The sequence below is a fragment of the Musca domestica genome, unplaced genomic scaffold (genome assembly GCF_030504385.1).
Source record: "Musca domestica strain aabys unplaced genomic scaffold, Musca_domestica.polishedcontigs.V.1.1 2, whole genome shotgun sequence".
In the NCBI taxonomy this organism is placed as follows: domain Eukaryota; kingdom Metazoa; phylum Arthropoda; class Insecta; order Diptera; family Muscidae; genus Musca; species Musca domestica.
Genome location: NW_026712249.1, coordinates 1,024,677 through 1,096,765, shown reverse-complemented (window position 1 = coordinate 1,096,765; position 72,089 = coordinate 1,024,677). Strand labels below are relative to the sequence as shown.

The 72,089-nt window shown below is 36.7% G+C and overlaps 4 protein-coding genes and 1 pseudogene across 6 annotated transcripts; all 5 read left to right on the top strand.

Moving 5' to 3' along the window:
- The first annotated feature begins 30,295 nt into the window (after positions 1-30,295).
- Positions 30,296-32,484, top strand: LOC131802103 (uncharacterized). The gene is made up of 3 exons (XM_059121478.1): positions 30,296-30,529; positions 30,592-30,667; positions 30,724-32,484. The coding sequence occupies exons 1-3, from the start codon at positions 30,336-30,338 to the stop codon at positions 32,329-32,331; spliced, it is 1,878 nt and encodes a 625-aa protein (XP_058977461.1). The 5' UTR covers positions 30,296-30,335; the 3' UTR covers positions 32,332-32,484.
- Positions 32,485-36,363: 3,879 nt separating this feature from the next.
- Positions 36,364-51,673, top strand: LOC101900447 (nuclear pore complex protein DDB_G0274915). The gene is made up of 5 exons (XM_059121567.1): positions 36,364-37,894; positions 48,577-50,054; positions 50,114-50,257; positions 50,317-50,907; positions 50,983-51,673. The coding sequence occupies exons 1-5, from the start codon at positions 37,881-37,883 to the stop codon at positions 51,174-51,176; spliced, it is 2,421 nt and encodes an 806-aa protein (XP_058977550.1). The 5' UTR covers positions 36,364-37,880; the 3' UTR covers positions 51,177-51,673.
- A 2,513-nt stretch (positions 51,674-54,186) lies between these two features.
- LOC131802134 (odorant receptor 94a-like) lies at positions 54,187-62,365 on the top strand. 3 transcript variants are annotated; one of them, XM_059121569.1, is made up of 6 exons: positions 54,187-55,122; positions 55,198-55,564; positions 55,622-57,192; positions 57,260-57,328; positions 57,390-58,294; positions 62,227-62,365. In XM_059121569.1, the coding sequence occupies exons 1-3, from the start codon at positions 54,410-54,412 to the stop codon at positions 55,673-55,675; spliced, it is 1,134 nt and encodes a 377-aa protein (XP_058977552.1). In that variant the 5' UTR covers positions 54,187-54,409; the 3' UTR covers positions 55,676-57,192; positions 57,260-57,328; positions 57,390-58,294; positions 62,227-62,365. The 3 variants fall into 3 exon arrangements, with proteins under 3 accessions (XP_058977552.1, XP_058977553.1, XP_058977551.1); XM_059121570.1 differs by having other exon boundaries at positions 55,622-57,328; positions 57,407-58,294; XM_059121568.1 differs by having other exon boundaries at positions 55,622-57,328.
- On the top strand, positions 60,362-64,092 carry LOC131802121 (uncharacterized). The gene is made up of 4 exons (XM_059121509.1): positions 60,362-60,387; positions 62,227-62,512; positions 62,564-63,381; positions 63,457-64,092. The coding sequence occupies exons 1-3, from the start codon at positions 60,362-60,364 to the stop codon at positions 63,218-63,220; spliced, it is 969 nt and encodes a 322-aa protein (XP_058977492.1). The 3' UTR covers positions 63,221-63,381; positions 63,457-64,092.
- A 594-nt stretch (positions 64,093-64,686) lies between these two features.
- LOC131802133 (odorant receptor 94a-like) lies at positions 64,687-66,467 on the top strand (annotated as a pseudogene).
- The last annotated feature ends 5,622 nt before the right edge of the window (positions 66,468-72,089 follow it).

Genomic DNA, 72,089 nt, shown 5'->3' with positions numbered 1-72,089 from the left:
ATAATAAGTTTAGACCTTACAAAGTATATATATTCTTGGTCAGCGTAAAATTTAGTCATTTAGTCATGTCCGTCTGTTGAAATCATGCTAGAGTAAAAGTCTGAGTCTGAGTTCATCCTGGAGTTCAAGGAGTTCCCCTGAAAGGGAATTGCCGATATTGTATATCCTCCATATAACTGTACCTTCCGATGTTCGGTATTTTCATGATTTTAGCTACATCTTTCAATGGATTTGTCTAATTTGTCTTCGTATAGCCCCCATTTAACGGCTTTCATTTAAGTGGTATTTTTCGACGGATTTTTTGGAACTTGGTTGATTTTTTGCTTGTTCTTCTCCCTTTTTTATATCATCATTTTGCGTTTCAAAGTTGCCGATTTTTTTCCGTAACTCAAAAAAGAAAATGAGCCGATATCTGTCATTTTCATATCAGATCATGCTATAGGAAAAATTTTAAAATATGTTAAATTTGAAGAAAATTAAATGTTTTTTTTTTTCGGATTTTATGGGGATTGCAGAATTTGAAAAAAATTCTGATTATATCTTGTTCATTTCTGTGAAAATGTAAACTATTTGTGGGGGAGTTACCGGAAGGTACCCATCTCCGAATTCGATCTATGTTCGATGATAATATTACAATGTACCAAGTTTGGACCAAATCAGATACTCTCTTCGAGATTTATCGTGCGCACTAGCCAGACAGATGGACGGACGGACACCCCTAGATCGTTTCTAAATATCCTGAAACAGATTTAGTCCAAAGAGACCTATGGTCTAAAACCGGTATTTCGATGAGGCACGTTTTTATCAAAGGATATATATCCTCTGTAGCAATTTAGCTAAGCGTATAAAAAGCTAAAACTCCTTGAGTTCTACAGGTATCAATATGCAAATTTAAAAGAATGTCGTAGAGAGATTCGTAGAAATAAAATGATTTTTATAATTATGCCAATCAATTTAACCGTCTGAAAAAATGCGTTCAGAAAATTTAATTTTTTGGAACAAAAATGTGAATTTGAAGTATATTTTCTGCAGTTTTTTTAGCATCCCACTCATTGAAAATGTTCTGAAGACAAAGGGTACGTACAACCTTATAAAATAATTAATTGCATTTTAAGTGATTGCAATTGTACTCTTGACTTATTATTTTCATATTTCGTACTATCTTTGCCTTGATGTGAATTTCAGGTGAAAACCTCAGTTTTTCTGCAAGTTTCTTCTTGGTATTTAAATTAAGTTCCCAAAATGTTTCCAATGATTATATGTAAATTGAGTTTTCCAAAAAGTTGTTATTTTATTATTGTTATTAAATTTACATTGTTTATGCCCTATTTTTAATGATACATGATATTTATTACAATTGTTAACACGAATTTCAAAACTTAAATTCAACACGCGACATTTCACCAACTGCAATCATTTAATAAAGGGTTTAATTTCTAAAATTTCGCCATTTTTGTTTTGATAGTCAATTAAACCAGCTCAGCGCTCAGCAATGACAAGACAAACTTTTTCTTCTTTTTTTATTTTGCTACCATCCGGCGATGTCGCATTTTTAAAATATTAGTTGTCGTAAAAAAAGTATCTTCAATCCAACATCTGCCCTCGGGGACAAATAGTTACAAATGGATTTGCTTTGTGGGAGTTTTTAGTTAAGGTAGTGATTTTCTTTTTTTTTTTTTTTTGCTGTTGCACCACTTTTTTTGGCACTTGTGAGTCAAAAAGAAATATGTATTTACTCACCGAGAGCACTCAACGCTCGACAACTTTGTTGGTGTTTATTTTGTTATATTACAGAACACTTTATCATACGATGAACGGGATAATAGAGCTCATCATCTGGCAAATCCAAATTTCGCTTTATAAGTGATAAAATTGTGTAAAAAATGCAATTCTTTAGCGCAAATGCGGAAGAAAAACGTCAATAATATGCGAGACTTTAGATTGTTATTGCAATCAAAAGCAAGTTGGGAAGTTTCAATAGGTGTTCCTACAGAAATATAGCCTCGGCACATGCGATAGCATACCACATATATGTTAAATATCACGATCGTAAAAAAATTATGGGAATAATTTAAATTTAATGCTTTGTGGGGGAGGTAATTTATGGAGTGTACTGATATTGGCCATTTTCGCACCTAACTTAGCACTGATACAATTACTAGAATCCAATAAAATTGGATTCTCCTTTCCCTTTTTGTGCAGTAAAATATTTTTTATTTATTATTTATTTTCTTTTTTTTTTTTCTTTTTTGAAAATTTCGACCTTTAGTGGGAGAGGTACCAGAAGGAGTAGACCGATATTGCTCATCTCCGAACTCGATCTAAGTTGGATATTGATATCCCGATGTACCAAGTTTGAATTAAATCGGATACTCGCTTCGAGAGTTATCGTGTGCACCAGCCAGACAGACGGACGGAGATCGCTAGATCAACTCTAAATATCCTGAAAAGTATTTTGTCCAAAAAGAACTAGGTTCAAAAACTGTTATTTCGATGAGGCACGTTTTGGCCGTATCAAATGATATATACCTCCTCTAGCCATATGGCCGAGCTTATAAAAAGTGGCTATAATATATTAGACAACTTTCTGTCACAGGGGCTAGAACACATTATAAACTCCTAATACCGAATTTTTAATTATTCCGTTGGAAAACGAGTCTATATACGTCAAAATAGTGAGTATCAGGGGGTAGAATTATATGAGGATCTTTGACCAATGTAGACAACAGTAGGTAGAACCCATTGTAAACTTCAAATACCAAATTTCAAGCTATTTTTTTCTAGAAAACTCAACTTATCAAAATGCCGAATTTGGGAAGGTGCAATTATATGGGGGCTATATGAAAACGTTGACCGGTATAGCTCATTATCAAACTTGACTTGCCTGCAGACATAAGGTACCCCATGCGAAATCTTAGCTTTCTACCACATGCCGTTTGGACTCTAGCGTGTTTACGAAGGACGGAAAGACGGTCATGACTAAATCGACTAAAAATTTTATTCTGATCAAGAAAATATCATTTATATACTTTATTGGGTCTAAAATGATTATTTCGATGAGTTACAAACGGAATGACAAACTTAATATGGACATTAAAAATTACGATTTTTGGATTTTATGAAATTTTTTTCATCAGACAATTATGTAAGTATAAAGCAAAGTATATTGTTTCTACATTGTTACATTAGGTGGTAATCAAAACTTCTCCGAAACATTGCTTTACTCCGGTCCCAATATGTTGCATGACTCATAACAGCGACATTTTTAAAATCACAAGAAACAAATATGAGTAATGCTAGTCAAATAATAACCATGGGAATTTTTTATTACTTATTTCAAGTATATCTTTGAATAAAACGTGGAGGGCATTAAAGGTTTGGCCGGTAAAAATTAGCACTAAATATGATTGCTTTTTTCAGTATTGTGGTTTTTCCAATTCGAAGCTCAGCAGCTTCTTAGTGAAGAACAAGTTTTGAAACAATTTCAATCGAAAGGCTTAACGTTGACGTGCCTGACGTTAAACCCTCAAGATTGTCAACACATCAATTTTGCTTCTCTATGCAAATGGTGCTAAGTCTTATTTATGCGTTCGGTGGCAAAGCTACGGCCACTGCGGAGGCGGAGGAGGAGGCCAACCAATAAAATAATATTGTTGTTACGAATTGCTATGCCAAGCACACTAGGAAGTCGTTATGATTTAATTTCGTTTTTAATGTGGCCAATAAAAAGCATGTCCAAATGTAGCTAAATGTCAATTGTTCCCAATTGATAGCTCGATGGATATTTGATTACTAATTAATTGTTAATGCCGGTTATTGCTTTGGGTGCCACTAGGTGCTGATGAGGATGGTGGATAGACGGATGATTCATCATCCACATTTTGACCAAATGGCGAGCAAGTCTTTCTGCAAAAGTTGTCTGTTTAAAATTGTCGAAATGATATTCCAATCACGATATCCAAATGTTAAATAACAACCAAGGCTGTTTGTTATCTGCAAACAGCGATTAGAACTGGTCCGGCAATTTATGCAAGAAAAAAGTTTAGATTTGAATACTTGGAAATTGGTTTGAGTAATACAAGCGAACTTTTCACTCGAATTAAAATCAAGATCACAGAAGGGAAAAAATTCGAATAGACAGGCCTAGCTCCAACCTTCCAAAGTAGACTTTGTTAGGTTTCATGAAAAGATTAACTTATTTGCCAAACTAATAACTAAATCAACTATCAAAATCCCTGAAACTTGGATAGTTATTGCTGTTTATTGTTTATAAAATATTCACTACGGATATAGTATTGTAAAGATTCTATGAACAAATTAGTTTGAAAATTTCATTTATATATAATTGTATTCAAGCAAATAAGAAAACCACTTCGGAAATGAAGTAGAACATCGTTAAAATAATATTTTCTAATTCACCAGTCCTCAACTGCTACATTGTAAAAAGTTCGATTGTAATTTTCTCAAATCGTAGTAAAAATTATCAAAATTTGATAAACACATGTACATATTTGGGGGCGAAATCAGTTGTCAACAAATGGAAAAAACCCGCCCGAGAACCCAAGAATATTTTAAATTACACACCACATGTCCGAACACATATACATCATCTATACATGCATACGCGTGTTCTAACCAACTTCATAAAATTCAAATAAAAAAAAATGTTGTCACCACATTATTTAAATGATGTTGTCCCAAAATATGTTAAAATCTTTAATTAATTAATATTCAGTTTCTTATTTAATTCGTTTGTTTGTTTGACCTTGGAAACTGACACGCTATTATCCGAACAAATTATGCGTTCGTAAATAAAACTGCTCCACATACATGTGTGGCTGTTGTGGTAGGCGTTAGACCATAAAACCAAATCGATAATAACAAGTCCAATCAAAGTTGGACAAAGATGTCTGAACCGACAACAGGCCTAATTTGTTGTCTCTTGAAAAGTGAAACCGGTTCGAGCGATAATGAAACGCTAAGTGGTCAGCCCAAAACCGAAATATTTCTTTTCTAATCTAAATAAACGAAATTCAGTTTCAAACACACAGAGCTACTAACAGATATTCTGAAGTTTGCATAAAATATACACATTTCGAACGAAACGGCAGTGAGCCTCACCATGTCCCTCACCACCGATCGCAATCATTTTCCTTCCCCACTGAATAAAATTATCGATGCAATAAACTGCCAATGCCAAGTGACGCAGATAAGTTTATCGCCAATCTGATGAATACGTATTTATGTATTTCGGTATTTATTAATGCATGCATGATCATCGTAGAAGCATAAAACATAAAATAATTGGCCTATGGCAAACGTAATATAGAAACGAACTTTGTTCCATTCACAATATTGGACAATGGATATGACTTTCCAATTGGAAATATTCTCAGCGCCAAAAAAAAGCCGTTACCCTGAGATTGGAAAATTCCCAGCGTTAAGTTGTTGTTCGTACATTCTTTCGTACATCGATAACTCATTACATGCATAATTTATATGCTGGCTAACTGTTTCGCAGTTAGTGGCGGGGCGCATGCCCAACGGACGGAGAATGCGCTGCCGTTACAGGTGCATTACAACATTCAGCGCAAGTCATTTGTATTCAATGCACCGGTATAACCAGAATAACAGTTTTCAATTCAATTCTTAGCCGAATGGCGTTTGTGTGTCGATGTACTTGCCGTGACTGCCGTAATTCTTTGAATTACAAAGACAAACCTCTGAACAACATTTTCCAACTGCGAAGGCATTTGGTCATGTTCGTATATTGTATTGAAATATTGATATTTGAATGAAGAAAGAAAAACATTATATAGATATTGAATAAATTCTCAACACAGAAAATAATTCTCTAAAAGACAAATACAATCGGAGCGAAATTAACATATGTAGAGTGTAATTATTAATTACCAACTTAACTCTACTGGCTGGCCTTTTAAGCTTGACGCTAATCGCTAATTTTCATTACAAAGGAAATAATGATTTAAATCGTAAAACGTTGCCTAATTTGAAGAAAGTAAAACAAGTATGGCATGCTAATGGAACACTTGACTGCATTCTAACGGAGCTTCGTTGATGTGTACCTCGCAAAGGCTGGCATTACTAATGAATCGGAGACTAAGAGTTGGAAAACGAAATTTTATTTTTCAAACGCCTGTAGTAAATATATATTCTGATTTCAAAAATTTTCGAGCCACATGTAGACAAGCTATTTCATGCATTACCAGTAGGTTGAAAATAATGGGTTATTGCTTAAACATTGAAAAGCAAAACAAATTACTTTCCTCATGACCAAGTAACGAGTTACGTCGTCACAGAATGTGCCCATCTGACTACAAAATCGGAGGTAAAAGGTTTGAGATAAGTTCAACTACAAATCATAAGGTTTCGAGTTTATTACCAGCAGCAGACATTCAAAACACGACTGCAATTGGTCGAAAGTGAAAATTAAAGTAAACCAGTAAGGAATAGTCAAAATTCGGGTGGGGCCGACTATAATATACCCTACACCACTATGCGTATTTAGTAGGGCTTCCGTAAAGAAAAAAGTTTATTTTGGGAACTTATGTAATGGAGATTATACCAACTATGAACTTTATTTGAATGCGTATCATGGCTTTAGAGCTGTCACAATTTGGGAACTATATCCGAGTGTGAATCGACATCCAATAAATTTGACTGAGCCTTGTAGTACCAAACTACATTGCTGTATAGTGCATGATATGACTTCGATAACCGGACCGAGTGTCACCCAATGGAAAAATTCGGTTGAATATGAAAAAATCTATCCAATTTGGGTTGATATTATAAATACGAGTATGGTGGCAATAACCGTAAAATCGGATGAAGATGTATATCGAAGGTAAATAAAAATCTGAACCGACCTCGATAAAATTTGGCAGACGTATTTTTGAGCGGTATCTGATATCCGGTATTAAATATGATTGTTGTGGAGTGCATATTTCAAATCGGATGAAACATACATATGGGAGCAGAAGTGCCAAAATTCAGTCCATTTAGGCTGATTTAAGTCACTTGGTGCACAATAAACATGATATGTATCTGATATCTGGTACCAAAGATTATTGCTGTGGAGTGCATATTACGCATGTGAGGGACTATAGTTATATCTGAACCAACTTTTCCAAATTTGAAGTGCTTGTTTCTAGGATTAATTCAGTCGGAATTGCCTAGATTCAGTTGATTTTGACTGATATTAGCCATTCGGGGCACAATAAACCATATATCGGATAAAAATATATATGGGAGCTACATCCAAATTTGACCCGATCTCTATAATATTTGACGGAGGTATTTCTGGGCTGTATCTGATATCTGGTACGAAATATCGTTCTTATGGAGTACATATTACGAATGTGAGAGACTTAAACTGTTGCTATATCTGAACCGATTTTATACACTTGCTTCTAGACTGAGTTCGGTCGGATGTGCCAAAATACATGTCATTTCCACTGATATTTATCATTTTGTGCACAGTAAAAGCAAATAGGATGTACACTGGTGGCCAAAACTAAAGCAACTGAAATTACAAGGAGAATGAATGCCCTGTAACTTTTTCAAAAATTAAGAAAATAAGAAAGTTTTTCTTGTTTTAAATTAGGTACTTTATTCACCTTTTAAAAACCTAAAACATAAAACCAAAATTCATTTTTATATAAAAAATAATGGTTGGTAAAGTCAATTAACCCGATTTTGGCTTGGACAAAACAAAAGCAACTCTGTTGTACATTCATATAACCGCTGCAATTTCAGTTGTTTTTACTGTGATATTTATCGCTTTTTGCTTCCTTCGACAACTTCGCTTGTCATAAATCCTTTTTGAGAAGTTTTTTACAACAGTATGTGTTTTTCTTTTCGTTTTTTAAGTACTGCCCAAAAAGATTTTAAAAATGGCTAGAAGCAAATACAGTACCTGAATAAAACAGCAAATTATCAGTGATAATCAAAACAACATATCACAGAAAATGATTTCCGAGAAATATTTCATAAATATTTATGTGATTTCATAATTATTTCTGTATACTAAGTCGGTTTTTTGAAACTGGATCAGTAGTAACAGTCTATAACGGATGAAGGCCGTGAAAAACTTCAGCCCGTACTGATCCACAAATTGTGAGAGAAATAAAAAAAAACAACTATTTAAGAGTTCAACTGGATTGGTGAGAGAGCAATAATTGGAAATAAGCTCGAGATTAGTGCGCAGACTAGTAGTGGCAGCTGGTCTGCATGCCCGTAAGACATCAAAAATTATTTATATCTGAAAAAATTAAAAAAGGCTTTCGGAAACGATAATATTAAGTGGAATCAAGCTCAATGGAAAAAAACATCATTTCTGGGATGATTCTACGTTTAATATTAAAGGCTCAGACGTCAAAAATTTTACGGTGAGAAGACCAAAAAATGAAGAACTCAAGCCGCAGTGTTGCAAAGGTACAGTGAAGCATGAGGGAGGGTCAAAAATGGCGTGGCGCTGTTTTTCTTTCTATGGACTTGGGCCTATCCATAAAATAAAGGAAGTTGTGGATCGGTTTGTTTACAAAGATGTGTTGGACATCACGTTATTCCCTTACGCTGAGTAAAATATTCGGCTGATTTGGGTGTTTCAGCATGACAATGATTCCAAACTTGTATCAAAACTTGTCAAACATTGGTTGCGGGAGTCAAAAATGCATGCTTTGTTATGGCCGGCACAATCACCTGACCTAAACTCCTTAGAAAACCTTTGGAGTATCGTAGATAGGAAGATCAAGATAGATTCGGAAATAAATAAGCACAACATTTTCTAAAGAATTCGGGGTGCCTGGGAAAGCACACCCAATGATCAAATTGAGCGTGTTATAGATTCAATGCCTCGTAGGTGTGCAGCTGCTATCAAAAATAATGGTTATGCTATCGACTACTAGCCAAAATTTAATTATTTTAAAATAAAAAATCAAAAGTTGCTTTAGTTTTGACCAAGCAAAAATTGGGTCGTTTTAGTTTTCCACATATTATTTTTCGTTCAAACTTATTTTTGTATTTTTATTTTTAGTTTCTTAAAAGTGAATTAAACCCCTCATTTAAAACTGGAAAAATAATTACGATTTGTTTATTTTTGTAAAAGTTACAGGACATTTATTGTCTTTGCGGTTTAAGTTGCTTTAGTTTTGGCCACCAGTGTAGATATATATGGGAGCTATTTCTAAATTTTGACCGATTATTTCAAATTTCAAATGGATTCGTCTTCGGACCAAACAAATGTTTTGTGAAAATGTAGTCTTAAAAGTCCACATCATGGATTGAATCTTATCCATCGAAGGATCCATCCACCAGGTTGAATTTAGGTAAGACCAACTTAGCAAAAGTTGACAGGGCCTCAGTTATTTGAAAGGAAATTTTGATTCGGCAATCAACAAGATTGCCAAACCATCAAACGGCTGTCTCATGAAGGCGCTCTCCTAGAAAAATGGATACAGACGCAAAGGAAAATCAGCTATAGATTTTCTAAGGGCATGTGGCCTACACTATGTGCACAAGAAATGAAGATAATCAAATACTAGGAACTTCTCGATAAATTCAACAAGAGATGACGCCTCCCCAGTTGATGGGACATACAAAGTGTAAAACATTTGTCGAAAAATTAACATAATTGGAATTTGTGTAACGCATGTCCTTGAAAATATGTTTAATATGTGTTTACATTATATCAAAGTCCTTTATAATTAGTTTTGTGAATCTGTGTCTCATACTACCTGATAGTTTGACTACATTTCTGAACAAAATATCAGCTTCACTCAGTTTGGCAGACAAATTAAGTTTGGACACACAAAGAAGTTCTAGTTAAAAATGAGTGCGGTAATGACTGCAAATCTTAATCATATCTCTCGATCGCACAGAACGAAATCCGAAAACATTATATCTAAAAGTGTAAAACTTTCCGGAGCAATCATTCCGTTTTGAAATTTTTTGAAATGTTCAATAAACAATTTACAAGTATGCGCTATTAACGGAAAACTCTCCTCCAACTGCATTCCGCATTTGCTAGACAATAAAACTACACACTTGGAAAAACTTTGAATGCATTTAAAAAAAGGTGAGTTATGGAACGTGATCTAACACATTGTTAAGGTTTCCAATTCAATCAATCCAATATCCTTCGAAGTCGAATTAGCTCCAACGAATCGAATATAATGTTCGTATTTGAACGAATATATGTTTGTATTTCTTCAAGTGTAGACACTGCAATTAAAATGTCCACCGTGGAAACTACAACAACAACGACACACCGGTAAACAAAACACGGCATGCAGTATTGACAAACAAACGTATGGCCGGCCAACTAATTATTGGCAATGTCAGTGGCAGGCAACAAAACTCCAACAACAACAACAACAACAAACATGCCAGATAACATTCAAACCCGATTGAGCGATTGGCCATTGTCAGTGCCGGGTGTCGCTGATATCTGGTCTCGGTATTTTCTTCCATTTTGGACATGGCGCTTTAATAGAGAAACAGAAACTGCAAACGATTCCATTCGATTGAAACTAATCCAAACCACCAACAACAAATGGCTCGCCGGGCACAACAATAAACTAAACAAACTGAACCGAACCGAACAAACCAACAAACAACAACTGCAGCCAAACAATGGTCGATGGGGTTTTTGTCTGCGTGTCTTTCCAATGAAAGTTGCTTCGAACGAGAGCCGAGACAATCTTTCGATTTAGATTTATGTCCAGTGGTGTCCAAATATGAATATGTGTGTCTATGTGTTAACGCCATGCCAACGCACAAACGCACAAACGGATTGCATGTTTGATTTTCTTTTCCCCCATGCCACCTTAAATGGTTCGCACTAGGCAAGATCATGCAAATGGTGGTTTGGCACACTTTGCTAATAATCACGAAGTCATTAAAACCAACCCATCCCGACACTTGGCTCATCGCACTGGTTGACCTTTAAATTATCATTACCGGACTTTACATTAATGGTGGTAAATCCATTCAAATTGGACATGTGGTCATGCGAAGGAGGTGGGGTCAAACGAGTTGACAGCGCCATCACATGGCTGGGCGAACATTGGCATTCCTCACTAATTGAATGTCAATAATTAGAAAAACATTAACCCAAAAGAGATACAATTAACTAATTTTGCATAACGCCTGCAGTTATCTGGCTTAACGCATAAAAAGGTCATATTCGAATGATTAATGATTTCGGAAGAGACAAACATATTTCTGTAAAATAGTTTTGTTCGAATTATGTCTGTCGAAACCAATATCGCACCACCGATAGCGTTTCAGCGAATTGTAAAGCATCTCCTTATGGTGGCGAATGAGTCATGTAGTTCAAATATCAATTATACGCTCGGATATATTCGTGGGGTATGCAACGACTTACGATGGTGTTGCAATCATTCAGGATGTGATTATGTCAGAAACTCTGGCATATAAATATCCTTAGAATTACATTTTTATTTTTCCATTTCAAAATGGTAATAAAACATTATTCAGAAATTTATATTCTTTTCGCCATTGCACTATGGGTTTTTTTACGTTTATTTTGGCATAAACTCTAATTTCAAAGCTATTGAATTGAAATTTGGTTTGTATGCATTTTTTATGCTTCCAAGATGACCTACCAATTTTCATATGATTTGGGGCACTATTTCATATAGCTGCTATATAGCCGATCTGGCCGATTTGACCCAACTTTTTTGTTTATGAAGCTATTGAAGTGAAATTTGGTTTGTATTCATTTTTTATGCTTCCAAGATGACCTACGAATTCTCATATGATTTGGGGAACTATTTCATATAGCTGCTATATAGCCGATTTGACCCAACTTTTTTGTTTATGAAGCTATTGAAGTAAAATTTGGTTTGTATTCATTTTTTAAGCCCCCCCAAGATGACTTACGAATTTTCATATGATTTGGGGCACTACTTCTTATGTAGCTGCTATATAGCCGGTCTGGCCTATTTGACCCAACTTTTTTATTTATGAAGCTGTTGAAGTGAAATTTGTTTGGTATACATTTTTTATTCTCCCAAGATGACCTACCAATTTTCATATGATTTGGGACACTATTTCATATAGCTGCTATATAGCCGATCTGGCCGATTTGACCCAACTTTTTTTATGAAGCTATTGAATTGAAATTTGATTTCTATTCATTTTTATGACCTACGAATTTTCATATGATTTGGGGCACTATTTCATGTAGCTGCTATATAGCCGATCTGGCCGATCGGCTATGATGATTTGGAAAAACATACTGCTCATTCATTACAATAATTATACTTTTGCTAAGCCATTTTGAATGTTTAGTTTTAAATCGCTCTAGTTTACGGATGCACTTTGGCAAATGCTTTTTTATATAATTAACAAAATCTTTCACTTGTTTTGATATCAAACGCATTTGGTCTTCATTTAAACTGATATTATTGATATTCTGTAACACATATTTCACAAGTGCATCTTCTGAGCGATTGTCGCTTCTCCAAATTTCAGTAAGCGCTGCATGGACAAACACATGTTTATCTGCAAAACACGTGTTGGCACAAAATAGAACAAAAAAGGCTAGTTACTCATTAATTAACACACTTTTGTTAATAACTTGGCGTTTATACCTTTTTGCAATGCTTTGCCATTCACAAGTTACACTCCACGGAACACAACTACAATTTATAGATTTTATATAAAGCTATACATAAACGAAACAATTCACAGTATTACAACAACAGACAATTATGACAAAAAGGGCACCTCGTCTTAATTGTACATACCTGCACTAACGTTTTCCATAATTACACATTTTATTTTTTTCAATTTTGTCAAATCAGAAGCACTTGAACTTAGCTGATCTTTACCGCCAGTTGTACCAAAACAAAGTGACTTTCAAACAGCTGACTTTAAAAGCTCGCCAGCAAAAAAGGGTTGCCACCCGTATTGATATTAAACATTTTTTTTTCTAATATGGGTATCTACATTTAGGAAATCATTTAAATTTCTAAATATGAAACCAAAAAAAAATGACTTTATGCCAAAAAATCATGCTTTTTACCCATAGTGCATTGTTAAAAATGAAACCATCTTTCGAAATTGAGGACTAAAATTTGACTATAACTTAACTCGACTTTAACATTAATAAATAGATGAGTCCAACGAATACATTCGCCGTATATTTCCTGCTTCAATAAGAAGTCTTTACCAAGGTATTATTTTTTTAAATTTATATGTGTTACACTTTTAAATATATCCTCAGTTTTATGGTTCCAGATGGTATGCATCATTGTCATGGTCAAAATGTTGTCACATCGAAACAACGGTATCTTTCTACGAAATTGGTTTCAACTTATTCAGAGTCGATCAAAACTTCAAAACATAGCTAAATAAATTTCGATATAACCCCATATATCTGGACCCACCTATGTGAGGATCTCGTCACAATTGTGTTTCGGTTCAACTATAATTAGGCATTTAGAGTGTGTTTAGTACTATACATGTCCTAGCGAAAAATGTCCTACATTTAGACCAAACATTGCAAAATTTTACACTGGTTACAAATAATTTTTATTAGTAAACTGCATCGGCCCACAAAAGATCGGCTTTTTAAACAATCCAAAAATTTCAGGAAGTTTGAAATGATATTCGAAGTACCTTAAATCTTCGCTTATTCATTATTTACACCATAATGGAATCCACAATGATCCTCATATGTATAATGTCTCCCCTCTCTCTCTCTCTTCAAACAATTCATAGCGGGTTGAACGTTTGTAGATCGAAATATTTTTATTTAACATAAATTAGATAAACTGCACTGGTGATATTGGCAAAGACATAAAACTATAAAAACTGGACAAACCTATTAATGTTTCGATCAGGCAATAGATGGCCGACAACATGGCACAAATGCGTTAGAAGAGGTTAAAAGTATCAGTCGGTTTTGCCGACAGATATATATCCTCAGCTAATGTTGGATTATTTAAATATATTTTGACTTCTGTTATGATTATTCAAATTTTTTAACCCTCTATGAAGTAGGCCAATGCGAAATCATAAAATCTTATACATCTCAGGTTTCTGATTGAGAGAAATATTTAATTTTAATTTAATTTATTAAAATTCGCAAGTGGTGAAAATTGTTACCCTTTGTGGGTGAGGTACCAGAAGGAGTTCGCACAACATCTTCACAACAGATCTTGTATTAGCAAAAATGTTTGTATGTGTAAAATCTGAAGAGAGTTGGATGCTTATTCCGCTTTCTTTAAGCGTTTTGTTCTTTTTAATTCTTCAAACCCCATGAGGGGGAGGTATCAGACGAAATGGTCCGATATCTACCAACTTTATAACAAATCTTGTATTGATGGGAATATTGGGATTTACCAATTCTGAAAGAAATGGCATGTTGATTTCGCGTTATATGAGCTCCATGGATATTCAAAAATTTGATCATTTGTGGGGGAGGTACTAGAAGGAGGAGACCAATATATTCCATCTTCACACCAGACCTTGGGATAATATAAATATTAGGATGTGTGAAATTTGAAGACAATCGGACCCTTACATCACATTTTGTCGGGGAGGTGTTTAATGGAGTGCAACGATATTGTCCATTTTGTCACATGACCAATCACTAATACTAACAGCAGGATTTTTGGAGTTGGAACCAAATCGGATTATAATTTTTCTTTTTGTGCAGTAAAATTTTTTTTTTTTTTATTTTTGAAAATTGGACCTTTTTAGAAAGATGTATCAGAAGGAGTGGACCGATATTTCGTACCTCCAAACTCGATCTACGTTTGATAATAATGTTACGATTTTCCAAGTTTTTATCAAATCCAATACTCCCTTCAAGAGTTATCGTGCGTACCAGCCAGCCAGACAGACGAAGGGACGGACATCGCTAGATCGACTCCATATGTCCTGAAACGGATTAGGTCCAAAGAGACCTAGGGTCTAAAACTTTTATTTCGATGAGGCACGTTTTAGCCGTGTCAAATGATATATACCCTCTATAGCCATATGGATGAGGGTATAATAATTTCAAAAATATGTTGTTCCGAAATCTATTGAATCAAACCTACAACGAAATGTCCCATCTTTTGGTCTTATGTCTCCCTTAATGGACATTTTGGTCGTTCCTGCCATGTGCTACCCTTCATATGTCTACGGGGCTAGAAGTCTAGGTACGTCTTTCGGTTTAGATTTTAGATCGCATTATTTGCATGAAATCATTTTATCACTTTCTCTACGATCTAACTCACAAAGGCCACAATTCGAAAACCTTCTGCCTTTGAATATGGTCCATTAAATAGTTCTATGAAATTATGGCCAATTTCTTTACTGGTTCACTTTTTTTTGTTTACTTCCCCAAAAATCGTAAAAAAATCATGCATTCCTTACCAAAACTTCTTCTGATTCTGCTGTTCTTTTTCCTGAATCGCAAAAGAACTCTTAATGTCATAGACAAATTCCCAACTCAATTAAAAAATTAAGGATAAAAATAACATGCAGTATAAAATTCATAGTTCATTTAACTATTTCCTCGAATCACAGGCCTCGTCACTTGCCAAGTGAACACAAACTCTAAATTGCGCAAATGGCTATATAATGGGACAAAAAGCTTGAAGTTCCTCTGGTCTACAGAATGAATGACCTTGATTCGTAACTTAATAAAAATAATCTCCTTTGTCGCTTTCAGTTTTTCAGTTGAATTGTGGCTCTCCCATATCCCGCCTGGTATTAAAAAATACCTAATGAATCTTTTTTATAAAAGAGTATTTCCCTTCAGATTACATCTTCTCGGCAAAACTTCGAAGTGGTAAAACAAGACAGTTCATAAAAGAATTTCGGGTGTAACATCACACACACACACATCTCACTTTTTCATAAATAACTAAATTTAAATATCCAATCGAAAGCAGCTCGTTGACACCAATAACATGATTATTATGTCCAAAGTGTGTTTGTTTTCTTAATGTCTTGCTGCACCAATCGGAAAAATGTTTTTTTTTTTTTTGCTTTTATAAATTTCCAATTACCAAAATCTATTAATTACACATCGCAACAATTAATCAATCTTTTTTGGCAGCCAAAACGAATCATTATTTATTCGGTTGGTGTTTGGTGTTGGGGCTACGATCTGTCACCTAGATTATTTTAACTGCTACCGGTTTGAATACATTTTGCCAATGGCCACAATCGATTGAAGTTGTCTCCCAGCGCGTGACACCGGAGGTCACTGCAAACAGAAACACTCAGCATGTGTCCGGAGTCTGCTCTTTATCAAAATGAAACCTTCCAGCGTCCATGGACATGTTTGATGTCCAATCAAAATAATGCTGGCCAAGCTTTAAATTGCAATTTTGGAATAAATGGCAAACGTTTTTGGCTTGCTTCAAACACAATCGATATTGTTCAAAATAGTTGTTATATAACTCGCATGAAAAGAATAGTACAAATATATATATATATATATATATATATATATATATATATATATATTTGTACTATTCTTTTCATGCGAGTTATATAACAACTATTTTGAACAATATCGATTGTGTTTGAAGCAAGCCAAAAACGTTTGCCATTTATATATATATATATATATATATATATATATATATATATATATATATATATATATATATATATATATATATATATATGTATAAACACTTCAAATGTACCAAGACCAGTCTAAAAGTCCAATAAATTGTGAAAACATATAGAAAATTTAATATTTTTATATTCGACAGTATTCATATGGCAATCTGGTTAAAGAATGTTTAAACCCTCATTAATGTCGTTGGTAGAAAATAAGCTTTGGGCCCCTATTAAAGGCTTCCCAAATGCATATTTTGCCTAAAAATCGAAATCATATTTGACTTTGTCTTATAAAAATATCATGACCATAAAAATTAATATTTTCTCCAAACAAAAGGAGGCTATAAATGACTGTAGGATAATCACTCTTGTTTTCTTGTCACGCAAAGCATGTCATTGGTTGGTCATAACAGTATCTAGAAAAAAGCATTTGGCGTAGAACCCATATATCTATGTGGGCATTGATTTGGTTCTGCATACTTGGCCTATTACCGCCGTCCAATTTACAAATCATGTTTCCAAAATTTCATTACTCTCATACATACACACACACACACACCTTGTCCATACAAACTCTGACAACAAGTTTCACTCTTTATTTTTGTGTTTTGACATTTAATTATATACATACGTACATATTATGCAATATATTTTTTAATAGCGAACCAGTTTGAGTACCAAAAATAAAAAAAATAAATAAATAAAATACCAAAAATGTACGAGGGGGGAATATCTTATTTCGTACAAACAAAAAACCAACCAACCAACAAACGGGCAAACAGATCTTGCTATGCGAAAACAATTTGGGCCGGCTACACTGGCCGAAATAGGTTGGGCTGGCCTGTTTCTAAGCCGAACAGTGGGGCAATCATTTGGCTGCACAACATTAAGAAAGTCCGTTGCCGAAGCAATAATCAGCTACAGATACAGTTGTGAGGAGCATCGTCGCATCCATCTACGAACAAAGTCATCAAATGTTGCCAAAGACCATCGAATCTCTGCTCTGCTCTGCAACGAGCAAAAGCATTGCAAACTCTTAGTCTGCGAGATGGATGATGTTTTTTTCGGATGAATGGCAGAAATACCCGCATTCATCAGTTGAAAACATTCACTGAATCCCACACACACACCTAGTTCATCGTATGTGTGTGTGTGTGTGTGTTGGTGCGTTTCGCGTAAGTGTGTATGCGCCCATAAACAAAAGTGGGTCAATATCACGGTCATTCACACTCAGCGCCAATCATTGATACATAATTGCATATACTTGTTGTTGTTGCTGCTGCTACCACCTCTGCCGCCACCGTTTCGGTTTTCTTCTATTTATTGTAAACACATTTCTCCCCCGTCCACCACAATCCGCAGATGCTTGTCATTTTGGCCATTTTTATGTGCAATTCGTTTCTATTTTAAATCAGATAATCAAACGCAGGAAAAAAGCTCAGCCACACCATCGCAGCGGATTGGTGCTAATAACAATGATAATTAACGCAAATACTGACTGGCTTTCCTCCAACGCCGAACAATGTAACAGCCATTACTCCATCACCGATTCGTGCATTCATCAATCCAATCATGCCATTATCATTCATCCATCAGTTGGGCAAAATCATCCATTAATGTGAACACAACAAAAAAAACATCCACAACATCAGCATCAACATCAACAACAGCAAAAGCAACGACTACAACAAGAACGAAAGAAACATCCATTCATTCCAACGACCCACCATCAGATCCACCTGAAGATATGGATGAATGTATGCTGATGATGGTACGCTTGCTTGTTCGTTCGTTGGTTGGTTGGTTGGTTGGCTGGTTGGCTGGCTGGTTCGCTCGTCTGTTTGTTTGTTCGTTCGTTCACAGCGCAGTGCCGCAACCATAATTATGAGTATTTGCAAGACACCAGGCATCGCATCGACCTTTGGCTCAAAACAATGCCCAGGCTTAAACAATAACAATTTTAAGTATTACATATGAATGCATAATGTGCATACGCAGCAACGTACAAACATAATCTATGTATGTGCACTTACATGTATACGTACACACACACAAACACACACGAATTACAGTGTTTGCGTTGATTCAAGTTTATGCATAAATTTACGTTTGTTTTACATTTAATTATCTAAAGATGTCGATGGTGATGATGGTGGTGGTGGTGCTGCTGTTCTTCCACGCCTCACCATTTTCAATTTATTTAATGTAGCTACATTTTTATGACCCGGCAAGTGCGGGGACGATCACGATGAGGTAGTATACAATAAGAATAAATAATTAAAAAAGAATCTGTTGCTTTATTTAATTATTAAAAATAATTCTAAAAACTAAAATGACCACTCGAGGCATACACTTTACGAAATTGACATTTTCAGTAGTGAAATATGATAATGTGATACGATAATTTTTAATACCCTCCACCATATATAGTATACCTAACACCTCGAAATATAATTTTTAGACCATGCTAGATTATATGCAGGGTGAGGTAAAAAAAACTGCAACAAAGTTAAACGCCATAATTTTTACATTTTTTTTTTAATTTTATTGAATGAAAGAAAAAAATGTCGGAAATAGCATCAAATTTTAGAATAAGTTTAGATTTGTTCGAATTGGTCACTTTTGGCACGAATTATGGCCTTCAAACGGCCAATAAAACCGCAACACGCTGCTCGAATGTTGATCTGCGGTATTTTGGTCTATTCCCAGCGAAGCGCTTGACACTTTGAGATTTTTTAGTGCCAACCTGGCTTTCCAAAATATTCCAGACACAATAGTCCAACGGATTGGCATCGGGGATTTTGGTGGTTATTGTGCGCTGGAAATGAAGCGGGGAACCTCATTTTGTAACCATTCTTGGGTGCCGCGTGCTGATTGCGATGGCGCTGAGTCCTGTTGGAATGTCCAGGGTCTGCGACCAAAATATTTGCGTGCCCAAGGCTTTAATACACCCTCCAGAGTATATTCGCGATAATATTCGACATTTATGTCACGGTCGATTAATACGAGCGAAGATCGACTTTCGGCTGTTATGGCGGCCCACGCCATCACCATGGCCGGCGTTTGAGATCTGGTGGCCAACCGAAGGTGCACATTTTATTTACTAATAGGTATATGATTAATTATTTGCAAATGGAAATGCCATTGATAGCAATTTAAAGTTAAGCAAAGTAACGCTATAAATAAATAATTAAGAAACACTATATACGCACACGATATAAACATGCTGAGTGACCACATATCGCTCATTTCCTCCTATTCCTATGAATTAAACATAAATCGTCTTAAAAGCACACAACGCTTGCAATTCATTGAATTTTATTACTGAAATGCGTGCTCTTTTAAGAAATTTCATTACGTGATTCCTTCATTTTATGATCATTTTAATTGAAGCTTATTTTTGGCTCGATAGGTACGTAAAAGGGCAGAATTTTTTCGCTTGACTTGCATGACATGTGGTCTCAAGATGGTGGTGCCACATGCCACACAGCAAACGGTTCTAACCCTGATTGCGTTTTACTTTTTTAGAATTTTATCACAAATAATTGTAAAGAATATTTTGACTCGTTCAATGAGAGCTCTTAACCATAATTGGAAAGAATGACAAAAAAGACCACTTTGGTGACTTGCTTGGAGGTTAAAATACTCGAGTTGTTACCAGTAGTATTGCCGAGAACACTATATACCTATAATGCTAGGACTCCAAGGATTTTTTAAGCAAACATTTCAAATTCAACAGTTCGCCAACAGAATTTAGTAACTTGGAGCACTTAAAGTGCTCAAATTTCTACGGAACCTAGCCTTATCTCATCACACCTAAACACAACCCTGGGAAATAAATTACATAAAGTTGGTTCATACACCTAATTAAATACACAAACCACAATTGTCAATTTACAAGTTTGTTAAAACTTCTTTCGGATGACAAACAATGCCTCAAAATGTTTTGGGGTTTTTTGGGGGCGAATTCATCGACAATGAACATTTCCCGAAATACTCTTAAATAAATTGCATTCAGTGATCTCAGTGCTGATGAATCTTTGTCTTCCAACTAAATATGTACATACCTACCCACATACCATGTATGTATATGGATGCCTGAGAAGCTAAGCTTCTGGTAATTCAATGGAAGAAAAAATGCTGTTCACCTTTTAACGCCAACTCAGAGTGCACACAGACGGACACTCGCAGCTACACTCATCGCTCGAATACAAGCAAACAACAGTCATTCGCAGCCATTCCCGGTATTCGAGAAGCAAACACACAAAAGAACAACAAGAATACCAACAGCAACAGGCTTAAACCACCAACAATAGCAACAATGCTACCGCCAGCCGGCAATTCAAGTTGAAACAACGCTGAATGTTGCTAACCACGCCAGTCATAACCACACCGCCACCTCCATTACCACACCACTGGCATTATCTCCATCGGCAATCCATTCCCCACTCCACTCCACGCTATGCCAACCCAAACCAAACCAAGCCGTGCAATTCGAATGAAAATAGTTGTCGCATTAAAAAAATGCAAATGCCAAACGGTGCGAGATTCTGTCGTTCGTTGTTGTTTCATACAGGCTTAGTCAACAACGACAACGGCAACAGCGACGGCAACACCAGCAACAACAACACCCACCAAATATGAAACAACCAGAACAACATTGTATGTTTGAGAGTGTGATTGACATGAATACCGACCAACCGACCGGCTGACTGACTGGCTGTCTGGCTGGTTGAATGAATGCTCTTGCTCTTGTAGAATAATAGCTCAAATATAAGCCGCTAGCGACCACCAACCAGTCATATGAGGCCATCAGAAATGCCATTCGCTGCATAGCTCAGCGGTGACAGCTGTAAACGCTGCCGCTGCTTTTAAATCGAAACGGATTGCTTCCTTTAGAAGAAATTGCGGAAGTTCCGCGCTCAAACCGATACATTTACAACAAAATCAAATTAACAAGAAGCATTCTATCCGCCTTTTAACGGATTTCGTCTAGCGACTGCTTGGAGGTGTGGCACTGTTGTGTCATTCGACTCGGTTCAATGTATGATACCCATGTTCGTTCGTCTGTCATTACAACTCAACGAACTCGATCGACTCCATTCGCTGTCAGTTTGAGTTAATTTGTTGTTCGTTTCTAATTCTCGATATGTTTTTGAACTGCGTACGTATTGTCAAAATACGGAAATTACTTGAAATGGTGGTACGTGGAAGTCTAGTTGTATAGGCAGTAATACATATGTATACCGAAAAAAAAACATTACCAAATAACGGGTTTTATAAGTACATTACTAACCCCATATATAAGCCGGGTAAAGTCACAAGTAGAATGGTGGTCAGAGATACATTTCTTGTGTCGCCATTACTCATTGTAAGGTAATCGTTCATTATTTTTAAGACTACTGGTAATGCACATGGCATGTAGTTGTCATTACTGACAGTGTTGAAAGTGGTCAAATTTGCCTAACAAATTTTACCAGGTATTGGGACAGGTCCATTAACTTCCTCATTACATTTGTAAAAAATGTTTCTCAAATCCTACAAAGTACTAATTCGAAGTGGAATTAGCAATGTCCTTTCATTCGGTCTCTTACATTCACATTATCTTTCGAATGAATTAAAATAAGGGGTGGGGGGTGGGGGTGGCAAAGTTGTTGGTCCTGGTTGATGTTTTCATATTTGAAACATCAATGTGACGTTTGGTATTTATAGCTCTTAACCCTTCTTAAGCCGTGTTATATCCTTTATGACCAGACCTCCCGATATTTGGTATTTTGACCTTGCCTAATCCACGGGAAATAAATAATGTTTAAATATAGACGATTTGGTAATACGTTATTCGCTGTTTTGAAGGTATATGGGCCTATCTGATTTCGAATACAACACCTTGCCAAAAAAAGTTATGTCCACTTTTCGGTATTAGGAAGCCTTTATTCACATTTTCCAACCAATCACACCTTGATTTACTGTTCAAACTGGAACTCGATCTATATTCCTGATATTCCCATGAAGCATTTATCGGAGACCCCATAAATAATATAATTTCATAACCATGTATTGATATTGTTCTTGGGATGTATGTTATTGAAAATGAGATATATCGATGGAATACATAATGGTACCTCCTGGTTCCCCTCTAAATCAGTTGTAATTTGGCATTTTAGTATATCTGCCCACTTTGAAGCCGAAAAAATATTCCTCTCAAAAACATTTAAAGTAGATCGCCTTTTTGTTATAGCCCCTACGTAACAATGCCTCCAGAATTTTGATATTTTGGCCCCGATTTCCAACCAAGTCAGCTATGTTCTTAAAAAAGCCCCCATTATTATTATTCTTCTTATTATTATTAATATATTTTTTTAAGAATTGCCGATTTGGTCACAAGCCAAGTTTTCACAGGGTATAATGTCTAAAATGTTCGGTCTGTCGTTTCTACTTCTTTTCATTCGATTTTGTACTAAATTTATATAAAGTCAAAATTTAAATGGACCCCTTCCCCTCTACATTACTCACAACTTAATAAAATGTCGAGAGTTGTGTAGGATATTATTTAGTCGGACTCACCCAACTTTTTCTTCACTATTTCTAATGAGAGAGTTGAGATGAATTTTTTAGAGATCTTCTCGTTCTGATTTTTGTAAATTAACTGCAGCTCATTTATTCACTTGTCGTATTATCCAAAAACAATTTGGTTTGGCTATACCCAACACCCATAGGCAAATAATAATTAGGTCAATCACACCTGTGATGTGTTTTGGCATCAATGGGATATTAGCTGGAGCCAAAGATGCGCTTGCACGGTGTGTGCGCCACTTTACGCAATTTAATTCGGTTTCTCGTTGTTTGAATATGAAATTGGCAAGACATTTGTGTGAGGATATTCAATTTGATGGCTGAGTATAGATTATATATATATATATATATATATATATATATATATATATATATATATATATATATATATATATATATATATATATACATATATATATATATATATATATATATATATATATATATATATATATATATATATATATATATATATATATATATATATATATATATATATACATATATATATATATATACATATATATATATATATATATATGTGTGTGTGTGTGTGTGTATGGATGAGTTTAATAATAAGATTTAAAGTGGTATTTGTTTGGTGGCATTAAATATGTTACTCCCTACACCGGAGTCATTCCACCGATCGTTTTGCTTTGCTCGAAGCCCCGATTTTCCCTTGAGGGTATAACAAATTTGGAAGGCACAAAATTAATGCAGATAAATAATATCTGCATAATATAATAAAAATAAAGTCTAAAAAAAGTTTAAAATAGCTTCGCCCATTCCTTTGGAAAATGTACGTACGCTCTAAAAAAATATATACTTGTACCAAATTTAACACATTTCAATAACAACCTGCATCATACAATCCCATAGAAATCTTAAATCTAGAAATCGAATCTAAATTGTGCCAAATTTAGTACCATATAGCGCAGATAAGTACGAATTTCCAAAGCTTCTTATATACCCCAATCCTACACTCCACTGTAATAACAATGCCAAAGTTCAGCATCCCGTCCTTATCGGTTCGTCTAAATACAAATTGTAATTTCCAAAACTCCCTACATAACCCAATTCTACACTCCGCCAGTAATTTTAAGTTCAAATTTCACGATTTCAACTCCATCTGTTCCTCTAAACTCAAACCGTTTAGTACTTTTCGTACATATAAGTACCAATTTGGAAAACGACTCAATATCCCAGTCCGCCAGTAATTTTAATTTTAAATTTCAGGAACAACCCTACTCCTCAACATGGATTCCCATTCGAGATTTTAGTTTTTAGCTCCAACCGTAACCAAATGTAGTAATTTTTAGTACTTTTATAGTGAGAATTTGTAAAAATCCTTTAGAACGTATATCGTACCCCCCACTAGTGACCCTTATTTCAAATTTAAGGTTTCTAGCTCTACTGCTTCCTCAAGCACAAAGGGTACCATATTTAGTACCTCTTAATACTTTTCGTACCGTTCTAGTACGAATTTCCAAAAACCCAGCCTTATCAGACCCCTCCGGACCAAGAGCGACCCTCAACCAAAATGTCAAGTCAGTCAGGCAATTACTTTACATTTTTTATTAATATAGATGAACTCAATGTAAATGACACATATTACTTAGAATGCCTGAAATACCATCAGTTTGATAAATAGTCAATTCAATTCCAATTCAAATTTTGTTAACGTTTTCCAATGCATGCGCCATTTAAATTTTCCTTCCGATTTAACATATATACTACAATGTTTAGTTGCAGACAATTATGTCCCTTTTGTGTAGTTGAAATGTTCCTCAAACAGAACGACAAACTCGATTTTCACCATTCCATTGTAGGGAGCACAAAAAGAAGTGTTATGTGACTTAATAGAAAACAAACGCACATTTACGTTTACATATACATATGTATATTTATAGACATTTGTGTGCGTAGCTCCTAATCGATCTGTACGTGGATGTTTTACGTAAAACAAATTAATGGAATGTCTAGTTGTTGGTCGCGGTGTACATTCATCGGTGTGCACCGACAGCCTGCCCCGAAATGTGGACGTTGTTCCTGTTGGTGTTGTTTTAATGGATCTGCTCATAGCAGCAGTTATTATTGGCATAGCTGACGCTGGCGCAGCCGTAGCGTTGTTGCTGCCGAAGCTGAGTGCTTTGGAGTTCAACTCTTGCATAACAATTGACAGTGATAAAGTTGTTTGTGTTTTTGTAATGAAACAATAACGATTTGTTTATTTTGAATTTGTTTTTTTTTTTAATTTTTTTTTTGTTTTGTTTTTAATGTTATGTCGATCGTTCATACACCCAAACATACATTCGTTCATATTTTTGTATGACATCGATAGAGTTTCTTTGTGTTATGGGCACGTCTTTGTATGTATTCCAATGGAATTTAATAAATATCGACGTAACCGTCATGACAGTAATGACAGGCCAAACGCCACCCCCTCAGATATGAAATTCAGTTCCTTTTCGATTGGTTTGTCGTCAGTGATAGTGTCAAAACAATCAATCACCAACGTCATCATAACCAGTGGTGTGCCGTAAAGTGGGTTTAAAAAGACACAAAAACTGGCGGGGGTGGGGGCTGTGGAAGCTGTGGTCTCCATTGTCGATGAATTTTTCTTTCTTACAAAAAGTACCGAATGACAATTGCCCCATTGTACGGCCTATTCATTTTTAAAATAGTTTTCATTGAACATTAAGTGGCCATTTAACGACAATGATTGATTTCTGTTTTTTGTCTGTATGAGGGGCAAACATATGTATATGGAGGTGATTCCATGCTATCAAAGGGAGAATACCTGTCAGCGGATTGAATGCTGTCGATTTAACCTTGGAAATTGTGCAATGTTTCCTTTCTATGCGTCCCAGTGAAAAAATAAAAAGTACAAAAAAATGTTGACTTAAACATGGCATTCTTTTTAGCAGAAATTATGAATTGCATCTATGGCCGTATTCCAGTACATTGTATTATATGAATAATACTTCAAAACCTATTCGAAAAACCTTATCATCCCTCCCACAGATGTTGCATATTTTCAGAATGCAATAAATCTCAGATTTCAATCCTCAAAAATCAAATGTAACCTAGAAATTATTTGTAAACTTAACTAAAAAACACCTAACCACATTTATACGCCATAATAATTTAGAGTGGAAAGGGTCAAAATATCGGATTGCCTTCGAACCATTGATATAATGGAATTGACTTATTTTAGGTTGTATTACATCTTCAGCCCTATAATTATACAGATCCATTTATATCACATCGAAATAATGGTTTTTAGACCTAGATCTCTTTGGACAACGTTCGTAGGAAGTATCTGATTTGCTACAAACTTTGCACACTGTGATATTTTTGCCATTCTTCGATCGAGGTCGTATGTGGACAATATGGATCTACTTCTTCTGGCAACCCCGCCACAAAATTCAAATCTTCAAAACAAACTATTAAAACATCACACATGCTAAGATTTATATCAGACAGGTGAACATCGACAATATCGGTCAACCACCTTTGATACCACCCCACACAAAAGGTTTACATTTTGAATATTCATACTGCCCATATAATGCGATATACTTTTTTGATTTAATCACATCCCATATTAAATACATTTCAATATTTATATTACCATTTGAGTGCAAATTGGATAACCAGACAATAGAAGATCTGGCATACCAAATGGGGCCTTTCCTGGTAGCCAATACAAAAAATCATATATTTTAACGGGTACCCTTTGCATTTGTGTACGAAAAGTTCTAAAAATATACTACATTTGGTACCATGGCGTATCATGTGAACCGTTAGAGCTAAAACCTTAAAATTTGGAATGGTAATCAAGGTTGAGGTGTAGAGTCGATGCAAATAGGTAGTTTTGAAAGTTTGTGCTCATTTATAGGAAAAGTTTTAAACGGTACTTAGTTTAGTACAATTTAATTTGAACTAACGGATGAAACTGAATCCTGAATCTTGAAATTTTAAGTTAACATTATTGGCGGAGCGTAGGATTGGTATATGGAGGTAGTTTTCGAAATTTGTACTTATGTGCACGAAAAGTACTAAGTGATACTAAATTTAGTACAATTTCGATTTGGGTGAACCCACGGGGCTGGACCTGAAATTTGGAAATAAGTTTACTAAGTTTACTAAATAGGACTGAGGAGATGTAGGTAGTTTTGGAAATTTATACTTTGTGCTCTAAATGGTACTAAATTGTGTACATTTTAAATTTTGGGAGGACCTATAGAATTGGAATCCTTGGAATAAATTGGAATATTGAAATTAGAAATAAGATTACTGTCAGAGAGTTGGTTTGGGGAGCTTTGGAAATTCGTACTTTTGTGTACTAAACAGTAAATTCAGTACAACGGATTGGTCTGGAAATTTAAAATGGGGCATTAGGATCACTTTTTGTTCGAATCGGAAGATACATGGGGAAGGAATAGAGCTGGAAACCTGAAATTTGGTGGGAGAGTCCTTGATGTTGTGTAACATAGGCAAACAAAGGGGTTTTTCGAAATTCTAATAAATAGTGTACCAAAAGTACTAAGATTCAGTACAACGGATTGGTCTGGAAATTTAAAATGGGGCATTAGGATCACTTTTTGTTCGAATCGGAAGATACATGGGGAAGGAATAGAGCTGGAAACCTGAAATTTGGTGGGAGAGTCCTTGATGTTGTGTAACATAGGCAAACAAAGGGGTTTTTCGAAATTCTAATAAATAGTGTACCAAAAGTACTAAGATTCTCTCAATTTGGTGATTTTGGAAATGATTTGAGTAAACGGAAGAAGATGGTCATTTTAAATTTTGGTATTGGGGTCCCTGGGGTTGTACGAAAAATACTAAATGGTACTAAATTTGGTATAGGGTGAAGGGAAATTTTATATTGTCATAACTGTAGGTATCTTCAAAATGAAAGATTTTAAAGCAATTTTGGTTTAAAGGATAAACATGTTCCTGCTGTTCTTTTTGAAAAACTTTGAAAGTTTGAAAATTTAGTACGATGTATGGAGTTTGGAGTAAAAAAATTGTCAAACTGAACAAATTGTGAATACTAAAAAGGTTAAGCACGAATTGTTGAAGTAAATCTTAATTTTTCGCTGACGAAGTAGCGGGCACATGCTAGTAATAAATAAATAGTCAGTGATATATAGACAAAGGAATATTGGACTATAACTCTGGGTCGCACACAATTCATATATTTCATTTGCTGGAGATATGTATCTATGGCAAACCGACAAATACTTCACAAAGAATATCATTTTCACACTTTATAGCGTATCAGACAAGCAAAGCAAAATACCGGATCAAATGGTGTATTCGACGTCAAGTGCATGGCTTCAGCTTGAATGTGAACGATACTTTTCTGGCCTTGGTAGTGCAACGAAGTCACTCCGCTGTCATCCTCTTCTAAATTACACAATTTGGAATTTCCAATGTTGACATTCGATACGGTGGTTCTGTAAATAATTCTGTTATGTACCTTGGACAAAGGATATGCAACATCTTGACTTTTTTTCATTTTATTTTTATTTTTTTTTTTATTATTCAACGATTTTTTTTAAAATTCGTCAGATGGCTCCATTGACATGTTGTGCGGCATACAAATGCGTAAACATAACGTTTTTATTTGTCTTGTTTTATTTTGCTGTTGTTGTTTTGATGCCAACTATCAAATAAATGCCTTCACATGCACGCTGTACGTATGTATGTAAGTATGTGTAAAGACAAAGAGCTTTTGTACATTATGTATGGGCTTGCACCTTTCTTTGTCATAACTCAAGAGTTCATGTAACGCTTAAAGAGGCACATGAATAAAGACATTCCGTTTTATGGCCACTCCTGTTATCGAATCGCTCAGTACTCGGCACTCGACAGGTAAGCCTTTGCGTTGCCGATACATCCACACACACACACACATACACACACACGCATACATGTACATACTATGTATGTAAATGTGATTGGCTCTGTATGTTGGGAGATTGTTTTGTTATTTCATTTATTATTTTTTATTATTAACAAAAAAAAGTAAATTATTTTTGCAGCACATGTAGATACATAAATACTCAACACACGCTTGTGTGAATGTAAATAATTACATGAACATACAAACTTACGTACGTACGTAACCCACAAAACATATGCAAAGTATGTGCGTCGGTTTGTTCATTGCAAACAACATGGATGTGAGTGAGTGAGTGAGTGAGTGAATGTGCAGTTTCGCGGTATTTTATGCAAATATTTCTTTGTTTGTCAGCCAGCCAGTCAGCAAGCCATCCAGCCTGGCAGGCAGGCAACTTAAGAAAATTACTTCGATCAACGCTCTTAATCGAAGTGCTCAAAAATCACATTCGACTTAAGGTGACCGAAGGGTCATGCCTTATCATCCAGGCATTGAGTGACTGGCACAAGTCAATCCAATAAAATTTTAAAATAAAATACGCCCCCCACCACCAAACCGGACTTCCAGCAGCAACCAAACGATGCGCACATTTGATTAAACCACACAAGCATCCACGAAGTGCAGAGATGGTCCGAATAGGAAAATTTTAGGTTTTCGACTGTAACAAAGTTGTAAACGTCGAAAACGTCATAAAGCTGTATAAAAAGTATGAAATGTATTTAACGTCATAAACCTGAAAAATGCTGTGTTATAATCATTATTATGGTCAATTTCTCAAGCTCTTGTTACTAAAAAGATTCAGTAAGTTTTTATACATAATTTACTTTGTTAAAAATAATTTATTTAAAATAATTGGAAAACTTTGAATTTGTATGAAATAAATTTCAAATGTATATTGCTGATAGTACCCACGATACTATATAATCACAACTTATATAATATGAATACATGTAAGATTCTCAAAATTTAGACTTTTATAAAATCTACTTTTTGTGATCTTGATGTTTTTTAAATAAAACATTTAAATTTAATTAAAGGAATCATAAAATATACAAAATACATAGCACGCCATCTACAAAATGTCGCGTATACTGCTTGATGTGTTTTTCATTGCATTTGTGCATGTTGACAAATTGAACTTACATATGTCAACCAAAAAACGCCAAAAACAAATTAGTTTGAGCGGGAGATAAAACTACTTTTCAACAATTACAAAAATATTATATATTTTAAAATGTTAAAAAGTCCGAGTGATGAACAACAACCAGAGGGGTTTGGACAAAGTTCTGGAGCAACCGGTGGTAGGCCCCTTCATCCATATTGGTACGGATATACAAAAATAAGTGAACGAGGAAAAGCTATTGCCCAGTGCAATAGGTGCAAGCAATTAATCCGCAACACGGCTATTAACAGAATGCAGTCACATCGGTAAGTACTCAATATTAATATTAACACAATGATTATTTATAAATGCGTTTTTGGATTTTTAGGAAAAAATGCAATGTTGAACAGATTGACGAGGACAACGAAAGTGATTTACTTGAAGCGGGCATATCCCAAAAAAATGTAAGCATGAATTCGTTTTCAATTTACATGTATTAAAATATCACTATTACTTTCAGTTGTCATGTACACAGACATCAAATACTCAAACTACTATTAAGGATTTTTTTCGTAAAATCAGCAAGAAAGACAAAGCTCAACTCGACATTCGTACTGCCAGATTTTTTTTTGCTTGTAACATTCCTTTTGTTGCAGCAGGTAATCAATTCTTCAAAGATTTTTGCAAAGGAATGCAACCATCGTACAAACCACCAAGCAGAAAAAGGATAGCTGGACCACTATTGGATGCAGTGCATAAGGAGCAAATCGATTTGAATGCGAAATTTTTAAAAGAAGGTACATATTCCGTACTTCTTATTGACGGATGGAAAAATTCAGCATCAAACACAAAAAATGTCGCAGCATTACTGCACAACTGTGATCACAGAATTTTTTTGGAATCTTACGACTTTTCATACATGAGAGAAACTTCAGAAAATCTCACTGAAATGGTGAAGAAAGCTGCCAGTTTAGCCAAAGATCGATACAAAGTTGAAGTTTTCGCTGTAGTCACAGATAATGCTGCCAATATGGTATCAATGGGCCGGAATGTTGGGCTGATTCATACAACGTGTAATGCCCACATCGGCAATTTGCTATCCAAAGATATCATCAAGAATTTTGGTATTCGTTTCGAGTTAAATTATCTTTGTGCGACTGGGAATAGCCAGAGGCGATCTACGCGGCTACAGTCTCAACAAAACGATGATGTATTCGGTATGTTGGAGGACGAAGTTACTGAAAACTCTTCAATACTTGGAAAAGTACATAAAATTCTTAATGAATTTAAAAAAGTACATATTGAAAGAAAGTTGTCAATGCTTGGAGGAACCAAAGCGAAGTTACCATGTGCAACAAGATGGTGCAGTGAGCGTGATGGACTTTTTTGGTTGATAAACAACATTTCCAAAATGAAGCAAATATCTGCAGAAACTAACACTGATGGAAAACCCTTGGTCAAATCCTATATAAGTGAGTTGCTCTATAAGGAGGACTTTATTCAATCCGTTAAGGAACTATTTGATCTTTTGAATCCTGTAGCTTTACTTATAAAAAACTGTCAAAAGTCTGAGTATTCTATAGCTGATGCAACAGAAGAATGGATAAAATTGCTTACTACGGCAAAACCAGAATTATATGAAGTGGCGGCAGAAAGATGTAGAATCAGTAAAGTCTTTAATAAATATAACCTCGCAGCAAATGTTTTGCATCCGCTATATAAGGGTGGAAGGCTGAACCCAGAGCAAATGCAAAAAGTTGAAGACTTTTTACTGGAAAATCTTGATGAACATGGATTACAATCATTTTCAGAATACAAAAATGCGGCAGGATTTTTTGCCTTACTTTTGGAAAAAACATCCAAACCTGGGCTATTCTGGGAATTGGCTGCAAATAGACACAAATCATTAGCGACATTTGCACAAAAATTGCTCATGATACCAGCTTCAACAGCTCAGCTGGAGGGTATTTTTTCAAATTGGACACATGTTCATACCGATTTGAGGAACAGATTAGACTCAGAACGTTCTAAGAAATTGTTAGAAGTTTATTTTTCTTTAAGAATAAATGAAACAAAAGACGTCTCGCAGTATATAGAGGATACTGATTCCAGCGAAAACGAAAATTAAACGAAACAAATTACAAAATAATTTGTAATAACAGTATGTACCTGCTTAGAGGCCTTTGATTTTAAATGTAATTTAAATGAATTATTTAAGTTTGTTATGTTTTTGTATTTCCTGTTTAATAAAACAAATATTTTAAAGAAAAACTGAATTGGATTTTAAGAGACAAATGTGTTTTTTATTTCTTTCCTATTTTTGTCAAAAACCTTGTTTTATCGGGTAGGTTTACGACTTTTCCGACGTATGTAATATACGTCGGAAATGTATGTCAGATACGTCATAATTTCCGACGGGCCATCTATGACGAAGTGTGTCAGTAGCCATAAATAACTAAGGGATAAAATACTATTTTTAAACGCTTGGCGAATATATTTGCAATTATCCTGCTTTAAGGTAGTCGGAAATCTTCCACTTACATATCCGTCGTGTTTGGCTTTGATCGATTCGTTCACACGGATAATTTGATCAACATGTAAATCGGATGTAATTCGCAACATGTCATTGTAATTCGAAAATTCCATTTGTAATTCGATACCTTACATCTGAAACTTGAATTATTTCATTTGTTATTAGAATACGTTTGTTCTTAATTCGAAATATTCAATTTTAAATACAAAACAAGAATATGACAAAAAGTATTTGTATTTGTCTTTATAGAAAACATCGAATTATAAAACAAATAAGTCGAATAACAAATGGAATGTTTCGAATAACAATTGAATTATTTGGAATTACAAACGAAATTTTATGAATCACAAACGAAAATTTTTCGAAATTCATATAAAATGTCACGAATTACGTACGAAAATGGTTTAGATGGTAACTGCATAACACTGCACTTTTGACTCGACTGTAATATTGCTTTCGCATTCGTCTAACGTTTTTGGTTTTCATTTCCTCTTTTGTATTGTATTAAGGATCATTTTGTTTACTCCTTAATACAGAGAAAATAATTTATGTCAACGTCAAATGGAATTTTCAAAAATAATTAATTTATTGCAAATTTGTTTTGTTTTTTTTTTTACATTTTTGGGCATTCAACTCCACACCTTTTTCAGATGTAATTCAAAATATTCCATTTATAATTACAATCATTGGAATTGTGATTCAAAAATTCCAATTGTAGATCGAATTATTTTAGTTGTAGTTCGAGAATTTCAATTGTAATTTCGAATTATTCCATTTACCCATTTATAATGGAACAATTCGAATTACAGTCGGAATAATTTCAATTACAAATAGAATAATTCGAATAACAACTGAACTAATTCAAATTACAAGTAGAATTCTCGGATTACAAATCACAAATGGATTGCGAATTAAATTAAAAATTGTTCGAATTACAACTGAAAAAGGTGTAGACATACACACAGCTGATAAAAGTTACGAACTTTTGCTGACAAAACTTTTCCTAGTAAGAATTCGCAAACTTTTGGATTATCGAACTGCATCCAGCAATAATTTGTACAAATTGTTGGATTATAGTACGCACCTATTATTTAAATTGTACAAACGCCTGCAACTAATGCACTCTCGATCCTACATAATCCAACAAGCGTACAAAAGCATATTGGCGAGAATTTTCCAGAAAAAGTTATTCGTGATGGAATTCAAGCGTGATAGTGTGATTTCTTTATATTTGACTGGAAAACGACAAGTGGCTATCGTTAGAGCACTCCATTATTCAAAACTTTTGTGTCTCGTACCATCGCTCGTTACCGTGATACTGGCAGCGTAGCCCGACGTCAAGGAAGTGGATGGAAGAAAACAGCAACATCAGCAGAAATGGTTCGAAAAGTAAAGAAGCGACTTAATCGAAACCCGCGTTGCAGTAGCCTCGTCGAAAAATAGCTCGTGAGCTGACCATATCGCAATATTCCATTCACCATTAAATTCCAAAAAGTGCAAGAGCTTACACCGCAACTGAAAGAAAATAGACTCAAAAGAGCTAAAGAGTTGCTTCGCTTGGCCGATAGTGGTAAACTGCTGAATTTGGTTTTCTCCGATGAGAAAACATTCGTTGTCCAGAATTCGTTGTAAACAAACAAAATGATCGTGTTTACTTGCCAAAGAGGTCAGCTGAAAATGTGCACTTACGGTTGGCCACCAGAACTCAAGCGCCGGCCATGCCAGCCGATGGTCGCTCTCCGCTCATATTAATCGACAGTGGCATCAGAATAAATGCCGAATATTATCGCGAAAATATTTTGGATTGTGTATTAAAGCCTTGGGCACGCATTTCATTTCCAGCGCACAATGACCACCAAAATCTACGGATATCAATTCGTTAGACTATTGTGTCTGGAGTATTTTGAAAAGCAAGGTTGGCACTAAAAAATACCAAAGCGGTGAACACCTCAAGCAAGCGCTTCGCCGGGAATGGGCCAAAATACCGCAGATCAACACTCGGGCAGAGTGTGACGGTTTCATTGGCCGTTTGAAGGCCATAATTCATGCCAAAGGTGACCAATTTGAAAAAATCTTAACCTATTCTAAAATATGGTGCTCCTTCCGACATTTTTAGCTTTCATTTAATGAAATTTAAAAAAAAATGTAAAAATTATAGCGTTTGACCTTTTGGCAGTTTTCTATCTCACCCTGTACATAATAATATTTTAACGGTATTAATAAGAGAACATATATAAAACAAGTGCCCATCTCCTGCTTGACACCACTAAATCGTACAAGAAGAAGCATTCCAATTCGAGTTTTGAACATTTCTGATGAGTAGCAATTGCTCAAAAAAAAAACAATATCGATTTCATTTGTTCGATGATAATTGTCTTTGAGAAATGCCTTTATTTATCACAGGGTTGGCAGTTTCTGCCAGTGTTTTTAGGACTCAATTTTAAATTTTAGTGGTTATGAAGCAACAAGAAACGTGAGCTGAGAGTGCCGTATTTAGCCAACTTTTTCTGTTCTGTCTGAGTACGCATTGAACAAAATTGAAATTTTGTGAAAAAAAAAATAAAATAAAAAACACTAATTGTTGCATGTTTAAGACTGGCTCCGGAGTCTTATAGTGTCAAAAAGATTTTAAACATGGAACAAAAATTAAGACATTCATGGATAATATATTTTAGAATTTTTAGGTGAAAAATATTTTTCTTCTATGAATCATGAATTCAGTTTTGCGAAAAGCCCCCAATATTGAAAGGACATAATTCAAGTAGTGAGTTTAAGTAAATCATTTTCCGCAGTCGGAGACAAATTGTAACATTTTTTGGTCAATGCGTCTAAGATATGCAAGTTTCGAAATCACCCTTATATGGGCGATATACTAAACAGTGCATCCGTATTGAAAACATTTCGCATGAAGGGGTTCTAAAGTACTTAAAACCCTTACTGTTAAATTACAGCTCATTCGGTTGGAAATTTTGCTGAGACATCGGACATACCGAAAATTCGGAGGCACCGTTACATATAACGTTATCAACCAAGTAGTTTTTGAAGTCTCATGTATACACTCTAAATATTGTAAATTTTCTCATGGATGCAGATGAACCACCTTTTAATTTTTTACCAATCAAGAATGTACTCTGCACTTTATAGGGTCTTTGGCGAATATTCGAAATTGAGGAGTTCTCATAAAACATATGTATACGTCCTAAGAAATACAACGTCTTTGTCAAGTTTTACTTCATTTTTATCTAGCTCCAGAATTGTAATTCCAAACTTTATAGCGACTCGAATATCCCAAGAAATTTCCAAAAAAAAGCAGCACACTTACGATGAAACCAAAAAAAAATACAAAACTTCTCGGAGAGCCTTAATTTTTATGGAGAGTCAGACAAAGTTGTAACACAAAGCCAAGCTTGGGCCAACGAAAATGTTGTCTTTGTGTTTGTATGTGTGTGTGTGTACTTCAGCCAGTGTATTACAGTACATTGACGAGTTACAAGGTACAGCAACCAACCACCACTACCAACAAATCTACCCGCAACTGCTACTACCACCACGAACACCAAAGCAACTAGCTCTGTGGCCAAAGAAATCCAGTGAAGCGCTTAAAGCTGAGCATTTGTCTTGCAACAACAGGCCGTCTAAGACGCAACAAGTCACCGCACCAGCTCCAAAGTTCCAACATAAAGTACGAAACATTAACCAGCCGACAACCACTTTCCTGTAATTTGTTCACAAAACGGGTTGTAAGCGACAAGCGACGCGCAAATCAAAGTTTCGACTCGGAATTCAAACGATTCCAAACTCGGATTGAAAATCGCCCACAATAAAATTACATGCTTTAGACTTCGACATCAGTCGTTCAAAACAAACAAAAAAAAAACGCCAATAATCACAGCTAGTGGACGGACGTCTGGCTAAGGAAAAGCAAAGGAAACCTTTGACTTGCAGAACTTTTGTCGCCCATTTGATCTGCATTCCTTGGCAGAAACGGGCCATCGTGCTCTGGCAAAGTGACAAACAAACAAAGTGGCAAAGTGTGGTGGAAAGATAGGTGGTGATCGGTGATCAGCAGCTGTTGGTCAATTGGTCGCTCGATTGGAATTTAGTGTTAATTTCATAATCAAAGTACGCGCCCGACCGGTTGTTCGGACTGAAGTCTACCACTCTCGATCGGAATGCCAGTTGGCCTTTGAATGTTGGTTGGTTTGCTAAAAACAAAAAAGAAAAAAAAAACATAAAATAATAAATAAAATACAAAATAACCACAGCGAATAAAAACCCCATCATAAAAGACATCTAAAGAAGCAAGAAAAGAGCAATAGCAACAACAATAACAAAAACAAAAGCAAAAAACCAAGTGGAAATAGTTAAAGTTGATCCAGCATTGGGCCTGTGGTGGTAGTAAATAAAGTAACGACGCTCTGCGATTGTCGTGATCTCGTCTTGGCCTGAGCGTAGCTAGTCGGCTTTGCTTGAATTGCTGTCTGGCTGAATGGCTGGTTGGCCGTCTTGTTGTGTGACTCGTTAACGGATGCAGTAGCGGACTGTGTGTTTCAATGAAATCGCTTTTCGATATTTAAAAAGCTCATCATTTTGCCATTTCTCGTTCGGCTGCCAAAGAAATCGAAAGTGAGTGCCAGGCAAGCGCACCACAAAACCGAACTGCCAGACTAAACTATAACACAATCTGCCGACCGTCGCGCAGTGCATCTTGATACAGTGCAAAAAAATAATAAGAAGACAAAAAAAAAAAACAAAAAAAAAATCAAAAAAAATAAATAAAATTGCACACTCCAATACAAAATAAAAAGTCAATGTCTGAATCTGAATCGACGGCACCCATAACCCCTCCAACTCACCACCTCCAGTGAAACTACCAAAAACGATAAATATTTTTGCTGTTTGAAAAACATTTGACGTTCCGTTATTGACAATTGGCAATTGGCGATCGGCAATTTGCAATTGTCAAAGTGAAAGTACGAGCACGAGTACTTGAGGAGACCGCAGCAACCGCAGCAACGACAACGGCGTTGTTTCCTTTCCTTTCGTTGACACGAAGACGAGCAGCACTCACTAGTAGCACAGGTGATTCCGCAGCAGCAACTAGTTCCAGCCGCTAAACCTGCCGCGTAGACTACACTCCGAAAATGATTTTCAAAACGTAAGTGATTTCTATTTTCCCTCATTCCGCTTTTCATGTTCACAGCCATAGATTTTCTCCCAACCGTGATTGATTTGTTGCAATCGAGTGTGGAAACATCAAACATTGATTTCAGCTGCAGCTCGTCTGCATCTCCGCTATGGCCGAAGTGAAGGATGCATCTTCAGCGTGCAAACGGGGCTAGGGGTGGTCGACAAACCAAACATAACATTACCCAATGTTTGGACATGGGCATGGGGATGAGTCTGTGGTTTTTCCAGCCGCTTTAAAAGCACTCATCTGTTCAATTGAAGCAGCCACCATCACCACCACCATCATTCATTCATTCAGTCATGCCACACGGAATGGTGGCAGTGACGCATGGGTGTATCGCTTCAGGAAAACAATCTTCGGATGGTTGTAAAATCTTTTCCAAATGCCACCATCATTTCTTCTTCGCTTTGTCTTGTTTTTCGCTTGGCAGTTTTGTTTTTCCTTTCTTCTTGTTTGGCAGAGCGAAGAACCAAAACTAGTGCGACTCGTAATTAAATTATACCACTGGCAATTAAGCAACTTTGCCTGCTCCACCGCACTCAGCTGGGTAGCGTAACAAGCCCACATCTTCCAATGACATAACATCCGTCCCCGCCGTGAGTTGGTCTCGTTCCTATTTAGCTCCGTCAGGTCTTAAGCAAAACGAGCCAGCCACATGCCATCCATTCATCCATCCATCCGACGGACGGCCACCATTCATGGTGTTGTCTTATTACTCGGCTATTACCATGATTTTGAAGTTGTTTTTGGCATTGTTTTGTTTTTTTTTTTTTTTTTTTTTTTTTTGCTATGGAAATAATTCGGGCATTACACTTGTCATTATGATATGTTCACATTTGGCAGAAGGGGGGATTTTCCAACACCGGTGCTGTGGGTCTTTCTTATTTACACCCGAGTTATATCTGTGAGGGTTAATGGCAATAAAATTGCAGCAACAACAACGACAATTGCTTTTCATACGCAATTAACTTTAAATTGACACCACGCCCTCCCTTTACGAGTAAAGATATACCCACACAGGTGTCAAGATTTGCGAATGAAGATCAAATAGGACTCGAGAAGTGAGTAAAGGAGCAAATTTATACTCAAACATTTGGTAAAAAAAAATTAATAATCTCAATATTGAGGCATCAATGTTTCTAGGCACCAAGACCTTATTTTTCAAGTCGGCATTCGATTCACTGTTAGGGACCCAAAATAACTCATTCCTAGCCATTACGATAATATAAGTTACCTCAAATGTCTGTTTTGGAAAGAATATTCAGAGTAAGAATATTCACCTTTTTTTCGACTGGCAAGTAGTTGTAAACGTCAAAACATCCAACACCTATACAACGTACGTAAATACAATTAAATGTCATAAAGTGTTACTCTACTGTAATTTCCGATACGCAGTCGTTTTCTGGTTGGATTTAAGTGTATTTTTATAACTTGGCCGGTCAAAGTGGATTACTTTCCTAAATAAACTTTCGGTCCAGAACTTGACACCCAGTGTTGCAAACAAGCCCCGCTTATAATGGCGGAAAGCTTCCCATATTATCCTGCAACTTGACATAATGTTTTCTTCAATGTATACTTTAATGTATTGATATTGATTGAAATGCAGTGCACTTTTTGCTGTTATTTTTCTGCGATGCTGTTACCCCATCATTATCTCAAAATTATACTTTGGAAACAAATCTCATATTTGACAACAAAAAATGTTTAACGGCAAAGAAATAATTGCAACCATAACATTTTGTTGTTAGTGTTTTAAGGTTTTTACTTAAAAATGCATAGAAAAAACTAAATTCGATAAAGACAGAAAACGCCAAAGAATTCGCAATGCTTTCAATAGTCGTAACTTATTTAGAATGGATACTTGCGGAGATCTCCATTCGTTATTTAATCGCCTAAATCCCGTTCTGACTTTAATCAGATTAAACGTTGACGTCGAAAATGATGATAATCCCAAAAACGTATGTACAGTGTCATGACCTATAGCAAATATTAGATGGGAAAAGGGGGTTGTAGTAGGTGTATCGTTTTTTTTTGTGGACATGCAACTTAGAGGTGTTTATATCAGATGAAATGGGTTTTAATACCCTCCCAACATATTTCCGAAATTTATTTTAACATAAATCGGATTCCAAATCCTTCAAAAATTTAAATTTCTAAAATGAAGAATTAGATATTTAATGCAGCGAACGAAACAGATAACGTACCCCTCACACGAAGTCACAAACTTTAAAATTTTTGTTCAATCGATTTGTACTCCAAAACACAAAATAACGGACAGACGTGCCAATGCCAGAAGTACACAAACAATACGATTGTTTCAATGTACTTCGGTTGTTAGTTGCCGAACTGTATCGTTTGCGAACGAATCGCTAGGAAACGTTTCCAATCGTTTGTGTGCGAAATGATGACAGCTATAATTAGAGTTGTCATTTTAAATTTTGTTGTCGATCCTTTTTCCATTGAATAATGGATACAATGAATAATATAGCATGGTTTTGAGTGAATATTAGTTTCTACTTTTTTTTGTAATAAGTTCATATACAGGGAAACGTTTGCAAACGTTTCCAATGAGTTTTGTATTGTTTCGTTTACAATGTTGCGTCATCCAGCTGAGTACATTTCAATTTTGTTTCTGTTTCCACTCATGTTCGCAAACAGTATAAAATAAAAAAAACAAGTCCCCTCATCTTAATATTGCTTTTGTAACGCTTCGTACTTCGGGAAAATACAGAACGAAACGATTGCAAACGTTTGATGTAGTTCATTTTCGTACGCTGATTGATGGCAATGCTGAATGTATATTATCTGAAAATCTATATATATAAAAGAAAGTTGTGTTAGTTACTACGCTTATAACTTAAGAACCGCTGGACTGATTTTAACGATCCATACAAATTCGGAATTGTCTCCTCTCCGAAAAGGATAATATCCAAAAAAATCGCGTAAAAATGTGATATATTAACATTTTCATTTTGACTTTTGAAATGTACAATAGTAATGTTTTATTTTGCATGATTTTTTTCTATTTTGACTTACTTTTTTCTAATGTACATTTGTAGTGTTTTTTATATTTTATTTTTGAATTCAAATATTAATACCAATTTATTTAATTGACTTGATTTCTTGAGAAATGAAATTGATGTCGAGTTACATGGAAGTGTAGTACCGAATTATGTGGTGGCGAAACGGAATAGATGATGTCGAAATAATTTAATGGAATCGAATTTTAAAATAGAAGTACATTCTATTGATAAACTATATACGGATCTTTAAACATTTGCTGCATTTGCTTTGCATCAGCGAACAAGTTAAAGATTTTTTCAATGTGTTATTCTTCTTTTGTCAATTTTTTTTCAATTTGTATTATCTAATTGAATTCAGTAAATTTTTTATGAACAAAATAAAGAATAATTTTTCACTATATACAAATTTTCACCAAAAAATGAAATAAGTGGGAAATACGATGTTAACTGACTCTACCTTTCAACTCCAGGGCCGACATCGTGTTTCAGCTGGAAGATGCGAACACATTTGAACAAACAAAAATTACCTAAGAAGCCTAATGGGCCTCATTTCAAAGCGTGGAACTACATCTTTCCTGTCACAATAATCCGTCCAATGTACAATCAGAAAAATACCGAATATAAGGGTGGAAAATAGTAGAGCGAATGGGACTCTTAGTAAGAAAAGGATTTCTATCCTTCCAGAAATTCTTCCCAAACATTCAAGATACCTTAAATCGCTTTTGCAGGTCATAATATCGATCATAACTGACGGATTTCATATTTATATAATCATCGTATGATTTAAGCTATTTTTGGTGTCTTGGTCACTTTTTTAATATTTTGTCCATTATTTGGCATCTTTGTTTCTAAGGAGGTAGAGAACCTCTTCGCATAAAGTTTGAAATTTTCAGAGTAGGGCCCATTTAGGTCTTGACCACATTCATTAATTGACTTGGCTAAAGGTTGTATTTATGCTACCCTGGGGTAGGGAACCATCATACAGATAATTGCCACATAGGAATTTATTTAAGTAAAGTCCCCACCTTGGAGTATCCCCAAGTCTACTTTCACATCTAATTGGTGGTCAGAAAAAAAAATGTTGTTTTCTATTGAATTTGTAACCCCCAAGAGAATATTGGTTGGGCCACGTTTTGGTATAACCCTTATATAAATGTATCCCTGACCTGACAGCTGTAACCGTGGTCTTGGCCCTGTTTTTCAACTGATTTGGCCATTATTTGCTGTATTTAGGCTACTTTGTGAGTAGAGAACTATCTTACAGAAAAATGTCAACATACGTAAATATTTTGGTACAGTCCCCATTTGGGGACTTTAATGCGCAACTTGAGGTGCTATGGTAATGGGTGTAAAAGCGTAATTAACTTTAACTATTCAGAAATTATTTTGCCCTCCTTCAAAAGTAATTTATTTCTATTTGGTCGAATCAATATTTATATTAAAATTTGTTCACCGTTATGAGCTAGATTTGTGAAATATTATGCTATGCAAAATTTGCATTAAAGACTAAAACTACGGGCCGGCAACGCGGACCGGGCCAGCTAGTAATTAAAATATTTAAACTATTGCCAACATTTTCACATCGGCCACAAAGCAGATCATTTAGCTGTTGATGCAGCTGATAATACTGTAAACATTTATAAACTCTAAATATCTCAACTGCCAAAATTGCTCTCATCACTCGGTCTCACTGGCTGGACTTTGGGGCTATCGAACAATGTTTTTTAGTAATTTGTACAAAAATCAATGCAAGTTATTGGATTATCGTGCACACCTATTCGTGTTGCCTCAATTCAAAAACAAATAAATCAAGAAATCGGAAATTTAGGTGTTCCTAAGGATTTCTAAGGTAAATTAAATTCCTAAAAATAAAACAGTGTTACATCCAAATCGCTTTAAATTATTATATAGCGTACCATGGTAATCTGTACCGTACGATGTGCATATGTACACATTAGATGTCGACAAGAATTCCAACACCTGTTAATTCCGTTAGTGGCCGACAAGTTGATCATTTGATCGGATCATTACCATGCCGTGAGGGCAAACATATTTCTTTGTCTCAGCTACAGTCGTTGATGTTGTTGGTGTTGTTTGTTACCATTCGTATACCGCATCGCGTCACTGACTCACACCTCTTGCTGGCACCAACGGCCTTGATTCAATTGTGTTTTGTAACACGAAAACGACGTTAATTTAAGCCAACGAACGAGGCAAAAACATCATTTCACTAATAGCTGTAATGTGTTGTGTGTTCAGTGACGTGACAAAAACGCTTTGTCAAACTACATTGACTTCGCTGGCAAGGCTTCGCTTCTCCAGCAAACGACATTTCTCTGCAATTGGCCAATTAAAACGTTTAACCTTTGGATGGTGATTGGGCAACTTTAGAATGTTTAACTTAAAAGATAAACAAATGAATTAATGTTTACACCTGTTCAAATTAATGCCACTTGACCGTCAATGTTCCCCATGGCCGAGACCATAATTAGACAATTTAAATGGCGCCCAACGTTGTACAATTGCAATAAATCAATAAATATCACCTTTGATCTATAAATACCACGGTTCCATGTGAACTGTTTGTGTATTCAAAATGTTAAACATTAAAAATATAATATGGCTATTGTTGTTCAATACTACTTCCATGTTGTACCATTTCAATTTGGGGAAATTCCACACAAACACGGGGGAGTATTAGAGGAAATAAAATGTCTCAATACCTTGCCATATAATTTACATCCCACAGACACCAGCATCGAAATCTTGTCTTAAATTTGCCAAAGTTTTAGCATTTTTTAATAATTGACGACATTTGGGTTGTCTTCTTTGAATTGTTAATTCACTGGAATTGCTAATGTCATTTCAAAACTCGTTCTGTCGAAATGAGACAAAAAAGAACAGACCACAAGATTTTAATTTGGAGTATTTTCCAAGGATGTTTACTCAGTATTTAAGTGCATAATTCGATGTTTGCTTTGCCGCTGTTCGGCCATCATAGTCAGAACAGCTTTGCTAATAAACTAAACAAAATTCGCAATAAAAAATATTATGGGAGTAACTGGTCTTTGCAAACAACTACTGATGCATCGAAAAAAAAAACATCAAATTACAAATCAGTTCGGACTTTTTTCTTAAAAAAAAAAAGTGAATAGATTCATATAAAATTGCCGAATTCCGAAAATTGTTATTGCACATTATTTGCAGGTGGATATCTGCTGGAAATTGGAAAATATTAGACTTTCATTTCACCAAGTTGAAAAATGTGATTAGGATATTCAAAATATTGCTGATAAAGCTGCTATCAATTATTAGGATATTTAAAAATATTTCCATAAATCTAAATTGACTCAATTCATTTTTTAAAAACTGAGAGAATGAAAAGTTCAAACTTGATCACATTATCTTTTTTAAAAAATATTTCTGGGAGTTCCAAATGCTTAGAATCGCTGATGCCGTTGCATGAGACCTATATTAAAGATTATTAAGACATTTAAAGATACTTTCTCTTATGTTGGAGGACAGAATTCCTCCCACTCGTATTTCTTTCAAATTGGAAGAAGATGTTCGAATATCGTCTCTCTAGCTTTGATTTCAAAGTCGAAAGAAAAACATATTTTGTTTCTCTATTACTCCACCATGACAGGACATGAATCTAACAACAACAATACGATTTTTATGACTATTTTGTTATTTCATAAAATTTGAAAGTGAGCTTTGAAATTAATATCAGCCAGGATCCACTTCCACGACGTAACAAGGAGAAACGCGCGATCAATGCCATTAAACATATGTTATGTTTCCCCTTTCGCGTTTATCATCCAAACCTATTTGGCACAGAGGTTGCTTAACTTTAAAAAGGTAAATGTCACAGAAAGGTGAATGGGCTGTGGCCCTGATTACACTACCACCAGCACCACCTCAACTGTACACTCTTATTGTGGCAGTGGGGAGCGCAAAGTGACTGTGAAATGTTGCTCCTCTGCCGTACATACCTCTGTCTGGGCGAATAAGCGCGCAAAGGGAATTCGCCATGGAAACCGGTTGAATGCCACCAGTTGTCGGCATTAAACAAATGCAAAGTCTAAATTGCACGAACGCTGACTTTGTTTGTTTTTCTGGCAATAAAATGTTAAAAGTTATTCAGTGGCTTTAACGCTTGCTAATCGTAATTAGTCCATACCTGGTTTTCAAAACCCCAAATTCAAATAGACAGAAAAAATAGCAAAGAGAAGCTTAACCAATTTGCTTTAGGAGGGTGATGAAAGATGGCACACATTTTCGACGGAAACCATGGCAAAGACAGGTAGCGTCGCTCAACTTGTTGTTGGCCTAATCAAGCCAAAAAGAAGCTGATGCGAAAAAGAAGAAACAGAAAAAGACGACGACGACGACGACGACAAGAAGCAAATAAAACTACTATTTACATCACTAATAATGATGAAGTGGAAGTAATTCAATACTGCACTCTGTAAGCTAGCTGCTACCTAACAGCAAATATGTATGTCAGCCGCCATCCGCTGGTGATCATGTGTGATCTACGTATTTGCATATGTTCAGGTTTGCAATGGAAAAGGAGCTGTGCGCATGCGTATGTTTCAGTTACTTCACAACACCTTCCACACACATACACACACACACACATCATTAGCACAGTTAAGCCACCCAGCCAGAGAGCTAGTTAAGCAGCACGAACACGAACCGGTTTCATCAATATGCGGTCACCTTAAAATCGCACTGTCGACGCTTGCGGCACAGCCAACCGCACTACAGTTAAGAAACACCCCTGACGACAACAGAAGGTAAACCACATAACGACAAATGCCATTAAAACAACTTGTCCGATCCGGTCCACTCAGCAGCATTTCAGACGAGAGCATTGGTATCCCAGTCGATCGTGTCTCTCTTAATGTCGCAGTCCCTTTCAACACACACACACACGTACACAGCATTCGACCAAGTACACACAGTACATGAACGTCCCCCACCCTTGGCCTAAGTAAGCTGGCCCCTTTTCCCCATCGTTCCCAGATCGATCGACTGGTTCGTAGACCCGGTCTGGTCTCCGTGATTATGTATAGCATTCAAGTCGACCAATAGCCTTGAGATTTAATGACCAGCCGATCGAATGGAGCTATCAGTCACAGATAGAAAAACAAAGCAAAACAGCAGACCTCAACAATTCCCGCAGTAATGCAGCCTTTGCCATTTAGATAGCCACGAAGCAGACGAAGAAATAGCAGAAGAATGGAAACGTTAAAAGTGAGACAATAAAACTGCAAATTGAAGCATTCGTTTTACATCAGTCTACTCGGAATGCCCCCCGAGTGTCCCGCTGGTGGCTAAGCACAACATGTTGGCGATTCCAAAGGCTGTAATTCAGGCGGGGGTTCTGTGGCGATCGATTTCATGCAGGAATCGATTTTTAACAAAATGAGAGGAGTTGTTTTCCGCATCATTTGCTGTGAGTCCGTCGGAGGGAAAGTACATGTGGTCGACACATGAACTCAACAACAACTTCAAGGACAGCAGTGTGTAATTTATCCTGTCAGAGAGGCAGCTGGAGGTAAACTGAACAACAATTCGGTGTCTTCCGACCACAACAGTCCCATATGTCTCTCGTTCAAATGCATTGAAGTCATTGTGAAATCGAAGCCCCTTTCGGTCATAAAAATATCAAAATACACTACATATGTATGTATGTGTCTACTTATGGGTATAGCACTCACGAAGTTCAACTATGAAATGACCAGGATAAAAACAGTTGGCATTTCAAGGTCGGTCGGTTCGAACCTCGATCATCAAGTGATTGTTGAACTGCATCGCAACGGATTGTATTTTCAAAATATACGAATGGTGGGAAGCTACGATATAGGAAGTGCACACGAACGCATCGTGGGTTTGAGTTTTTAATGTAGCTCAACATTAAATATGGGCTGTACGAATAAACCAACCGTACGTGCCTTAGCAGGACAAATCAATCGAAACAATTGCCACAGAGCAGGGCACATAGTCGGGTAGGTCTAATGCGGTATTCCCAACACCGCTTTATATTCGCATGAAAATCAATAATAATGACGACCAACATAAATGTTTAGGGTGATGTCTTATGAGAAAGATCATCTGCGAACGAAGCATTTTCGAATTAAAAAAAAAAAAAAAACATTTCGATAATCCTTCAAGATAACAAAATATTCAAGGTCAACCGACAATCTAACAAAAAAAAACGATGATTCAGTTTTTATACTCTCAGCCATATGGCTTCAGGTGGTATATATCATTTAATACGGCCAAATTTTGCCCTCATAGAATGAGACCCGATTATCTAATTTTGTTCAAACTCAGCAAATTCTAATAATTGTATGAGGTCTAGTGTGAAAATGGACAATATTGGTCCATCTATTACCTCCCCCATTGAGTATTCTCTCAGAATGGATGAACCTTTTTTTTAATCTTTACAAGTCCCATAACATTCAAAATAAGTATTCCATGTTTATTCCAATTTCGCACAACGCAACATTTCCAACTACATCAAATGTTGTGTGAATATAGAATTGATAGGCCATTACTTTCTGGTACCTCCCCCACAAATATTCAAAATTTCGAATAATTATAACTCTCATAACATGTGAAAGAAGTCAGTGATTTTTTCAATATTTTTTCAATCTTAGATCTGATGTTAATACGGAATAAGTCGATCCACTCCATCTGGTGCCTCCTCCACAAAATAATCGCATAATATTGGAACTAGATAAAGTGGAAAAATCGAATATATCAGTCCACTCTTTCTCGTTGCTCAGTTGCTCAAGTGCAAAATGTTAAAAATATATGTACAACTATCTCCAAGTAATGAAGGAATCTGGGCCGTCGCAATATTTATATCAGACTTTGGTCAGATGCTAAATGGAAAATATTTGCCCACACCTTTGGTACCATCCAAAAAGGGTCAATATCAATCCTTTTAAGCGTTTGATTTTTTGACAAAATCCTTTTCAAGACATTTTGAGTCTGTCTACGGCCAACACCAATTCGTCCAAAATTTATATATCGTGTATATACCAAACTTAGATCTGATGGCGGCTACTGGACAATGTAGGCCATCATTTTGTGGAACCTTTCCACCCAAAGATAAAAAAATTGAATAATCACAACTCTTATGAAATAAGAACCTTCCAATGATAATGGCAGCAGCAGCAGTAAAGAAAAGACCAAAGACCAAAGACGGGCGACTATTGCATGTCCTACATCACTCTGGTTATACACAAAATTAGAGATGTAGACTTAGTAAATTTAACTCTATTGTCTTTTTGATTGTCTTTAAATTTCAAATCAATATTCTCCATTTTGACAACACTCTTAGTTATCAGATGGGCTTACTGGCCTTGGATCGGCCAAGAAGACTACTATTGACAACAACTTGACAGGAAACTTAATGTTTTTACACAAATTTTGACTAGTATTCCTTTGAAATTAAATCACAATTATGTCTTTTGACTGCGAACTAAGTTCGTGTCAGATGGACCTACTGGCCGACCTTGGAGAGACCATTGGCCGAATTAAGATTTATCGACCGACACAATGATTTTTAAATGTTTCTACTAAACTCTGAATATTTTTTATTTGCAGATTTTTCATATGCCTATTGGCAACGGCATGCCTGGCCGACAACTCTGTAGAGTCATCGGTAATGTCCGATGGAGCAGCTGGAGCGGCGTTTGAAACATCACACAAACGTCCTGGCGATTTCGGCGATGAGGGCTTCCAAACTGCCCATCGAATCTCCCATTATGACGTGGAAAATATGAATCTTTTGCCGACCAAAGAGAAGCCCGAACTGAATCCCATTCTGAGTGCCCTCATCAATGAGGATGTCATGAAGAGCATTGAGGCCAAGAGGGCTATCGAAGAAGCCGAACTGGAGATTGTCAAGTCCGAAATAGCTGCCCAAGAGGCCAAAGTGAAGGCTGAAGCTGAGCAAAGTACCGAAATGCCTCTGGCAGTTCTGACAACAATGGCGCCCAGCAAGAAGGCTGCACTCGACACAGACGATGAGATCAACGTCGGTTTCGTCGACCAAGCGATTGCTTTGGACACAGCCGGTTCGGAAAATAACAAAAAGTCGCGGATCGAAATCAAAAAGGGTCCCAACGGTCAGGACTATGAATATGAATACGTCTACTATTACGAAGAAGAGGATGATGACAAGGATAAGGAGAAGGACAAGGGGGAGGAGGAGGCTGAATCACGAGGCAAGTCACGCTACACCAACATTGAACGTAGCACCGCCGCCACCCCCAGTGACAACAGCCTGGTGTCCGGCAAGGCCAAGGGTCGCTCATCCAATGTCGAGGAGAGCATCGAGACCGAACGTCTGCCACACAACACCCGCTTCCCCAGCCGCGGCAAGGCTGCTGATGTGGCCCCAACCCCCGCCATCGACTCAGTTGACTCTGCTGCCGAGAAGAAGAAAATCAGCGTCAAACGTCCCAGCCTAGAATTGGTGGACAGTGAAACCTTCAACACGGACGAGAAACAAGCCAAGGGCTCTCGCAACGCGGACGACACCAAGACCGCCATTGCCATCGAACAGGAAATGGCCGCAGCTCAAGCTACAAAGGATGCTGAAGAAGCCGAGTCTGCCAAGACGAAAACCGAAGATGACGAGGCTATGATGGGCGACGACGAGGACATCGAACAAACCACCCCCGCCATGGAGAAGGCAGCATTCGATCTGTACGCCATTTTGGCCAATGAGAACAACAACATGGAAATGACCACAGACTCCGACATGGACATGGATGTGACCACAACAATGCCCGACACCACAGATATGTATGGCGAAGAGATGATGACCACCATGGCCGAAGAGGAGCCCAGCACAACAACCACGACAACTACCACGACCACAACACCTGAGCCCACCACTACAACAACAACCACCACAACGACAACAACAACAACACCAGCACCATTGTTCGGTGGCAAACGGGCAGGACTTAATGGTCCAGGCCGTAACCGTTTCAAGTTGAAATCAGGCGGAGCATCCACTACAACAACTACAACCGAGGCAACATCTGCAGCTGAAGCACCAAAAACTGGCAAAAGTAAGTGACGTCCCTATGGGGTTTGCAGATCACTAACATCTCCTCCATTCCATTTCTAGATCGTTTCTCGCGTCCCTCAATTGGCGGTCGTACTCGTCCTGGTGTTAGAACCACAGCAGCTCCTGCTGCCGAGGAGCATAACGAAGAAGAGGTGTCCGTCAAAGAAGTGAAGCCCGTCAGTTCTGGATTCGGACGTAACAAGCGTAAGTAGTAGACTAGGTATTTAGAGCCTTCATTCACATGCTCTGGTTATCATTTACAGCTCGCAATCGTTTCAACCTCCGTGGCAGTACCACTACCTCAGCCCCCTCAGCTAAAGACGATGACGATGCTCAGGAAGAGACCGTCTCCAGCACCACTGCTCGCGCTGTTCGCGGCCGTCCCACCTTGAACTTGCGTGGTCGCAGCCGCACAACCACCAGCAAACCAGCCCCCGCCGAGGCCGATGCTGCCAATGACAGTGAAAACACTGTAGATGACAAGTCAGCCACACCCGCTGCTGCACCCACGAAGGCGTCCCGTTTCAACATCAACCGCTCGCCCGGCGGCCGCTTGCCAGGTCGTGGTAAGCTTGCACGCACCACAACCGAAGCTCCAGCCGCTTCCGACGACTCGGCGGCCGACAGCAGTCATCACAACGACGTCAAGGGCGAGGGAGAGGAATCGGCTGACAAGCCCGCTGAGGAGAAACCCTCTGCCAACTTGGGTGGTCTCAATCGCCTCAAATCTCGCCCACGCCTAGGTGGTGCCCACCCCAAGACTGATGCTCTCAAGCCAAAGGCAGCTCCTGCTCCACCACGCAAAGTCAATCCATTGCTTGCCAAGAAGCGTGTGCTAAGCACAACAACGACAGGTAAATTCCGAACCATTTCATTCAAATTTATTGACATTGACACAATATCCCCACCCCGGTCCACTCTTTTTGTAGAAGCAACAGCTGAAGATGATGCTGCATCGTCGGAAGATGGCGACTCCAATGAGGAACATGCTGCTGCCGATGCCAATGAGGAGCAGAAAGAAGAGGCTCCCGCAGAACCAGAAACCACAACAAAACAGCAGCCACGCGGTCTGGGTCTCCTGGGCCAGAGAAGGCCCCTGCGAAAGCCAGGCACCCTATTGTAAATAATCTCACGCTCACCCTGAGCACCCAAAACCACTACTAAATGCTCATGCCTGTCTTAAATACTTTTACTCTTACTTTGTATGTATGTATGTATGTATTTTTATATTATTAATTATGCCTCCACCTCCGTCACGCCCATCCCCTCCCTTGCCTCTATTAAGCCACCACTCACGTCTCGAGTGTGCCAATGATCCATGGTGATGTCTGTGGCCAGTGCTCGATTCAACTCAGAAATCCGCACCACCGCCAGAGACAGACGACGAAGTTCTGGACACATTCTCCGCCTTTCCGAACTAAATGTTTGAATATTTTATTACGTTAAGTCGCTTAAATTAGGTACGAAATATGAATCCCTAAATTGTCCTTTGTACGTTTTCGATATGCCACGTTATGCGAGTGGGCGCGGACAATCCGCGGTGCACTTGTCTTGTAAAAAGTTTGTTATAAAATTTATTTTGATTAATAAAAAATAAAAACTAAAATACACAAATTAAAATGATGGTTGGGTAACGTAATTGGTAGATTGGAGGGGCGTTTTAAGGACTTGCAGGAGACCACTTATTATTATGTAAACCTGCCAGCCAGCCAGCCAGCCAGTGTTCAAATCCCAGCATGATGGCTTTTTAATTATTGCTGCTGTTGTTCTGGGTACATTGGACAAAAAGGTAGAAAATTTGATCAATTATCAGAATTGATATATTTCTGTCGAATGTCGTCGACAGTCATCCTCAGGGAGACAAGCAAAAAATCTCGTTAGTGACCCAAAAAAATTATTCAGACTTCGTTTACAACAGTCTAACAATAAAAAGAACAAGATCTATTTTTAGTTAGAACCAATAAGGAATGATCCAAAGTCAGATAGTGTGGACTGGACTGGACTGGACTGAATGGAACACCACACCACTCGGCACAATTAGCAAATCTTACAGTAATCAATGGGGGACTTGTGCAACTGCTCATTTACCCAAAGAGTGACAAAAAAAAGCCTTTATTGAATTCGCAATATATACTTTTACGAAATTTACTTTACCCTGCTATTAAATATTTGCGTACGTATCTGTAGAACTCAAGAAGTTATAGATTTTTTGACTTGGAATTTGGAAAGAGTCAAGGAAACATTATATTAGGCCTATGAAGCACATAAATACTTCAAACCGTACTGGATCTGACATCGTGTTGTGTGTCAATGTATTCTATACATGAAGTGTGAAAGTGTGAAAACCAAATTCATTGAGAAATCAGATGGTCAAAAACTAAAAACAAATATCAAATTGATTTTGATTTGTCCCCACTGTGCCGCATGTAAAAATAATCTTATTGTAGATAATGTTTTAATTGCTAAAGGAGAAAACTGGGAAATGTTTGTCCAAACCGAAAAGTTTATACCCTTCAAAATTGGACTTCGGATACAAAACACAAATTTTCAAATAAGATTTTCGGAGCGTTTTTGAAGATTAGACCGGCGATTTTTCCAAAAAAAAAAAACCAAAGCTGAACAGTATTCCAAAACATCGAAATTCAAAGTTAAAAATAGAAATAGAAATTCAGCCGAGCCTGGCTGTGGGATTTGATCCGCGGACCTCGGTGTGTAGCTAACTAGAAGTTGACGTCTCAACGTTCAGAGCCATTAACCATGCTATAACAGGTGTATGCATTGAAAGCAATGAGTTGTTGTGGACAAATACAATACATCACTACATAAACAAACTTCGCTGTGAAAAAGAGGAGGGTTTCTGGTGTTTAATTCGCATATTCTTATTTGCAATAAGTTCAAAATAAATATCACTTTCCAGAGATCGACCCTTGTAAGCCATCATCCACATCAAATATGCCTGATGAACCGCTTAACCAACGGCGAAACGCGACGCATAGTGGTGAGTGTCTGATAGTGGCTTTCCATTTCACTGCAAAATTTAGATCATTAAGCGCGTCTCGAGAGAGGAATGAACACAGAAATAGCTTCGACTAACGTGGAATATGGTGGTATTATACCAGACCACCGAAAAATTCGCTTGAATTTGAGCAAAAAGTGAAACTCGCTTGATTTGTAGTGGTGGCAATCTACACCTAAGAAAAAAATAAGAAAACCGTTTATCATTCTCTATTTTCCGATGTCGCTCGGATAGGAGTGGTGTTTTGCTGGAACTCGAACCCTTTCTACACATGCCGAGCACTCTTTCAGTTTTTGTCACAGTGTTGTTGCGTTGGCATTCATTCTCGCCAATCTGTGGCAACAATGCATTTGTGTTTGTTGTTTTTGTTCACCAACTCCATCGACCCATTAATTCAGTTGCCTTTTTTCTTTGATTTTGTACACGATTATCCCCACCCCATAGATCACAGCAACATCAAAACGGGTTTGCTGCTACACACTACTTTCCACTCGTTTTCACTCCTAGAGCAAACTCTTGCTCCCACTCTAATTTTTCAAGCAGAAGTGACTCGGGAGTGCTCTCGTATTAAACAAAGAAGTGAGGTGCAAACTCCCGCTCTATGATCACTCCTGCTCTGTATTATACTCTCCACCAAAACGTTTGTTTGCCACACGTCGATGTAGGACTCATAAAGTATAATTAAACAATAGTCTTTTAAGTTCTGGCGACCAGTTCTATGTCATTTTCACTTCGTATGCTCCCTTCTTATACGTGTGCAGCACCAGAATAACGGTTATGTATTCTGATGAATTTGGACATTTTCAAGACTAACCAATACTTCCATGTTACTCGCCCTCCCTCCTTATTTTTATTGTCATATTTCCAGTAAGCAATAAATAAATAGTTAAAGAAATTAACTTATTAATCTGGACGAAAATTGAAGCCAAGCTCAGAAAAGCCATCAGAATTCTAAAGATTGTTTTTATGCTACTGGTCTGTAAAAATTGTATATACACATTCCATTCTTCAGCTTTACTGTTCCGTCTGGAAAATAAAACGACTAACAATTAAATTTCTAATTTATTGACAAAAAATATTGAATTATTTCAAACAAGAACTTTCGCTACATTGTTGATGTAGTTACGGCATGCATATACGGTTTCATTCGAGCCATTGCATGGATCAACACTTGTTTTGGTCCGAACAAATCTAGTTTATTTAGTTATTATTGCACGCTTTTAGGCGCATAATTTTTTCAAAGATATGTGCTAAACTGAACATACCGACCACATATGCGAATGGCACGGGAGAGTATATAAGCCGTAGAATTTCCAATCAATTGCAGTGACTTCTCCACTATGTCGTTCGATACTTTGCAAAACTCAAGAGCTCTGCGAAGAATTCTCTCCTCTGTGGCCTTGTGGACAGAGGGTGAAGAACGCGGCTTGCCAGCCATTGTCGTCTCTCTACTCGTCCATGTGCCCTTGACATTCTCCTACACGATTCTTATGTGGATGGATGTGTACGGCAGTGTTGACCTAACACAGGCTACTGATGTCCTCTACATAGCTCTGACCGAGACTGCGCTGGTGGTGAAGATTTTAAGTCTGTTGTACCACAGAAAAATGGCCAGACGTATGTTTGACGAGTGGCAGAGTGGTGAGCAATTCCAACTGCAAAGCCCCCAGGAGATATGGATGTGGAAACACTCAGTCAGCTCATTCAGAATAGTGTCCTTTCTCTACATTGGATGCAGCTTTAGTTTCGTGGGCTGTGAATTTGTTGTTGTATTGTTTCTTAACGGCTACAAGCTGCCTTTTCCCTATTGGACACCGTTCAACTGGAACCAACCGATTTACTACTGGTTTGCCTATTTCTATGAGGTCTTGGCCATGCCACTGACGTGCATTTCGAACTGTACTCTGGACATGTGGCAGTGCTACATCATGCTGCACTTGGCCATTTGCTATCGGCTTATTGGCATGCGCTTGCATCAACTAAATAATAAACCATCCACCAACGTTACGCAGGTCATAGTTCGAATTGTACAGTTCGAGCAGAAAGTGAAAAGGTAACCCAACCGGCTCGTTCGTTACATATCCTTCCTGAAATTTAACATACCTCCCTCTCCTCTTCCGCTTTACAGCATGTCGAAGCAATGTGAACGCATAGTCTCCTACCCGATACTGGCCCAAATTCTGCTCAGTGTATTAATTCTGTGCTTCAGTCTTTATCGGCTGCAGAATGTCAGCTTCCTGGACGACCCCGGGAACTTCATATCTCTTGTCCAGTACGCCTTATGCATGACAATGCAGATCTTTCTACCCTGCTACTATGCCAACAAACTGACCGTGGAAACCTTGCGCCTCATGGACTGTGCCTACAATTGCAACTGGATGGAAATGTCAACGAGCGATAGACGCCTAATACTGCTCTACATGCAATATTTGAGTCGACCAGTCGTTTTCAGGGCGGGAAAATTCTTCGAAGTTGGATTGCCCGTATTCACGAAGGTAGGTCAAAACAGAAACCCTAGCAACAACATCTAGTCTATACAATTTCGTTTTCAGACGATGAACAACGCGTATAGTTTCTTTGCCTTGTTGCTCAACATGGACAAGTAAAGCAGCTCGACCCGTTCTGATTTCCAAAGGTTTGCGTCTGTGCTAAATGTACAACTGACAGCGGTGAAAAAAATAAATGTTACGCTTTAGATATAGCACCTTTATCGTAGAATTAAAAAATCACAAGTGTATTCGTTGATTATTAAAAAACACTTCAATTCAAACAAATGAATTTTTGAGAATCATCAAAACTGGGGGTTTGGAGAAACGAATAGCAGTGAAGTGTACTCAATATGTTACGATTAAATTCTGCAGTTCGGTATGAGGAACATTAAAAATCTACAAAAGAATCTATTTGAATAAAAGAGTAAAGTAATTGACTGACTGACGGATTCATCAACGCCCAGACAAAACAGCTGAAGCTAACATCTTGAAATTTTGAGTGAGGGTCACTCTTGGTCGGAAGATGTCAGATATGGCTGGGTTTTTGGAAATACCTACTAGAACGGTACGGCAAGTATAAAAAGGTACTAAATATGGTACCCTTTGTATTTGAGGAAGCTGTAGAGCAAGAACTCTTAAATTTGGAATGAGCTTCACTGATGGTGTGAGTGATTGATGTACCAAAGGGATTTTGGAAATTCGCATTACAATACAGAAATTTGGTACGATTTCGTATTATGTGAACGGTTAGAGCTAAAAACTTGATTAAATTTTGGGTAAACCGGTAGAGTTGGAAGCCTAAAATTTGCAAATGAGTACTACAAGAGTACAAAGGTAAAAAGGGTACACAATTTAGTATTGATCGTAGGGATAGTTAGATTTCTGAGTTTTGCTGTTTGGGAATTGGTGTGTTGTGTTGAGATATGCAGGTGGTATTGGAAATATGTGCTGTAGATGTGTGAAAGATATTAAATGGCAGTAAAATTTTAATTGTGGTCGATGTTCGTGTGTAGATTTGAGCTATGAAGTGGTTTTGGAATTACGTACGTACGTACAGAAAAAGTACTAAATTTGGTATTTGGGTAAGGAATTAAGTTGGAAGTCTAAAATTTGGAATTAGGATCATCTTTTGTGCGAATTGGTTGTTATATGGCGGGGAACTTGGAAATACCTACTAAAAAGTACGGAAATACCTAAAACAAAGTACGGAAATTACCAAATAGTATTAACATTGGTACCTGGGAAAGAAATAGAGCAAGAAATATGCGTACCAGAAGTACTAAAGTGCACTAAATTGTAATGGTCGTTTTCGAACACCCCTATTTTTTTTAGAAATGGCACAAAATCCAATTTTTTCCTTCAGCTGTTAAAAATAATATTCCAAAATATTTTGTCATATTAACTGCTTAGATTTTCTTAAATAACGTGCATTTAAATTTAACGTATTTTTTTGGTTTGCCAACTACAACTTTTACTTGTAACTAGTTCACCGTGAGGTCACCTAGCCAAATCATATGATTATGCTGATTTAGTACAACTAACTTCACCTTAAAATTGCGCTCATAGAAAAAATCATCAAAACTTCCTTTTCTAATTCAGCCTTTCTTGAGGTTACATCGTTTAATAAAACAAAGGTAATTCGGCTGAGAAGAAGTCCAACTCAAAATCTTTCTAGTTTTAAAACTACTTAAAAATTTTAAGAAATTCTTTCTGAATCTATATTATAAATTTCCATTGTCGAATCGCGCATAAAAATATTTTTGGGATATAGTAAGTATTTTTTCTTTTATGAAGTGAGAAAATGCCTTAGTGAATGTCCGATCCCTCACAGGATATTACTTACCATAGATCCTGTTTCGTGAAACACATGAGGCTGCAGAGGCGATTACGCCCTCATGACAGGATTCGATAATATTCGCCAAATTTAAACCTATCGTACGAATGGAACTGTAAATATTCCTAAATCCAACACCTTCATATGGAAACCTACCAACCAAGGCGTTCTTAAATCTAAGAAGATTTTGGTTCTAAACTAACAAGCTCATCATCCTCCGAACTTTCAGTTCCAAAGTGATACCCCTTTGTGTCAGAATGTCGAATTGAACATTACCACAAGAATTACTTAAATTCCCCTTAGCAACAACGACACACAGTGGTCAATCATTACAATTATTGTTCTTGGGTACCCTAAAGACAACAACAATGACGATCGATTAAAAACAACAACTGTAATAAGTCTACCGACGCCAGACAGTCTGAATTCGGGGTACTGAAACAGACGACAACAACAAAAGCCATATGTATGTTACGAATTCCCAAAATCAGTAAAGCGATCGCATAGCAAAAACCAAAACTGGCTTTACAATTTACATATGCATACGTCATCAATGTCAATGGAAGAATTGTCCTCCACCTGCTTGTGCATATTCCAGCATACCAAAGCGCAGCATCAGTTCCACATAATAGTACAATATTTTTATTGCCTTCAACTCATTAGTTGATTTCATTCGAACAGAGTGGACAGAAAATTCCGTGTAACACATCATATCATCAATATTAAAATTTAATAATCTCTTTAAATTTAAATAATCTCTTCCTATTAATGCATAGTTTATAAGTAATAATATTCCTCCATTGCCACATCATCAGTAAGGCAAAATACAATCTTATTACCCACTAACGTGCAGCAGAAAAAGGCCCTCTTCAGCAGCAGTGGATATGAAAAATCCGAATTTGGTGAGTGTTTGATTGGTATTATTTTTTTTTTTTTTTTGCCTTAGTGATTTTTATACAAAAATAATAATAATCTAGTAACAATCCAGAGTTGAAGTAATTGAAATATTTAGTGGATTTAGAACTGCGAATTTTGCTAGATTATAAAATTTTTGATAAATTATAAGTAAAACTAAATCTATATACATATTTTAATATCATAAACACTAAGATTGAAGTAGAAAAAAAATAAGTCAAAAGTGCGAGAAAAATCTTAATAATAGATAGCCTTTAAAGAGAAATGTGTTTGAAAGTTTTTATTTTTTTTTTTTTGAGCTTTTGGCTTTATTAAAATTGATTTTACTTAAAATTGCAAATATAAATGGAAATAGTGATGTTATCAGTTTTAACAACCAATTGTACTATGGATTTCTGAACGCTAAGTAAAATTTTTTGTGTCTAAAAACAATTTTCTTTTTAATAAACCCATGTATATTTATATGAAGTTATAAAAAAATGCCTTCCGAGTAAATTCATTTATGGGTGTTTCAGTGAAAGGTAATGGTCAGATGATAAATTAGTCTCTTTGTTTCAACTTTGATTTAGGGGTTCTTTCAATTTGATTGCCGGTAGAACCAATGGTAAGAAGGGTTGAGAGGCAAGGGCCTCATTACATCTCGAGGACCAATTTAAGAGGCCAGGTTTTCAAAGGATATATATATATATTTTCATTTTTTCATGTAAAGGGGGCAATTGTTGATTTGTTAGTCCATTAATTAAAATGTAGAGTTTAAAAAAATTAGGAGTCTATAATATTTTATTGTGTACTACCCTTTTTTTAGATTTTAGAGGAAGAGGACACGAACCCCCCCTTCGACTGTTTTGCTAGCCCTATTAATGGCTCCTAAAGCCCTATTCTTCTAGAATTCTTTGTAAAACTTTAACCTTGGAATAGGAGAAGTTTGACTTCTCGATTGGTACGTTACAAAATTTGGTACCATTTAGAATCAGCGATGCCAACTTAGTGCTTTTCGCGCTATTTATGGTGCTTTTTAGACCCCCCAAAACGCCAAAACAGTAGGCATAGCGCGAAACGAAAAAAAAGCACTGTACGTACGCTTTTCATCTTTTCTGTTGGTGCTTTTAGCGGGTTTTAGATTTTAAAATGTGGCAATGTTTATACATTCGAATATTTCGATAGTATCACATCTACAGGGTTGCCCATATTCGACGAACCTTTACCAGTCGAAAATTTTTCATATAAACGCTTAATGGTGTTCTTAGAAGGCGCACTTCTCACATTTTTTAATGCTTTAAAAGCACATTGATTTTTCACAATTGACTTCTTGTACATTTCAACTAATTCAGAGCGCTCGCGTGACGTGTATTGCTTCATGGTAAAAATCTGCTTGGACTGTCGCTTCAAACGCGATATGTCATTAAACGATGTGACATCTCTGTCAAAAGTTATGGCGTTGCCAGATGGGTCCGTCGAATATGGCCAACCCTGTACTCAACGCAAGTTCTTTACTGCAAATTCTTTACGTGTCTTTCATTCCTGTTATTGAAGTTCTTTTGTTTACATGTAACTCTTTTTTAATAAACCAAAATAAAACGAAGAATTTTGTGTATTATAAACCATGGTACAATGATATCAAGGTAGGGCTATGATACCATATGATTTCAATTTTTTTATTTTCTTGGCTTAATATGTCATCTTTATTTGTTTATGTATGTGTTTTCTTTTCAATAACAAAAAAATTGTTCAAAAAACATTCAAATTCGGATGTTTTCAAAATGTTTATTTCATCGTATGCATCGACAAAATCTAAAGTTTTTGTAGCAAAATAATCCTTTAGAGATATATAGAACCTGGTTTTGAAAAGAAGTGCTGACTTTTCATTCAGTTTTCGCGGTTTTCAATTATTTATTCAAAGTAAATGCAACAAGTTGTTTGATTTTTTTATTGTTTTCATAGTAATTCTGACATTACAAGCCAAACAGGTAGACCTCCATACTTGCAATTTTTTCAAAGTTGACCTACCTTCTCTTCATTGTACCATGTTATAAACCAATTGAAGGAAAAGTGAAATGAACGAGAAACAAGTTAAAAAGCAGTAAGTTCGACCGGGTCGAACTTAGAATACCCTCCACCATTTGGAACGAATTTGGAAATTTTCAAAAAATAAAATCCTTAATAAATTCTGTATAAATTTTATAAATACCGAATATAGCCGTTTTACTGGGGTCTATACGACGTGGACCTACATAGGCATTGTTTGTCATAAGCCATTATCATATTCAAAGTAGCTAAAATCGTCAAAATATCGTTATAGGGAGGTTCCGTTATATCGGAGCTGTGCGAAGACCTGGAACTGCATAGACAATTTTCTGTCACATACTGTAGATCCCATTACGAATTATAATTCTAATACGTAATTTGAAACAATTCCGGTTAATAATGTCGCTAAAATCATCAAAATACCGAATATTCGGGAGGTACCGTTATATGAAGACGTGGACCTACATGGCCCATTTACGAACTTAACCTGCCTACTGAAAAAATAAACATGTGTGCAAAATTTTAGCCTTCTATCTCACTTCGTTCGAAAGATTACAACAGACAGACGGACATCGCTAATTTGACTTAGAATTTTACGCTGATCAACGATATATATACTTTTTTGGGTCTGACATGAGTACTTCGAGGAGTTACAAACGGAATGACAAAGTTAATATACCATCCATAGTATGGTGGAAGGTATAAAAAAGGTGAGTTCATACATAGCTGCTTTGTTGTACGAGTTTATAGAACTTCAACGGCATTTGAAGCTATGGGTTTTATGGGTGAACATATTTGTTTGTAAAAATGTATAATATTAAGTTTTAACCACATGTTAAAACTTCCTAATATATCATATTTTTTAAAAATATGTATGCACTTATATGCATGAAATATTTATATAATATACGATCTCAATTTTTGAATAAAACAGCATTTAGTTAAAAATAGTGATTTATTGACAATTTTGCCGTTTTGGTTAGAAAAAATACATAGCGCTTTTTACGCTATTTTAAGGAAAGTTTTCACGCCATTTACGCTTTTCTGGTTTTTAATTACGCTTTTAGCTCTCAAAATGTTGGCAACACTGTTTAGAATTATATAAACGGATAGAGAAAGAACCTTGAAATTTGATATGAGAATCAAGTCTGAAAAATAGTGTTGATTTAAGGAGGTGATTTTGTTATATTCGGGATAGTTGGGAGGAGGCATCCAATTTATAACTTGTTATTAATAAATTGTGGTCATTTATTTAATGCATTCTATTTGGGGTAAGAAATTACCTTAACACAAATTCAGTTAATATGAATACCTTATTCCGCATACGAAGTAGAGGGCACTTGCTAGCATGTAATTGTATGAAGAGCGCAAGGAGTACAATTGTTTTATAATCAAATCGACTCTGTTATATATTATAGCTATCTTCACATAGCTCGATCAATATACATATTTAGTGCATAATAAACGTAAAATTGGATAATTATATATGAGGTAAATATATATAAATCGGGCCAGATTTCAACAGAATTTCTATTAGCAATCAACGAACAGTTGGGTAGTAGACTTAGTAAATTTAACTCTATTGTTTTTTTGATTGTCTTTAAATTTCAAATCAATATTCTCCATTTTGACAACAGTCTTAGTTGTCAGATGGGCTTACTGGCCTTGGATCGGCCAAGAAGACTACTATTGACAACAACTTGACAGGAAACTTAATGTTTTTACACAAATTGTGACTAGTATTCCTTTGAATTTAAATCACAATTATGTCTTTTGACTGCGAACTAAGTTCGTGTCAGATGGACCTACTGGCCGACCTTGGAGAGACCATTGGCCGAATTAACATTTATCGACCGACACAATGATTTTTAAATGTTTCTAACTAAATTCTGAGATTTTTCATATGCCTATTGGCAACGGCATGCCTGGCCGACAACTCCAAAGAGAAGCCCGAACTGAATCCCGTTCTGAGTGCCCTCATCAATGAGGATGTCATGAAGAGCATTGAGGCCAAGAGGGCTATTGAAGAAGCCGAACTGGAGATTGTCAAGTCCGAAATAGGTGCCCAAGAGGCCAAAATGAAGGCTGAAGCCGAGCAAAGTACCGAAGTGCCTCTGGCCGTTCTGAAAGCAATGGCGCCCAGCAAGAAGGCTGCACTCGACACAGACGATGAGATCAATGTCGGTTTCGTCGACCAAGCGATTGCCGGTTCGGAAAATTACTAAAAGTAGCGAATCGAAATCAAAAAGGGTCCCAACGGTCAGGAGAAGGACAAGGGGGAGGAGGAGGCTGAATCACGAGGCAAGTCACGCTACACCAACATTGAACGTAGCACCGCCGCCACCCCCAGTGACAACAGCCTGGTGTCCGGCAAGGCCAAGGGTCGCTCATCCAATGTCGAGGAGAGCATCGAGACCGAACGTCTGCCACACAACACCCGCTTCCCCAGCCGTGGCAAGGCTGCTGATGTGGCCCCAACACCCGCCATCGACTCAGTTGACTCTGCTGCCGAGAAGAAGAAAATCAGCGTCAAACGTCCCAGCCTAGAATTGGTGGACACTGAAACCTTCAACACGGACGAGAAACAAGCCAAGGACTCTCGCAACGCGGACGACACCAAGATCGCCATTGCCATCGAACAGGAAATGGCCGCAGCTCAAGCTACAAAGGATGCTGAAGAAGCCGAGTCTGCCAAGACGAAATCCGAAGATGACGAGGCTATGATGGGCGACAACGAGGACATCGAACAAACCACCCCCGCCATGGAGAAGGCAGCATTCGATCTGTACGCCATTTTGGCCAATGAGAACAACAACATGGAAATGACCACAGACTCCGACATGGACATGCATGTGACCACAACAATGCCCGACACCACAGATATGTAAGGCGAAGAGATGATGACCACCATGGCCGAAGAGGAGCCCAGCACGCATAGGTGGTGCCCACCCCAAGACTGATGCTCTCAAGCCAAAGGCAGCTCCTGCTCCACCACGCAAAGTCAATCCATTGCTTGCCAAGAAGCGTGTGCTAAGCACAACAACGACAGGTAAATTCCGAACCATTTCATTCAAATTTATTGACATTGACGCCATATCCCCACCCCGGTCCACTCTTTTTGTAGAAGCAACAGCTGAAGATGATGCTGCATCGTCGGAAGATGGCGACTCCAATGAGGAACATGCTGCTGCCGATGCCAATGAGGAGCAGAAAGAAGAGGCTCCCGCAGAACCAGAAACCACAACAAAACAGCAGCCACGCGGTCTGGGTCTCCTGGGCCAGAGAAGGCCCCTGCGAAAGCATGGCACCCTATTGTAAATAATCTCACGCTCACCCTGAGCACCCAAAACCACTACTAAATGCTCATGCCTGTCTTAAATACTTTTACTCTTACTTTGTATGTATGTATGTATGTATTTTTATATTATTAATTATGCCTCCACCTCCGTCACGCCCATCCCCTCCCTTGCCTCTATTAAGCCACCACTCACGTCTCGAGTGTGCCAATGATCCATGGTGATGTCTGTGGCCAGTGCTCGATTCTCCGCCTTTCCGAACTAAATGTTTGAATATTTTATTACGTTAAGTCGCTTAAATTAGGTACGAAATATGAATCCCTAAATTGTCCTTTGTACGTTTTCGATATGCCACGTTATGCGAGTGGGCGCGGACAATCCGCGGTGCACTTGTCTTGTAAAAAGTTTGTTATAAAATTTATTTTGATTAATAAAAAATAAAAACTAAAATACACAAATTAAAATGATGGTTGGGTAACGTAATTGGTAGATTGGAGGGGCGTTTTAAGGACTTGCAGGAGACCACTTATTATTATGTAAACCTGCCAGCCAGCCAGCCAGTGCTCAAATCACAGCATGATGGCTTTTTAATTATTGCTACTGTTGTTCTCATAAAGTATAATTAAACAATAGTCTTTTAAGTTCTGGCGACCAGTTCTATGTCATTTTCACTTCGTATGCTCCCTTCTTATACGTGTGCAGCACCAGAATAACGGTTATGTATTCTGATGAATTTGGACATTTTCAAGACTAACCAATACTTCCATGTTACTCGCCCTCCCTCCTTATTTTTATTGTCATATTTCCAGTAAGCAATAAATAAATAGTTAAAGAAATTAACTTATTAATCTGGACGAAAATTGAAGCCAAGCTCAGAAAAGCCATCAGAATTCTAAAGATTGTTTTTATGCTACTGGTCTGTAAAAATTGTATATACACATTCCATTCTTCAGCTTTACTGTTCCGTCTGGAAAATAAAACGACTAACAATTAAATTTCTAATTTATTGACAAAAAATATTGAATTATTTCAAACAAGAACTTTCGCTACATTGTTGATGTAGTTACGGCATGCATATACGGTTTCATTCGAGCCATTGCATGGATCAACACTTGTTTTGGTCCGAACAAATCTAGTTTATTTAGTTATTATTGCACGCTTTTAGGCGCATAATTTTTTCAAAGATATGTGCTAAACTGAACATACCGACCACATATGCGAATGGCACGGGAGAGTATATAAGCCGTAGAATTTCCAATCAATTGCAGTGACTTCTCCACTATGTCGTTCGATACTTTGCAAAACTCAAGAGCTCTGCGAAGAATTCTCTCCTCTGTGGCCTTGTGGACAGAGGGTGAAGAACGCGGCTTGCCAGCCATTGTCGTCTCTCTACTCGTCCATGTGCCCTTGACATTCTCCTACACGATTCTTATGTGGATGGATGTGTACGGCAGTGTTGACCTAACACAGGCTACTGATGTCCTCTACATAGCTCTGACCGAGACTGCGCTGGTGGTGAAGATTTTAAGTCTGTTGTACCACAGAAAAATGGCCAGACGTATGTTTGACGAGTGGTGAGCAATTCCAACTGCAAAGCCCCCAGGAGATATGGATGTGGAAACACTCAGTCAGCTCATTCAGAATAGTGTCCTTTCTCTACATTGGATGCAGCTTTAGTTTCGTGGGCTGTGAATTTGTTGTTGTATTGTTTCTTAACGGCTACAAGCTGCCTTTTCCCTATTGGACACCGTTCAACTGGAACCAACCGATTTACTACTGGTTTGCCTATTTCTATGAGGTCTTGGCCATGCCACTGACGTGCATTTCGAACTGTACTCTGGACATGTGGCAGTGCTACATCATGCTGCACTTGGCCATTTGCTATCGGCTTATTGGCATGCGCTTGCATCAACTAAATAATAAACCATCCACCAACGTTACGCAGGCCATAGTTCGAATTGTACAGTTCGAGCAGAAAGTGAAAAGGTAACCCAACCGGCTCGTTCGTTACATATCTTTCCTGAAATTTAACATACCTCCCTCTCCTCTTCCGCTTTACAGCATGTCGAAGCAATGCGAACGCATAGTCTCCTACCCGATACTGGCCCAAATTCTGCTCAGTGTATTAATTCTGTGCTTCAGTCTTTATCGGCTGCAGAATGTCAGCTTCCTGGACGACCCCGGGAACTTCATATCTCTTGTCCAGTACGCCTTATGCATGACAATGCAGATCTTTCTACCCTGCTACTATGCCAACAAACTGACCGTGGAATCCTTGCGCCTCATGGACTGTGCCTACAATTGCAACTGGATGGAAATGTCAACGGGCGATAGACGCCTGATACTGCTCTACATGCAATATTTGAATCGACCAGTCGTTTTCAGGGCGGGCAAATTCTTCAATGTTGGTTTGCCCGTATTCACGAAGGTAGGTCAAAACAGAAACCCTAGCAACAACATCTAGTCTATACAATTTCGTTTTCAGACGATGAACAACGCGTATAGTTTCTTTGCCTTGTTGCTCAACATGGACAAGTAAAGCAGCTCGACCCGTTCTGATTTCCAAAGGTTTGCTTGCGTCTGTGCTAAATGTACAACTGACAGCTGTGGTAAAAAATAAATGTAACGCTTTTACGTATAGTACCTTCATCGGAGAATTAAAAAATCACAAGTGTATCCATTAATTATTAAAAAAGCACCTCAATCCAAACAAATTAATTTTTGAGAATTATCAAAACTGAGGGTTTGAAGAAACGAATAGCACTGTAGTGTACTCAATATGTTACGATTGAATTCTGCAGTTCGTTGTGAGGAACATTAAAAATCTAAAATACAGTATGTAATTGTATGAAGAGCGCGAGGAGTACAATTGTTTTATAATGTAGTAAAGAGGTAGAAGGAAAATTCAGAATTGTTTTCTAAGCTGAACTTGTACGAATTCGTTCTATAAATGTACGAAAAGTACTAAACAAAATATTAAATATAGTACAAACGAATAGATATATGTTGTCAATGGTTATAGGTATTCTACAAAAATGGAGAAATCTTTAAAAAACGAGTATCGGAGATTGTTTTTCGATAATCAAAACGAAATGATAAAAAATGATCAAAATATATGAAATATATGGAGGGTAAAGGGAAAGCAACGATAACTTTCATGGGAAAGAAGGGAGCTATATAATGGCATGTTGACGTTAGAACTTTTTGCAGGGTTAACCTACTTCAAGAGGATTTATTTGAAGTATAAGTAATGGATATGACAATTTTAATCCAAATCCAGTGGGTTAACCCATTTATATGTAAACGTACTGTAAGACAAACAACGTTTTTTTCTCATTTCAGAATGGAGGCGTAAAAAAAGTTGCAAGAATTCAATAGTAGTGTTGTATTAGTGGAGGAGATGCAGAAGCTCAAATGAGGGGAAAAGAAAGCGTCTAGGTATCCAGGCAACGGGAGGCAGTAACAACTGGGATGGCCATCAAGAATGAAATGTGTAAAATAATTAAAAAGTAAATTTTTTTTACCATTTTTACCCCCTGGTAAACATTACCATCGTTCTCCACTAATAAACAAACGTTGTTTTTATAAAAACAACAACAATAAAGGGATTAAGCCTGACAATTTTGCAACAAAATACTATGGTATCCCGAACAAACAAGCCAACACTGTTCTATTAATAGACAAGGCACAGTCGACGAAGGGGTTTTTGTTGTAACAAACAAAACCAACTTGCGGTTGTAAGATTTAGAAGACTTTCCAAAAGAATTTGGTTCCTCTTCTATTGAGCATACGATCTCGTCACTTGGGTAAAAAATGTTTTTTGTCATAGAAGTTATTTTTAAAATAACTTCTGGGGAGAATATCCCAGACAAAAAAACAAGGAATCTGATGAGGATTGATGGCTCTTTCCGAAACCTAGGTATTCCCAGCCTTACCCCCTGGTAAATATTACCATTTATAAAAACAACAATAAAGGGATTAAGCCTGACCATTTTGCAACAACAAAATATTTTGTACCATTTCAAAAATAAAATTAATATAATATTGTTTAGTGTTTTCTCAAGATTTTCTCAACTTTAAGGCTTAAGTTCTTAAGCTTTATGTAATACTAGCTGGCCCGGTCCGCTTTGCCGGCCCGTAGTTTTTGTCTATTATGCATATTTGTCAAAGCATAATAATTCACAGATATGACTGTTATAAGTGTTCACGTACTGGTCGATTATTTTTTTTTTATTTTTAGTAAAATGAGCAGTAATTTGGAATTTACCGTATTTAGTACACCTCATAATTGAGGGCTGAATGATTTAAGAATATATGATCGATATTATGACCTGCAAAAGCGATTTAAGGTATCTTGAATGTTCGGGAAGAATTTCTGGAAGGATAGAAATGCTTTTCTTACTAAAAGTCCCATTCGCTCTACTATTTTGCACCCTTTATATTTGGTATTTTACTGATTGTACTCCCAAAAAATTTTGCATTTTCAGCTCTCATTGGACGGATTATTGTCAAATGAAAGAAGTAGATCCACGCTTTGAAATGAGCCCCATTAGTCTTTTTCGGTCTTTGTTTGTTTAAATGTGTGTGCATCTTCCAGCTGAAGCACGATGTAGGCCCTGGAGTTGAAAGGTAGATGTCACTTAACATCGTATTTCGCACTTATTTCATTTTTTTTTGGTGAAAAATTGTATATAGTGAAAAAGTATTCTTTATGTTTGTTCATAAAAATCCACTGAATTCAATATAATAAAACAAATTAAAAAAAATCACAAAAGAAGAATAACAAATTGAAAAAAAAATCAAATTCAACTTGTTCGCTGTTTTTTTACAGCAAATGTTTAAAGATCCTTACAAAGTTTGAAAATAGAATGTATTATTATTATAAAATTCGATTCCATAGAAATGTTTTTTTTTTTTCGATTTTTTCCCTATTTGTGGATTTTTGCAATGAGATCTCTTTTTTCGTGACTTTTTAGCGATTTTGAAAAAGTAATTAACTTTTAACTTTGGTGTGACCGCGTTAAATTATTTCGATATAATCTATTCCGTTTCGCCACCACATAATTCGGTACTACAATTCCATGTAACCCGCCTTCAATTTCTGTTCTCAAGAAATAAAGTCAATTAAATAAATTGGTTTTAATATTCGAATTCAAAAATAAAAAATATAAAAAACACTACAAATGTACATTAGAAAAAGTAAGTCAAAATGAAAAAAAAATCATACAAAAGAAAAACATTACTATTGTACATTTCAAAAGTCAAAATGAAAATGTTAATATATCACATTTTTACGCCATTTTTTTGGATTTTATCATTTTCGGCCAGGAGACAATTCCGAGTTTGTATGAACCGTTAAAATCAGTCCAGCGGTTCTTAAGTTATAAGCGTAGTAACTAACACAATTTTCTTTCTTTATAGATGATATATTTAGATTAAAAAGTAGGCGTGGTTAGTTCCTCAGCCCCCAAATAAATACTTAGGGTTGGATGGGAAGTCAACAGTATCTCTTGTAATAATTTTCAACCCGATATCTTCATTATTTTGGCATATATAAGGATTTTAGATAAATCGAAATAGTGGGCGTGGTCAATATTTTTTTCTTTAAAAACCTAACTCGGGGTATGACGAACGTTTGTACAAAAAATTATGCAAATCGCTAGAGCCGTTCTCAACTGATTCCGTTACCAACAAACAACAATTGATTTTTATACATATAGATTATTCTCAAGCCATTTTGGTATGTTGGATACATACAGTGAGAAATATTTCGTTAATTTAATTCTGTATTTTTATACCCTCCACCATACTATGGAGGGTATATTCATTTTGTCATTCCGTTTGTAACTCCTCGAAATACTCATGTCAGACCCAACAAAGTATATATATTCTTGATCAGCGTAAAATTCTAAGGCGATTTAGCCATGTCCGTCTGTCTGTCTGTGTGTCTGTCTGTCTGTCTGTCTGTCCGTCTGTCTGTCTGTCTGTCTGTTGTAATCACGCTATCTTTCGAACAAATTGAGATAGAAGGCTAAAATTTTGCACACATGTATATTTTGCCAGTAGGCAGGTTAAGTTCGAAAATGGGCCATGTAGGTCCAAGTTATCATATAGCCCCCATATAATGGTACCTCCCGATATTTGGTATTTTGATGATTTTAGCGACATTATTCATCGGAATTGTTTCAAATTTGGCATTTGAAGTTCGTAATGGATACTACATCGTAAGCCAAAAAATGAGCCATGTAGGTCCACGTATTCATATAGTCCCCATATAACGGTACCCGCCGATATTCGGCATTTTAATGATTTTAGCGACATTGTTTACCGGAATCGTTTCAAATTTGGTATTTGAAGTTTGTAATGGATACTAAATCCTAAGTCAAAAAATGAGCCATGTAGGTCCACGTCTTCGTATAGCCCCCATATAAGGGTACCCCCCGATTTTCGGTATTTTGATGATTTAAACGACATTATTTAGCGAAATCGTTCCAAATTTGGTATTTGAAGTTCGTAATGGATACTACGGCCTAAGACAGAAAATTTTCTGTGCAGGTCCACATCTTCATATAGCCCCATATACCGTACCCCCCGATATTCGGTATTTTGATGATTTTAGGGACATTATTTATTGTTTCAAATTTCGCATGTGAAGTTCTTAATGGATACTTCAGCCCATGCCAGAAAATTGTCTGTGCAGGTCCACGTTTTCGAATAGCCCCCATATAACGGTACCCCCCATATTCGGTATTTTAATGATTTTAACTTCATTAAAAACAGATTTTTCTTCAAGTTTCACATTTAAATTATTGTAACAACTTATGACAAAATATGCCTATGCAGGCCCACGTCGTCGTATAAGCACTCGGTATTCTTAAGATTTTAACAGAATTTTTAACGGATTTTATTTTTTGGAAATTGCCAAATTTGTACCAAATGGTGGAGGGTATTAAAAGTTCGGCCCGGCCGAACTTACAGCTTTTTTACTTGTTTATATTTATATCTGTTTTCATAACCACTCGCCAAAAATCATATTTGGATCAAAAAAATGGCTGATATATTTGAAGAATTTAATAAGATATAATTTATTTTGGAAGAAAATTGATAACACGAATGACGTTAAAAAATATTTAAGGGGCCATTTTTCAAAAAGTTTTATTAAATTACAGACAGTAGCTATGTGTATTGAGATAATGGTTTAAGGAAAAATATATATAAGTAGCCCGCCAAAAAACAGTCATTTTTATAGATATCAGTATCGAAATGGACCTGAAAATATCTTTTATGTGAGCTAATCGAAACACACAAATAGTCCATGTTCGATCCTTGTCACATCTTTTTCTGAGATCAAAATTAAATATTCAAAAGTGCCGAAGTGTGTATTCGATATAACTCAAACATTCCACCGATAAATCTATAAAGTTCTATGCAACAAATATAAGGAGTTCCCTCCCCATCGGCTACTCGAAAAAATTTAAATATTCTACCAAAACCATTTTGACAGAAAATTTAACACAGATATCTCAAGGGACTCTCTCTGCCTAGCCTCGATGTAAAGTTTGCGCTTTGAAACTTCGTATTTGAAAAGCGAGACCTCCGAATATGTAAGTGGGGATTCTGTTCAGGTTGTATGTAACAAAAATTCGAAGAAGACATTTGCTATGAGATATGTTGCGATAGATTTCTTTTTGGGCCCTGTTGCTCATGAGCAGAACCCAATATGATTTTTGCAGCGACTATTGCTCATATTTGGAATGACATTTCGTCGGTCAACGTCGAATAGGATTCTTTGTGGAATGTATGGTCTCTCTATCTAGATACTTTGTATATCTATTTCTATTTTTCTGGAGGGGTAATACCGCAAATAAGGTTTTCGGTATCAAATATTATATGTATGTGACCACTTATTTATGGGGAAGTAATAGTGGAAAGTGTGGGAAGTGTTACAAACAGTTATTCCGATGAGGAACTTCTTGGCTGTATCAATTAACTCATACCCTCTGAAGCCATAAGGCTGAGAAGATTCTAGACACGGTGCTTCTAATTTGTTTTAATGTGATTGACAATTATTTTACCTCTCTAATGATGTACATATTCCATTATTCGGTAACGGCTCCCATAGCCACAAAATCAGTTCAAAATCAGAGCTATTTGTTTGGCGTGTCCGATTAATTTATGGTAAATACTTCATACATATACCCGAGTTTTAAATATGATCAGTGGCTCCAACGAAATCCCTACGATGTTCAGGTTAAATGTGCAGTATCACATCCAATACCTTAAATACTATGTTAAATCGAATAACCTCCTCAATATGGTAAGACTTGTCGATGGCGTTATTTGGCGGGGTTGCAGGAGACATTGCGTTTGGGGAATGTTGCTGAAATCTGGCATGTGGAACTCCTCGTGGATGAGGAATGATTTCAGGTGTCTGCGGTGGTAGAACAAGGATGTCAGTCTT

Bases quoted from the DNA above. Each gene is read 5' to 3' on its own strand.
- LOC131802103 (XM_059121478.1), top strand. From the start codon at position 30,336: ATGTTAAAAAGTCCGAGTGATGAACAACAACCAGAGGGGTTTGGACAA. The intron at 30,530-30,591 runs GTAAGTACTCAA...TTGGATTTTTAG, and splicing joins AACAGAATGCAGTCACATCG to GAAAAAATGCAATGTTGAAC. The intron at 30,668-30,723 runs GTAAGCATGAAT...TATTACTTTCAG, and splicing joins CGGGCATATCCCAAAAAAAT to TTGTCATGTACACAGACATC.
- LOC101900447 (XM_059121567.1), top strand. The intron at 50,055-50,113 runs GTAAGTGACGTC...TTCCATTTCTAG, and splicing joins AGCACCAAAAACTGGCAAAA to ATCGTTTCTCGCGTCCCTCA. The intron at 50,908-50,982 runs GTAAATTCCGAA...CTCTTTTTGTAG, and splicing joins GCTAAGCACAACAACGACAG to AAGCAACAGCTGAAGATGAT.
- LOC131802121 (XM_059121509.1), top strand. From the start codon at position 60,362: ATGAACGAGAAACAAGTTAAAAAGCA. The intron at 60,388-62,226 runs GTAAGTTCGACC...CTAAATTCTGAG, and splicing joins GAGAAACAAGTTAAAAAGCA to ATTTTTCATATGCCTATTGG. The intron at 62,513-62,563 runs GTCGGTTTCGTC...TACTAAAAGTAG, and splicing joins ACACAGACGATGAGATCAAT to CGAATCGAAATCAAAAAGGG.
- LOC131802134 (XM_059121569.1), top strand. From the start codon at position 54,410: ATGTCGTTCGATACTTTGCAAAACTCAAGAGCTCTGCGAAGAATTCTC. The intron at 55,123-55,197 runs GTAACCCAACCG...TCCGCTTTACAG, and splicing joins TTCGAGCAGAAAGTGAAAAG to CATGTCGAAGCAATGTGAAC. The intron at 55,565-55,621 runs GTAGGTCAAAAC...TTTCGTTTTCAG, and splicing joins GATTGCCCGTATTCACGAAG to ACGATGAACAACGCGTATAG.